The sequence below is a fragment of the Thunnus albacares genome, chromosome 17 (genome assembly GCF_914725855.1).
Source record: "Thunnus albacares chromosome 17, fThuAlb1.1, whole genome shotgun sequence".
Lineage (NCBI taxonomy): Eukaryota > Metazoa > Chordata > Actinopteri > Scombriformes > Scombridae > Thunnus > Thunnus albacares.
The window spans coordinates 6790009-6843794 of record NC_058122.1 but is presented as its reverse complement, the minus strand read 5'-3'; the positions used below and the strand labels follow the sequence as shown (position 1 = coordinate 6843794).

Genomic DNA, 53786 nt, shown 5'->3' with positions numbered 1-53786 from the left:
ACTTTCTGTTGTTTGCTGTACTTGTTTTTCCCTTCCCCAACCTTTCTGTGTTCCTCCTTCTTTCACTCTTCTCTATCCCCTTAACTACCCTTCTTTACAACATGCACCTGTGCTTCAACACTCTCAAAATAAAAAACCTAGACCAGTATCTGGTCCGCCCCCCGGATAACACAAACCACCTTGCCAATAGCCTTGATCAGAGGCACCATGTGCTTGCAACCACATTTGCTCACAGCAGGGGCAGCGCTTCAGACTGATGCATGCGTGAGTGCAGCCACTTAAACGGGGCCATTCAAAGCCATGTGGACCCAGCAGGTGCCTCCTCTACCCTCTTCTCTGCATATACAAAACCCCTCCTTTTGCTCCACTTCTTCATCTTCTTCCCTCTCCCCTTGCTAGCTAGCCTTCGCCATCCACCCACATCTGTGTATCAATTAAGAAGGATCAGAGAGGAGAACAATATCCCGAGGCAAATCATCTGCAGCATCAAACCTAGTCACATTGGTACTGTGTCTTTCATGCAGGTTGGTACACTCGCTCAGCTGGCTGAGTGCCTCATGTGGTAATGAATGGATGTTATCTAACGCCTATCAGACACTTTTCAACTCCCAGCTTGCACATGGCAGTGAGAAGGAAGTTGTATTGAATCTAAACTCTATGAGTATTGATTGCAATATATGCATCATATTTTCATTCAGCTCAGCTCACTGTGACACAGTCCCCATCGTGTCCTAGCTAACCTCAGTGTCCTTCCTCACAGACTTCCTGTGCTGTAGTAGGGTTTTCACACAGGATGTTGAGGGGGCTGAGAGGATGTTCGAATTCTGATCACATCCTGTGGTCGTGTATTTGTGTGTGTTTGCGTCTGTATCTGTTATTTAATTCACTGGAAGATGCAAATGATAAATGACAGACAAATTATTAATGTGCAAACTGATGGTGCCTGTGATAAGCTTCCAGCATTCACTACTGCCATCAAAGGATACACAGCTGTACAGATTATTAACGTCTCATTTTCCACAGGTCAGTCTTTCCAACTCCAACCAGTTTATGACAGCTGAGGTGTCATTTTTTGTGGGTGTATGTTATATTTGATATATTTCTAATGAAATCATTTTGATGTCTTACCAAATGTTGCTATCGAGATGAAATGAAAACTGTTTCATCACATCTACATCCCATGTAGATCACATCCCTGGCCATAGTTTGCACCTATTTAACAATATATGCCCCAAAAATTGCAAAAAATCCATCTCTTTGTATTCTTATATCAATATCATCATCCGTAGGCTTGAACCAACCAATTTCAACCAATAATGTCGTGACATCCATCCATCAATTAATCTTCAACTTTTAGCGGCACAGAGCTAAGGTTCATTATGACATGTCCACTTTTCAATGTTCAAATCAAATTCCCCCAATGTTATGTCCCGCCTGTCTATCCTGTTTCACTCAGAAATACGTCATGATCTCCAGAAATAAGCGGAATAGCTTCAGGGTTTATCTGAGTTTGTCAGTTGCAGCCTTCGGTGGTGTGCACAGATTTCAGTAGTTGTAGGGGTTAAAACAAAGTGAGTTACGTTTAGGATTAGGTTTCATTCAGCAGCACTTGATCTCAACACAGGGGGCACTCCAAGGGTGCAGTGGGGTTGAACTGGTACCTGAGCAGTGGTGAAAATTACATTAATTTAAGTACAGTTTTGAGGTACTTTGTACTTTACTTGAGTATTTTCAGAGGGAAATACTTTTTAATCCACTACATTTATCTCACTGTTACTTTGCAGATTAAGATTTTACTGTACATACAAAACATATGATGAATTTACAAAAAAAATATGCATTGTCATCAGGTCAAACAACCCAACACTACATAAAGTGTTTAAAATTAGTTTGCCTTCAACCAACTACCGTATCAAAACACTGCTTACATGTCAATGCAGTCATGGATGTATTATATATATATATATATATATATATATATATATATATATATATATATATATATTCTGTACTTACCTACTGTTTTGCCTGAGAGGCGCTGGTAGGTGGATTTTGTTACCTTTGAATACAGCCAGGTTTGTTGTTTCCAGTCATTATGCAAACCTAAGCAAACCGGCTGCTGATGGTAGCTTCAAATTCACCTTACAGACACAAGAGTGGTTTCAAACTTTACATCTAACACTCAGCAAGAAAGAGAAGACACATATTTCTCAAACTGTTTTTTAAAGCAAGAGTCTGAATACTTCTTCCAGCACTGCGCCTGAGTGGCCCAAGTCCCACTGTGGTGTGACATTAGCCCAAAAAATGTAATGGTCTCATTAGGGCTGATAAATGACCCTCACCATTTTTATTTCTTTAATTGTATGATGAAATACTCTCAATACGAAATTATTTACCCAAAATTAGATCAATCTGCATTACGATGTAATTTCAGCAAATCAATGTCAATATACTTAAAAATGTCATATCTTTGTCAAAAGTCACGTCTAGAAAAAGACAGATACTCAGAATAAGACCACAGCTTCCATATACCTTGTCATTCTTCCTGTTGTAAAGAGAATGGTGTTAAACACATGTCCAACCCTTACAAAACTGCTCCACATCTAGCGAAAGTTTGAAGTATAACAGGAAAGTAAAGAGCAGATAAGCAGAGTTAAAAAGAGTTAGTCATATAATACATTTAAACAGTTACACTTAGAAATCACACTAACTTTTTCTTAAGTCAAATTTAGAATTAAATTAAAAGGAACATTGTGACTGTTTCAGAGAAGTAACATGTTGAATGCAGTATCTACAAGGAGTATGCAGTTCAATAAATTCTTTCTTTTTTAACTTAAGTTTTATTGTTTTTCATTTAGTTATAACAGAACAAGCAAAGGTTGTGCCAGCGGGGTGCACAACATACTAATACAACTTAAAATATCTCAGTCTTCGTGCAAAGGTTTGGGTAGTGTCTTTGTGATGGGTTTTATAAGCAGTCCATTTGTCCCATTTCTCAGTAAACTCTGAACATGTGTGAGTCTTTCCACATCAAATATCTCCTCAACAGTGTCCAACCAGTATCTCAGAGTAGGGGGTCCTCTTTGCGCCATTTCCTGGTGACTGCCTTCTTGGTCACCGCCAATAGAAATTTCAGTTTAGTAAATCAAAGAAACGTTTGTCTGAATCATAGTGAATTTATTTTTTTCCTGTAAAGAACATCTCATTTACCGATCATATCTTTGAGCTTTCTCATGCCAGCCTAAAAAAGTGCTATCATGGTTTTAAAAAAGAATCTGAAGTCACATTTAATCCTATTCACAAACACCGTATGAGCCCACAGCTGTGTAACCATTTTAGACAAGCTAAAGTAGGTAGAGAGACAACACCATAACCATTAACAGAGAACAGGAAGAAACAAACACAAAGACAGACAGACAGGCAGAGATGGAGACAGACAGGCAGGCGGGAAAGGTAAGCGGCAGGTAGGCAGAGATCCAGTGAGAAATGGCCAACAGGAAGGATACAGACCTACAATGGCTTGTCTGCCAGAGTATCAGAATAACAGAGAAATAGGAAGAAGACCATGAAAAGAAAGGAAGAACAGGAGCCACGGGGTCAGACAAACCACAGACTGGAATACTTTACACTTTTTCCATTTGAGTAGCCCTGATTTTTCCACCAGTGCCATTGTTACTGAATGAGGCCAGAAACACCAGGTCTGAAACTCCACAGACAGCCTCAGTTAAAACAGGAGAAAGGTCACGGTATTTTTTGACAAAGCGCCATTGAGTCAGAGGTGATTGTGTTGTGCTGCCTGCCGATAATACCAGAGGGTTTTACAGGAATGTCTGTATTAGTATATTGCTGTTTGTTTGTGCATTTCTGTGTGTGTGTGTGTGTGTGTGTGTTCATGTTGCTTGCGTGGATCATGGGGGAAAACGTGTGTGGGTGTACTCTAAGCCCTAGGAATAGCATTTGCGTCGTAAATGCTCTGTTTAAAACAATCAATATCCACTCTGGTTTATACACGGTAAAAGAGCATGAAGTGTGTTCTGAGTGTGTGTGGTGAATGTGTGTGTGTGCACTTACATGATGGGAGCCCTGATGCGGCGGGGTGAGTATGCGTGAGCGTGTGTGTGGGCTGCGGGGCCACCCTCTGATCGTCTCCTTGGCAGCCGCTGTGCTGAAGTGCTCTCTGGATGCTGGAGAGGCCTCCCAGAACGAAAAGAAACACACACACACACTCCAAACTCTTTATCAGAGCTGACAGCCTCTTTTTCTTCTCTACACTTGGGTTGGAGCGGCATAGCCTAGATGCATCTCTGCAACTTTGTGCAATGTTATGATGCACACACACACACACACATATATCCATGTACACACATTTGTGCATGAACCCAACTCAGCTCCTTTCCCTCCCCCCCCCCACCTCCCCCATTCGCCTCCCCCTGTGTTTGATGTGGTCTTTGGAGAACCATGTTTAAAGAAATTCTTCTCCAGCTTTGAAGTCGCTCTGTGTTTCCCACTCTTTTTCTGCGATGTTTCCTCTTTTATCTTCTGACAGTTTGCAAGATGGGAGGGAAACAGGCTGGTATGGAACAAGATACTTGCCCCACATACACTATTTACCATGTTTTGTACCTGTGAACTTGAGAAGTTTCTTGCATAGAAGCTATTGTTTCCTGTAAGATATGGGTATACCCACTACCCCTTGCCAAAATGACGAAGGGCTCTTCTTTAAACAAATGCCTCAGGAGCAAAGTTTTGATGTCATTCCAGGCATTTATCAAACAGCATTTTGTGAGGCAAGCGGCACAGGTATGCTTAGACAAATATGCCGGGTATCATTATGGCTTCTTGCTCTACAAAGACACAATTACTTCAAAGCATTTATCAGTAGGTAAAGACTCTGCGGTTGACTTGACAGCTCCTCTCACTAACGCATATAAAAATCATTCACAAGTAGGGATGACAACATGAAAATTCTCTCAAACGTGTGAGAACAAATGATCCATTAATGCTGACATGCCCTAAGAAGAAAATTACAACACATGTTTCGCTTGGTATAGATTAATAGGAAATTAAAGTCACCATGTGCAGATGTTGCAACAACTTCCACTGAATTTGGTTGTTTTGCAAAATCCCAGCTGTATGAGGAAAACACAGCTGCTGTCACTGAGTTCAACTCTCATGACTACCTCACGTCAAGAGTTTATTCTCTCACAACAGCGCGTAAAATTAAAGTAAAAGCAAATTGTCATGGAGATTCAAACCATGATTGACAACTAATGTGCGGTGTTCATACATTATGCTTCATTATGAAAGTCTGTATCATTTCATGCTCTGGTCTGGTTTAAAACACAGTCGACCAGTAATTACAGAGGGGAACTGTGCTTCTACAGGACTCCGGGGTCTAATTTGTTCCGGCTGACTTGCACTGACCTCCTTCACCGCGATGAGCTACTTCATCTCACAGGTCGGCCGTGCCCACATCAGTGTTTACAGAGCGCCGTGCACCAAATTATTAATTATGCTGGTGATCTGTGTGGGCTGCATGAAACACAGCACTAAACACATTACTAGTGAAATATTATTTACAACACATGTGACATGCTGGGAAACAGGTTGGTTTATCAAAACAGCACAGCAGAGTTTCTGGCTATGTTAATGACAGGATGAAGCTCAAACCATCTTCCTGACATTAGTCAATTATTGGTATTAGTCAATTACAGGACTGAGACTTTTCAACCATGGTCAGGTTGGCTCATGATTTCTAATCTGGTGCATTTTTATTTAAACCAAAAACATTAAAAGGGACAAAAATAGCATCCCAGACTCTTGTAAACAGAATAGGAAAGTATGTAATACTCATTTGACAATATGCAAACCCTGAGAGCAAACAGTAATTGTCTAATCATAGCTTAGTAATCATAACGAGGCACAGCAGGTCTGTCTCGCTTTGGATTTCTCCACATACTGAAGCGGTGTGCATGAGACTGTAGTAACTACTCAGTATCAAAAGAGTTTGGAGGTAAAGGAAAGGGGCATCATAGCTAACTGTATTATTATGTGGGGTTAGAGGTTTCAAAAAATACCTATTCAGGACTGGAACATCCACTGTGTCAGGAGCTATGGTGCTTCAGAGTACTTCATCAGAGTTTGAAGTGTTTCTTTATTTTGCTTGGGGAAGTTTACATTCCAGAAACTTCAGCCAAACTCATTGGTTATTCCTCATCTTCAAAAGCTTTTTCTCTTGTAAAAGTGTTTGAAAATACAAACATTAAAGCATGAATTTAACCATTGTGTTGCTTGTTCAATCATTAGAATGAATAACATTTTACCTTTTAATTTAAAATGACTGTACTGTAATACTAAGTTTAGCTCTACTCTGATATACTTAAACAGTGCTGTTCCTTCATTCTTCTAAATGGATCATCAGCTGGCGAGGGCGCTGACATTTTTGCCAGACATTTTCGTTCTTTCAGGATTATATCAAGTACTTTATGTACAGTATGTAGCCATCATGTGCACATTGAAGACCATTTTACAGTCTTCTCATTTTACAGTGTGTCAGCTGGAAACATTAAAAAGTCTGAAGTTAAAAAGCTGGAGACTTTTGAGTTTTCAACCAACCAACAGAGTTTTAGCATTAGTATTAGCCTATGCTAGCTAGCTAGCTAGCTACAGCCGACATTTTAACAATAATTCGTGAGAAAGGCTAGAGGCTAGAAACAAGAAGCCTGTTTTTTCTTACTTCTGTATGAAATCTAAAACCATTGTTTCAACAATTACCAAGAATTTCGAGTGGTACTGGTATTATTGTGAACTGCGTATGTGCTGTGCGAGAAGCTTGACCGGCGTGGCCACAGTAACGAAGGGGTCCGGATAATTTTGATGTTGAGATTTCAGATTTGAAAATGGTATCAGGGGCCAAGAAAGGCTGAGAAACCCTGATGTAAAGCAGGAGTAGCTGTTGTCTAGTACAGGGTGGGTGTTACCTTGAAGAACATAAAGAATTGAATGGTAGGATGTCACCGCCCCCTCCTGAATGTATTAATTACTCCTCAGAATGAATGATAATAATATTTACAGAGACCAGTCTTGCAAATGGCCACTATTCTGAGAAATGTTTACCAACTGTGATATCATGGAGGTCTGACAAGTGAGCCTGATGTCCACTTCAGGGCCACTTTATTGTCATTAGCAAGTCGCCGCCGCCGCCACCGCCATCACCCCTACCCTTCCTCCATGGCAACACAGACAGACAAACAGGAAGCAGCTGTTGCCAGGGAAACAGCCAGAATGTCTGCAGTGCTACAGTGTGGCAGAGAGTGTGAGTGAGGTAAGAAAAGAGAGAAAATGTGGAGGGAAAAGGATTGCTGTGGTGGTGGAATCTAATTAGACTGTGACAGAGGATAAAAAGGGATATTTCCAGCTTCCAACGTGCATTAATGAAGTGAGAAAATGTGTGTTTTGTGCATGTGTGTGTGTATATATATATACTCTCATATGCGCAACTACTGTACCTGCAACAGAGCCTGGGAATAGGCTGATTGACGCACAGAATGACAGACAAGCTTTGGAGTCCTGGCAACCCGACTATTTCTCTCTCCCATTGCCCTCCTCTCCCTCTCCTCATCTTCCTCCTCCTCCTCGAACACCCCCACACCTCCCTCTCATCTCTCATCCCTCTGTCTCCTCTCTGCCATCTCTCCTCCACGTCTGTCTTCTCCCTTGGCATAAAGTGATTGCATATGGATCGTCACATAATCCGATTCTGTCACTGAGAATAGCTGTGCCTCCGTGGGCCTCTCATTTCCTCCAGAATGTGAATGTGGATCACTTATCCATATAAATTAACAGGATGAACCCAGAATCATCACATTAGTATTCACCGCGCTACTGCAAAGGCTCACTATGGGAATTAGTTTCACGGAGGCTGACACGGCTCTCACCTGTGAAATGGTTTTACGAAGTGGATAGTCTGGTTTTTGGATCAACATTAAAGAACTCACTCACTCCTCCGGGTCTTTACTCAGCAGTGACATACAATGCAAACCCCTTCAAGCTTATTTTAAGGCCACCTGACTTTGATCTTGTGCCGAGAAAACAAACAGGAATCTATCAAGAGCTACCCACTTTAAAGCTTTTCATGGTTGAGTACACACAAACACACACACACGCTCAAGGAGAACAAAGAATAGATGTGTGGAATCAGATAGCACTGAATGGAATGTCATACACAATACATCATTTATCATCTGATCTTCATATCACCATATCATATATCACATTCAGTTATTTAAGTGTATAAAATTCATTGTTTCACAAAAGACTAGCAGTTATACTTCAGTAAAGTGCATTTGATTTCTCGCCCCTCAGGAGCTGAACACAATGCAGTGTTTTCAATGAAACGGGTACACAGCTCTTGGATTTTTCCCTTGTATTGGCAAATATTTTCCTGTCTTTGTACTTTTCCATATTTCCCCCAAACGGCAGCCGACCGTACGCTCATTTTCGCTTTCCTTGTCCTGGTCAGAGCCCAAAGCTTTCACAATGGATTTACGAGAAAGGCCCTGAGAGCAGCGGCTCCTGTGGCAAGATGCCGAGTCCAATACACTCCCACTGTGCTTTGAGCACAGGCCATTGCAGTGCACTCTAAGGCACAAGCAGTTGTGTGTGAATAGATTTAAATAGCATACAGGGCTTGGACAAAATAAATGAAACACCTGACAATATAATGCAACCAGCCAGTACAAACTATGGCTTTAACAAAAGTCTGCTAAAGATAAAAGGTCTGTGAGGCTGTACTTGGGCACAGCAGTGTTTTGTGCTCACAATGACGAAGGTATAATGTTTAGCATGGTCCCCATCTTAGTTTAGCAGGTCAGCATGCTAACATTTTCTAATTAGCTCAATATACAAAGTACAGATGAGGCTGATGGAATATCATTAGTATTGGTAGGTATAAGTTTTGACCGGAGGATGACACTAGATGGAAGTGGCGGCTGACTGAGTGACTAACATTACTGTCCATTGAGCTATGTACCAACGCCTCATTGACACATCTCAACAAAAAGCAAATAACCTTAACAAAGGCAGTAGTTACTGCAGAGCATTACAACATGAGACAGTTTATGTTATTTTGTTAAACCTCTATAGGCTACATTTAGTTTGCTGTGATACAACATAGCCAACAGCAGTGTTGTGATTATCTGGAATGATTTTCCTTTCCAAGACACTGCTGGACTTGACACATACACCGGGAGTTTTCAGAAGTCGAGTCATCAAGTTTAAGTCGTACGTCAATGAACGATGTTGCTCAATAATCTCACAAACCACAAACCAAGGAAGCTGTGACCTCACCAGCATTCAGGTTTGTGCAAATTGGCAAGAGAAGAGAGCTAAGAGACACGGTGCAAAGTTTAGAAGACGATGACATTTTCCATGAAGAAATAAGAGCAGGGAAGAAATAAGATAAAAGAAGATCCTCCTGGTGTTAGTCATGAGGCTGCTACTAGTGTTCTTTTCCATTAGAAGAAGTTGGCATTGAACATGTAGTCATAAAGTTTACAGTTAGGTTTTACTTTTTTGTCCCTTTTCTTGAGACTTTCAAAACATATATTGATTCACCTAAAAACCTATACATGCAGCTTATTGTGAATTTATTCATTCAATGTATTTCATAAATAAATTATATATAAATGTTTCAAATAGTTGACACAGTAAGTGGAGGTGTGAGTGTATACATAATCCTCTGTTATATATGTAATTCCTTTTGACCACAATCCAAAAACAATTAAAAAAAACCCATTAATAATATGAAAGTATGACAAGCTTCTCTATCATCTTAACACGCCACCACACACTGCATCTCACACTTCTACACGCGAAGGTCATGGGTGGATCTGACCATAACAAACTTATTTTTAGCTAAATCCCATGACTGAATCTGCTAAAAATGAAGCCAAAAGGAAGTGATATCTTTCTATTTTGAGCCCCAACGTCAGTATCAAGAGAAGTTCACTCATGACATGAGATGGATGTCATGTATTGCTCTTCACCATAGTATCACCTAGGTCTGCTTGCTTTGCCTGACCACACATTCATACTCTCAATCCACTTTAACCAAAATGTGCTTGATTGAGTTGAGTTCTTTTTGTCTTTTACTGCCGTTTTCTGCAATATCCACTATTCCTTTTTTCTGCGAAACTGGAATTCCCAAATCCCCATGCAGTCTTTGTCTCTGCTAACTCTACTGTTCAGACAGACCTGTGCTGCCTCTGTGATTAGCTTAGTATATTCATGAAACTGATATCCAGTAAATGAGAGGGCGCTGCTAAAAAGAAATACATTCTTGTGCTATGCTGTCAGAAATATCTGTTTTTCTGGGATCAAGTGTTGCTGTTCAGAAGCTAACTCTAAAATCAGAGGTCAGAGTTTCACACAAGCACCTCGGTCAGTCCTTCCTGATTCTACTCATTACTGCAAAATTAATTATCTCAAGCTAATTTCAAATATCTGTAATTTGATTTTCACACCGTACACCTGACATGAACTGAAAACATTTGCTTAAATGGCCTTAATATTTATGGTAACTTGTGGTAGGCTTTGTCAGCACAAGTTTTTTTTTTTTTTTATCTTGCTACAGCTTGTTACACCACTACCACTATGGCTCTATAAATTATCTTTGTTTTCAATCTGTGAGGAGCCTTCCAAGCAGGGCTATTCTTGCCAGCCTAGTCATACCAGGTGAAAACCCCTCTCTCTTTCTCTTTCTCTTTCTGTGTGTGTGTGTGTTCTCTGACCCAGTCTATGTCTGTGTTCCCCTTGTTGACCTGGGGGACCACACGGGTGTCAGACCACCGGAGTGACAATGTAAGACCACCAGAGATGTCAGAGGGGGAAAGAAAGACATGAAAAACATGTGAAAAGAGGTGAGCAGGGAGAGGCATTTGGTGCAATCGATGAGTGTAACTGACATAATCAGCCGTGCAGAGAGTGGTTCAGTAATTTCAGAGTGAGCATGTGAAATCTAGATACAGGCACAGGGACAGACCCAACTTTTCATATTGTACATCACTGAACAATGCTGCTCCCTAGCCTCCTAAACCACAAGACAGAGAACATTGTTTCAGGTTCTTTGTCTCCCCCCCCACCCAGACAGCAGAGTTAGACATAGTGTTAAATATTCATATTCACTACATAAAAAGGGCTGATGGTTCACCATAAAATTAACCAAGCTGACCACTTGGTTAACCAAGCGGTTAATCAAGCTGACATAAGACAGGATCTTGAGTCAAGATAGTGATAAAGATAGTATTCTCAAATTAAGTTTCTGTGTCTGTGTTGTTGTGGATATATATAAAGGCAGGCCTGTGACAGACGGAGAAATCCCCCATAGAGTCGGACACCCAGAGGACAAGCGCCAGGGGAAGAATGTTTTCTGCTTCACATGGTTGTCAATCACTGAACGTCAATACCAAATGCTGCCATCACTCAAAACAAAACTATTAATACGTATATCCATATTTTGTTTGTACATGTGAATCACTGTTTACGTATCTGTAAATAACATGCATCAGTACGTTGCACACATTATTGGTATATGTGAGAATGTGTCTGAGTCTTTGAGTGAGTCGCATGATCTCCATCCTTGTGATTCACACGGATGAGTCACAGGTGAAAACCCAGAGTACCACTGTGTCCCCTTCTCTGTTGAGGGGCCTCTCCATGGACTTTCTGAACAGGATATGGGAGAGTTGGAATCGCTCGTGTGGAATCTGTCTGCTTTCTGTTTATGGTCAATTTGTCTCACTTCCTCTGCTCGGCATTCACCTGAAACTTGAAGATAGAGTTGCTACTTTACCTATAGACTAATTTCTGTGTCGAATATAGGTGATTATAAGCATAGGATATGCCAATTGACAGTTTTCTAAATCAACTTTTCAATCGTAACTAGGCACAACAGGCCTGTCAAGTTTTGGATTTCTGTCAAAACTATGTGCATGGAGCTTTCATAAGGACGATACTTGGTATCTCAAGAGAGTGGTGTCTTTCTTGTTAGCCTCTCTGAAACCAAAAACACGAGCAATTTTTTTATGGAAAATGTTAAACTATCTACAGTAGTAACCTAGTGTTACTTCTATAGACATTGGACATGTTATTAACTACATTATTTTGAAGGGTTACAAGTTAAAGCTATATTAGAAAAATACCTGTTCAGGACTGACACATCTACTGTGAGCCAAAGTGCTGCTATGTCAGAGTTTAGAGTAACAATATCAGTTATGTCTTGTTCTTTAGTTTGAGGAAGTTTAAAACTCCAGAAACGTCAGCCAAAATTGTGTTATATTTGACAAACTCACCGGTTACTCCTTATCCTTAAATCCTTTTCTCTTATAAAAGTAAAGCATACTGTTTCAAAATCTGAAAACTAAAGTAGTAGAACTAAAGTTCTGTGGTAAGAATCCAATATTAGAACATATAACACTTTAATTAAATTTGTATTTTTTAATTTATAATGAAGTACTATAATACTGAAATACATGAACAATGCTGTTTATTTACGTCCATGTCTTCTACATAGATACAACCTTTAAAAGTCAGTTTTAAGCCAACTCATGGGAGTTTTAGCGTTAGTGTTAGCTTATCCTAGCTAGCTACAGCTGATAAATTACGTTTGTGTGAAATCTCAGACCCATTGTTTCAAAATTTACTTAAAATTTGATTGGTAGCCTATATGTACCAACGTTGTCACCGTCCGTTATCAGGGAGACAGGTGTAGCAACTGTAACTAAGGGGGGTGGGGCTTAGTGAACAATCCTACCTGTATTTGGACTTTCTTGAATGCTTCTCTCTTTAGGATTATTCTATATGTAGATTCAGGGAACGGAGGTGGGTGGTTGACAGACAGGGTGTGTGTGTGTGTGTGTGTGTCTGTGTGTGTGTGTGTGTGTGTGTGTGTGTGTGTGTGTGTGTGTGTGTGTGTGTGTGTGTGTGTGTGTGTGTGTTGTAACAGCACACTTACCAAGAGAGGAAGGAAGCATGAAAGAGACAGATAACAGATTGAAAGGGTGGATATATAGTCAGATAAGACTTTATTACTCTGTAGAGGAAATGTAGGCCGAGCAGCAGTAGTTTTAAAGAAGAAGGACTTCTTTTGGAAACCACTTTTTACATTCTTCATCTTCCCTGCTGCTAAATCACAAGGCTCTGCATTAATGACCTACACACACACAGATATTAAATTCATTATGGCAATCATGTGCCATACCCTCCCTCTCTCTTTCCTCCCCTTTCTCCTTCTCTGAATCAGCCACTCCAGGCTGCAGCTGCCAGCCTCTAATGGCTTCCAGATCTCCATCTCTTGCTCCCTCCATTCCCCTTCTCCGTCTCTCTCTGTTTTTCCGCAGCATTTCAGATGAACGGGCCAAAGTGGAAGTGGAAATCCGCTGTACTTCAGCCAGTGAGTCAGCTAGCTAGGCACCCGTTTGAAGGAAAACCACAACCAGGGGTTTGGAGAAGTAATGGATCTTGTTTTTCATAAATCACGGTCGAGGGTGTTGGGGTTTTTTATGTTTTAAACGGAAGGTCTTTGATGAGTGTATTAGTTAAATATGTGTGTTTGTGTGTTTTGCACAAGGGAACACATTCAGAGAAATGCTGTTGAGATTATTTACCTTTACTGGAAATTGAAAGAAGCTAATTACTGTGGAACAGGATCCATGCTTTTACCATAATACAGGCTTATTAATGTGTGCATATGAGTGTGTGTGTGTGTGTGTGTGTGTGTGTGTTTGTGTATTTGCCTGTGGACTAGCTGTGTGTGTGGGAGAGAAAAAAAAAGATATTTTAAGCATTTTCCACTGAAATAAATTTCACTTTTCACTTTCAGTGATGAGAAAAGTGGTGTGTTTTAGATTAGATTTGTGTGTAATGGGGATTTTTATGTTGGTTTTTTTGTGACAGAAGTGAAGTGCATACACTGGAAGCAGAGGTAGAGCAATGGGTACCATGTAAGCAGTTGTTATGAATACAATGCTTGTTTTTGACTGATGATGGACAAACGCCTCACGACAACAACTGGCACGTCTACAAATGGAGCTTGACAGGCGACACAGAGCCTATACGGTAGTCGTAGACAAAAAGTGGCCCGTGGGCCAAATCCAGCCCTGCAGCAAAAACATTTGGCCCCCTGATGAAAGTTTTGACTTAAATAGTTTACATCATTTTTCACAAATCTGCTATAGATAACAAAATAAACACAAGGCTTGTGTAAGTCCCAATTATTGTAATATGACCTTGTTACATCTAATACTGCCCCCACATAAGGAGAAGCATTAAAACTAGCTTGTGTGACCATAACAGATTTGTTCTTCACAAACACAAATGGTTGGCAGTCGAGCAGAAATGATGTCATTTTTCCCCCTCAGATACAGTCCTGTTACATATAAATCTATTTTACTCTTAAATGAAATAAAAGAAATAAACAAAAGTGCCTTTCCACTGCACTGGTTAACCGCCCTGCCATGAAAACTGGCCGATGGTTGAATCTAACTGCCTACCCCTGCTATATGTCACATCCAGACTAGCTTACATGGAACACACACACATATTTCAAGCCACATATTTTGACTGTGTGCTTTCACTGCTTTTAACTAAGTGTGCACTGACAGACAAACACAGACTGACCATCTACCACAGCTGAAGAGGGCGATAGATGATTTTTCTGCAGCGTATCCACAAAGAGCAAACACTGCCTTATATCAACTGCTTGATGACATTTTAATGGTAACGACCATCTTTGTGAAACAGGCCAGATTCTACAACTGTTTTGATTACTCACTCTTAGTCATCAGTAGCAGCAGCAGCAGCAGCGGCAGCATCGAGGCCTCATGTGTTACATACCACGGTGGCCGCACTGGCACAAAGAGCCCAGTAAGACTGAGGCCTTTCAATCAAGTGAGGTCACTGTGGTCGAACTGAGAGGAGAGTGGGACGGTCACTCTTTTGTTGTACGTTGTTGTGTTGAGGCTGGTGACATCATCCTTTGTGGAGTCTGTCATTAAAGGGTGATAAATATCCTGTGTGTGTGCATGTGTAGCATCGAACAGTGGAGAGAGAAGCTCTGCCCCTGGAGCTAAATGGCCCCTAATAGAAGGTTTGAGGGTGTTATTGTGCGGTGTGCAGGGGCCCGCTGGGGAGAGTCCCTGACCACAAAATGATGTCGATGATCAGTTAGTGGAACAAAGTGCTTTAAGAACGAATGAGTGGTCACACAAAAGAGCTGACATAAAAATAGGAGAAGAACGTGGAGCAATAAAATCTGTGGTTTTCTCTATAAGAATTAAAGCACTTTCCATTATGGGGTGCTCTAAAACTGCTGTAAAAGCTGCTATATTTGAGCACTGTCATCATTTTACAAGCATTTGTCAGCATGTTATTGTCACACCAGATGAAGTTAGTGAGCAATAAATTCTCAGCATGCTAGCAAATACCCCCTGACTCTTCTCACCCACTGTATTTGACCTGATCGTTTAAAACTGTTAACACACTCACACATTTGCTCACTCAGAAGAAAAAACCTGAGTGACAAACTGAGAGTTTGAGCCAGCAGCAGTTCAAGTCATTGCATGCTTTTTTTTTTTTTTTTTAAATGCTGTAAGTCTTAACTTGCTATCTCCTCGGGTTTCAAAGCAAAGCATCCGTCTGCGCCAACAAAGAGAGCGTATGATAGTGACAGCCGCGCAGACAGCTGTGACTCTGACACTGCAGTTCAGTAATGTTCAATGTGAAACACTTGTCAAGATTCAAGAGGGCCCATTGAAAGCATGACGGGGCAATCTGCCGTGGAGGTATTCAAGCTCTGCCGTGCGATGCCAAAGGGGGAAGCGCCGGTAGAAAAGAAAAAGTGATGACTCACCAAACTTCCCAAAATCCCCCTCCCTCCCCCATCCTGGTTTACGGGAAATGGAATGCTTTTTTTTTCTCTCTCTCCCTCTCAGACGTTCATCTTCTTGACAAGCTGCAGGGTCAGAGCCTGGGTTAATGTTTGTCTGTGGGATTGTTTCATACTTCTCTGTGGGGGCCAATCCGGCAAACGGGTCTAATTATGTGAGGCGGACGTTTGAAAGTTTATTAGCAGTGCGGGGGAGGGTATGAATAGATGGAGTACTGGCTTGTGAAACAGATAAGCCTTTGTTCTGCATCATAACCAGGCATTTTATATCAGTGATTTATACTGATGAGGCTGGGATTTCTGCCAAATTAATTCACTGTTAATCTAAAAGAGATTAGGGGATCAAATGAATTGAGCTGTTTTCCTAAAGAGATTTTAACAGACCGCAATGTTTTAAGCCACTTGAAGGATTTCATAAGCTGTTTTGCTTGGCCTGTTCACTATTCGAACCGACATTACAGGAAGCCTGAGGGCACAGGCAAACCATTTACAGAGTAGCCGAATGGTGATGTGGTGATATTTAACCTACACTGAACCAGTGTGTATGTTGTGTGCAAGGGGGGGGAGGGTCACAATAAAAGAAACACCTCAGCAATGTATTCTAAATATAATAGCAATATTAGCACATTTCATGTGTCATGTTGTAATCTAAATGTGGAGCATCAGTCATGTGATAACAAGAGATCACTGAGCATGGACTCAGTGATGACCTTTGACCTCTCCCCAGTCATTGCTGCAACCAGTTTTGGTTTGGTGCTCACAGCCGATGTGGCCTGTTTCATTCACTTTCCCAGTGTTACCCACAGCTGTGGCATGTGATGTCATAATGATGTCATACATCACTCCAATCTTCCTCTCAGCAGGGGTGCTGCCTTCAGGGTGTACCAGCAGAGCTCTTAAATTGTGGAAAGATTTGTGGTAAGAGCTGACTTGTAATGTTTAATTATTTAGATTTTATCTGTTAGCCACTGAACAGCTCCATTGGACCGAGCATTGTTCACTTTCAGTTCACTACTGCAAACCCAATGAGGACAGCCTCAACAGAAAACAGCATTAGTTTTAGAAATGTAATACTTTTTGCAGGACAATGCAAGGGAGTGTCATAGTTTACAGGTGTTTATGTTACTATGTCTATACCCTGTATGTCTTGAAACTTTTGTTTTTGACAGTGCAGAGCATTAGTGATACTAATCAGCTAATCAATCAATTTTCTTTTGAAGGTCACAGGTATTGGCACTTTTTTTTAAATTATTGAGCTCCAAAATGTAAAAATGTAAAATGAATAAATAAGTAATTAGGTTACAAAGAAAATTGCACAAATAAATTGGAAAAAATGATGATTTGTGAAGTAAGAACTAAAGCATAAATCTGTGTTGCTTGTCCAAGTATGTTTTCTGTAGTTGCATCTAATGTTAGAACATATAACACTTTAATTATTTTTTTATTTATAATAAAACACTATTATACTAAGACTTATACAATAAATGAATAAATTGTGAAAAATGTGTCAATGAAACAATCATTTGTAAAATAATTTTAAAAATTCAGCTCATTATTACAAATGTCATTTAATCATTCTTAATAACCATTCTTTCATTCTTTCATAATAACCATTCATTTTATAAATTTAAATTCCAATATGCCCCACTAAAAAAAAAATAATAATAATTTTATATCACTTCTTATTCCATGTCACTTTTGTCACTTCTTCTCCACCTTTCAGCCAATCACATGACCCCTGAATCTCTTAAGGTACAAAGCTCAACAGCTGCTATTAAATTTAGTTAACTAGCTCTTGTTTGCTAGAGAATCAACAATGTCAGAGTGATTCTGGATCAACTGGCTGATAATACAAATCACCACAGTACACAGACTCAAAACATCTGCTTTTATTTTGCTTAACAGGGTTGCACATGCTGCCCATACCTAGTCAGCTAGGCGGGGTTGCAAGCCTGGATTATTACTCAACAAGGAAGTGAAGCAGACTCTTTAATAGCAGCATTTTGAAATTAAAACATTAGATGAACATTATAAAATAAAATATGTTAAAAGGGCATTTTGAAATAAAATTATATTTAAAAAAAACTGTTTAAACAGTGATTATTATGAAAATCTGAGGGATGAAACAACATTTTATAAAAGTATGTTTTATTATTTTCTTAAATTATTTTACAATTTGTTGGTTTATTTATATATTTTACACAATTTATTCATATGATCATTTATTTCATAATGTTTTTTTTAAATAATATTTAATATATAAAAAAGTCCTCGGGACTCCATATGATGCCACATTTAAAACCAGAAACTAACTATTTATATGAATAATTTATATCCATTATTTGTATAAGAATATTATGGCTTTCTTTACATTACAAACTGAAATATTTATTTTTTCAATCATTTATTAAATAGTAGATGTCAGTTGTTCCTTGGCCAATCAGTGAGTTTTTTTATTACTTAAATATTGCACTCTTGAACTTCACCTTATTTCTCATAGTTGTAGCACCTTAAAATTTCATCAGTGCGGACAATAAAATCCAAGATTACAGGCCAGTCATCCCACAGATAACAGTAAGTGCCGTGAGGTGGGAGTGGGTGTGAGATCATTCAGCTGTCTGTGGTTAGGGAGAGCTTTGCTGCAGGCACTGCAGCACTGGGAGGAATCCAGGCTGACCCTACAACAAGAGTTGAAAGGTCATGGGAGTTATTGTTTCAATAAGGCTCTAATCCTACATGACAGCTCCTTTTTCAAACAACCTTTATTCACTCTCCTGTAATTATCTCTCAAACCACAGGTGCTATCGCTTCATCTCTTTGTAGCAGTGTGTGACAACTTTCTACCTTTTACTGTGTGTTTACCTTACAGCTCTTGTGAACGCCATCGCCACTTCAAAGAGCTTTGAGTTTTTGTTCGGCGTCCGACTCAGCTTCTCAGTCACCAGCTGGGTTTGCCTAAATGGAGATCAAGAGAAATGACAAGCTCAACACAAGTTTACACTGGCTGATGGAGCCTCAAGAAGTGCGACAACATGTGGGGTCAGCAGCTTTCACTCTTTCAGGTCACCAGCCTGCTGTATCTCATAGCACATCAGTCAGTGGAGCGGCCTACATTCATCACGTGTGTGAGCTGAGGGGACAGTTAGTGTCCAGATCAGTCACTATAGATGGCTGTCTGAATGGATCAGTCTCAGTTGGACAGTCCACACTACTTTGTGCTGACAGTGCTAAAGACAGATGGGTGAGCAACAAGTGAACAACCAGCTCAGTGCGTGCATGCAGACATAGATAAACATTTAGATAGTACAGGAACAAATCAGCAAGACAGCAGTCATAGTAGAGATGTGAAATGGTCAGTTTTTATAAATAAAAAAAAGATAACAGATAGATAATACATCTATGCATGTTTATTTCATTTTTATCTTTGCCCCAAATAATGTGAAAAAACAGTGCAAATGTGAGTTATTTTAATTTTAACTGTGGCTGTGATTAAATATGGCCTTTTAATTTATTAATCAATTAATTCATTTAATAATAAACATATTATGTGCACTGTAAGGAATTAAACTGCAATTAAATTGAACATTTTGAGCAGTCTATGCAGATGCGTGTACTGTGTGTTTGTGTGAAGAAGTGTTTGCACTGTATGTGTGAGCCTAATTTGTTGCCCAGCATGCCCAACTGGATGCACTCTGATGTGGATGAAGAAGGACAAAGACGGAGCCTCCCCTCCCCCCTTTTCCCCTCTCTCAGCAGTGATGAGGTTAACATCGCAGTGCCTCAGTGGAATTACAGTCACGCCAGATGCAGGCGTGTTGATTGCGGTGGACAGGTCCAGTAAACAGTAGCTGCGTGCTGCTGAGTCAGGTGGAGTGTCACTCTGGGTGAAGGGCCGCGGCTTCGCTCACGCCACACTTGTTGACAACCTGCTCTCTGCCCTCAAAGCCTGGCTGTATAATTTAAGCTGTTAGGGAAGGGCATCAATTAAGCTGGGCTGGCTACATAACACTGAACGAGGGACTGAAGGCTGAGGATCGTTTGGGTGTGTTTGCTGAGAGTGTGCAGACCAAAAGAATAGGGAAGTTGTGCAAGGCTGAAGGTGCGGCTGACTTTTTTCTGGCATGTGTTGACAACTTATTAAAATCTGGTCTCACACCCAGCAAACGGTCAAGAATGGTGGCTCTTGAGATCACTGTTATTTGTGGCTATTAATACTGACTGTCCTTCCGCAGACCGACACGCACGTTACAAGACACACATGCAGGCAAAGACACTTACCACTATCACTACATTCTCTGCACCATTGACAATGATGGAACAGACTGTCTCATTTACTGGTATAAAAGGCCTTCTAGCAGGCCCGGTCTTGTAAACCGCACACCCAGCTGGTGTCATTCCAGTCTGCCACCACCAGCACGACCAGGTGATCAGGACCTGTTATACTTGTAACACCCCTGTAGGACACAATATTCTGGTAAAGGGTGTGTGGAGTGTATCTGAAAAGGCAAATAGGGTGGAGGAACAATACACCTGGCTTGTGTTGATCAGGTGGAGTATGCTGCATGCTCCACTATTGTTACAGTTGATCGTGGGTGTATGAGGTGTGTTTGCTGGTTTGTGAACATGTGCTGGGAGGAACAGGCTTAAGTACTGTGCCACTAACCTGTCATTACTCCTGCACGGTAATTATTGCATTCACAACCACTAAATAACACCATATTCACTCCTTATAGCCGCACTTCAAGAGGTGATATTTGCAGATATTATATAGAATCTGCAGCTGCTGACAGCGATACGATCTATTCTCAATATGCCAGTAAAATAAACTGTGCATGTATAAACAACTGGTGTACTTTCTATAATGACATAGTGACATAGTAAATAGCATTTATTTTTTATAAAATATTCAAAACCACAGTCAGTATACTGTGATTAGAAATAATCTGTGTAGAAATCCACATTGACCCTTTCATAGTTTTGAAAAAGTAGCCACAGTATTCAAATCATTATTTATTTCTCAATAGCCAGTCTAGCTCATCATACTGTAATCATATTGTATGTAGCAGACACTATGTTTGTTGCTTCCAGGCAGGTCAATCCTCTCTGCATACTGTGAGCCCATGTCAGCTGGAGAGCAAAGTCCACAGTTGCATCCTCCTGAGTCCCAGTGTCTCATAGAATACACTTCAATAATGCTATTTTTAGATGCACACAACACACAACTACCCCACCAGCACTGTCTTTTGTCTTTCATAAAGTTCAAGTTGCTGAAAGCTTTTAATATGTGAAGGAGTTTGTATCATCTTTCAAGACTGTTTGGCTTCTGCTGCTTTTTATTGTGAGCTTGAAAACAATGGAGCCAAGTCTCACGTTGCCCACAGGAGCACTGCACCTGATACGCTCAAGGGGATTGGCCCTATAATCACAAGGACACACGGAGGGACTCTCCCTGAGAGGAGGCACTTGTTACCAGACCACTGTGACTCACTTGTGCTGCCCATGTGCTGCCTGTTTGTGTGTGTGTGTGTGTGTGTGCGCGCGTGTGAGACAAGAGAGGGAGAGGCATCGAAACAGAAAGTGAGACAGAGAGAGAGAGACAGAGACAGAGAGAGAGAAAGAAAAGGGGGGAGTGCACAGAGAGGGACTTATCAAAAACACAAACAAGAGGTAAATCAAAACTGAGCCAGGCAGTGAGAGTATGAAGCGAGCAGAGCACACTCAGATGACAATGATCAGTTGTCAACCTCCTCCTCCTCCGCCTGCTGTGGCACGACCTCTGGTTTGATGTTACAGAGAGGCGAGCCTTAAAAGAACAGAGCGGGGTTTGACTGCTGCTGCTACTGCTGCTGCTGCTACCATGAGTCATGTTACTGTAAGATTTAGATCAATAAGTATGAGGGTCGTTTAATGCCCATTATATAACATGAGTAAAACTTTGCTGTTTTTAAGTGGTACAGACAGTCACTGAGTCACCAGAGAAGAACTGAACTAACAGGCTGTATATTCTCCTGTGTTGGAGAAATGTATTCAGAACGTGCGACAATTTAACTGAGATTCAAAACTGGTTTTTCTGTGGGTCAATAACCAGTTTCTATTCATGCGCATGAACGCTCCCTGCCAGGTTCCAGAGGTTAGGTTATTTCTGACTACCTGCCCTCACACCAAAGACAAAAATCTGTTGTTGGAGAGCAAGGGAGGAGACAGCTGATAAATCTCTTTTTTCACCTCCTCTGTTTTACATGTCTTGACAGTAAGCACCCATGAGTGACCTCATGTCTAGAAAGGGGGTTTCTGATCAGACTCTTGGTTGTTGTTTTTTTTCGCTCGCAGTCCCACGCCCTCTCTTTTATTCGTGGCCTGTCCATCTCTGTTCCGTGGTTTAGTTATTTTCCTTTCCCTGTAACACCTGGGAAAGCTGCAGGGGAAATAAACCACTGCCAGCATTCCAACACATTCCAGCTCCAAATGCCTGGGCACAGCCGCACATCGCTGGCATTCTTTTATTTAAAGGTGCAGCGTTGCTTTGTCCCTCCGAACCACAGCGTTCATTCAAACGCTGGCATGCAGGGGGCTTTTTTTAGGCATTAGGTTCTCAAGGTTTGTTGGTCATTCTCATGGCTGAACTGTAACCTGAAAATGAGGACATGAGGGACAAAAGTAATTTTCCTGTGCAAATACTTAACCTTACTGTCATGCTCAAAAACTGCTCATAAATCATACATAACGTTGTTTTATGAGCTTGATACTGTCTTGAACTGATGACGTGTTTCAGAAGTCCTCCATAAAATTTGACACATGACTTCTGTTTGTGGTCCCCAGCTATAATACATGGTTCAATAGATTTTCATATGCTCTATATCTGTGATTGTTGTTGATAAAACGTTTTACAGAGAACAGCCCTTCCCAAATTCCAGATAAGTCTGTTTGGATTTCTTTTATTGGACTTTTATCACAGCTTGTTCATATGAGGTCTGATATCTAATTGAAACGTCACTATGTCATAGTGAGACGTCATTTCTTTCTCTGTGAATTACTTTTTGGCAAACAACTTTTAAAAATGTAAATATTTCCTGATTTGGTCTAATAGCAATCTCATTTTAATATCTTGTCACCTTCATGAAATGTTTAAGTCCAGTTTGTGTCAAAGAGAATGTCACCACTTCAGTACTTTTCTCCATATTGGGTTTTAACAATGTCAGAAGAAAAGAAAAAAATATATTTCAGGATTTGGTTGATTTTGCAAAAATTGATTACTATTTCCACACATACAGTACTGGGGTCTGTGGGACTACGAACACAGAAGTAAAATCCATCCAAAGTGTTAATAAAAGCAAAACCGTGAAACATTCGGAGTTTTTCTCTACAAAACAGAAGAATTTCACAAAGCTATGTGACCTTGTAGTGTGTAGAGTGCAGTAGATGGTTTGCTCTTTGCACTTAGAGAATAAAAAACGGGAACTATCCCCACTTTTTTTTCCAAACAAGAAAACCACAAGCTTTAAAAAAAGGAATAATTACTCAATCTTAGCTGCTGGCCCTCCCACCTCCACCCTTCCAGTTCCCCCCAGAGGGATGCAAGTGCGTCAGTGTGGGGTTGGAAAAGAGGAGAAGTAAAGCCTTTAGACTTTCAGGAAGGAAACACATCTGGGGAATAAGGAAAGAGAGAACGGGTGAAAAGAGGAATTAGCGTGGAGGAAGAGGAGCTGGCCAAAAATAGTCAGCCTCCGCTCGAGCTTTGCCTTGCCAGAGCCTCTACCACACCTCCTGCCACTCAAGCATTAGTCAGCCCAGACCTATCCCTCAGCGGGTGACTAACTTCTCTGTTGAACCCCCCCAAGTCATGAACCTCGCTTCCTCCCAGGTGTCTTAATCCAGCCCAGGGTTACTCAACCTGAGACCCCCAGTTCTGTAACATACAGGCCTACACAACTTACCCTTATAGGACTCCACTGGAGGGTGTGTGGGACTGAAGATACAGATTTTAACTCAATAAAAAGTGTTTTCACTGCTACTAAGAAGAAGTGAAACATATCACTTTGTGGCTAAAAGAAATCATATCCATGTTAAACCAGACAAATTTAAAAGATATGACCAACTGTGTCAACTGTAACCAACAGAAGTCAGTGTGACTGAGGTACGATAAAAACCAGTGGAGAGTAAACATGTGCATTCCTCTGGCTAGAAAACCATCTAGAAAAACAGGAACTCCGGTCAGACAAATATGGTAAAGCCAGATGTAAGGCAGTGTTGTGAGCAGGCGGGTTTGGATGACAAGGACCGGAAGTATTTATTTCATTTCATGCAGGTGTTTAACAAACACAGTGGACTTGGGTACAGTCACTGGTGGGGTTTGTCAGAGCAAACAGGAAATAGTGGGCAGTGTTCAACTGTGATTGGTCTCTGCAGTTTGATTTGTGACTGCGACAAAGAACACAGGAAGGAGGCGTGTGGATAGGGAGATATGCAGATTTCCATGGAAAGATTTAAGCCTACGTGTGTGATAGCATGTTAATAATATGTGAGAAGAAGTAGATTCAGATAGAAACCTGTTGAAGTTGTTTTTTTCCAGCTGTATATCACAAGTGTGATCTGGTCAGTACATTCCCTGTCCGAAAGCCTTGATATGTCTAAAAAAAAAGATTTAACTGTGGAATGTAGGCTATTAATAAATTCACAGAGGGTGTCATATATTAAAGGTGAAGGCCCATGGAAATTCCTACTGTAAAATAAAGGATTGATTTATATTCATGGTATGTTGAAACTCACATTTTGGCTGCTTGGAGAACATGTCTTATGTGAAACATTTTAAAAAACACCTGTCACAGGCTCTGTAAGCTTTTGGGCAGCCAGTTGTGTATCAAGCTGTTTTATATGGCTATCTGTCAACTAGAGCCATCCAGTGGTGCTTTAAGGAACTTTGAATGCAGCAAAAAGAAAAACAGTGGGGCCTCCAAAAGAGATACTGGCCACAGTTTATTGCTGGGATTTTCTTTCTTAGATTAAAAAGAAAAAAACAGAATAACAGAACTGCCCTTTCAAAAAAAAAGAGGAGCTCTGCTATTGTTTATAAGATATTCCAGCCATAGATATTGGATTTATGATTTTTTTGTATACTTAGGTTACAATAGCTGGCAGGTTTTTAGTAGGATATAATGAGAAAACAAAACACATTGTTCCCTCTAAAGTTGAGGATTTCCAAGTGTTTCCCACTAGTATTGACATAGTTCCACAAAGTAGAAACTGAATGATCTCTCTTGTGGCTACTGATGTTTTGGGGAAATTTTCATGTGAGTCTCGTTAAGTTATTGTTTTGTTTTCCTAATTTAGGATTTTTTCAATAGCTGATAAGAAGAAGAAGAAGAAGAAGAAGAAGAAGAAGAAGAAGAAGAAGAAGAAGAAGAAGAAGAAGAAGAAGAAGAAGAAGAAGAGTAATTATAATTTAATGAGATTAAATGCATAAAACCATTCTTATGTCTAGACCCAGGCTAGACCTGGCCCGTGTCAAGACAAGACAGCAGGTTATTGTTATTATTATAATTATCAACATTATTTGTTACTTTCACCATGACCAGACAACATAATCCGTTTCCATGGGAACGCTCTAAATACGGAAGCTCGCTTGGATAACAGGAGAGCTGAAACGCGAAGGGGGAGGTTAGGAGCAGCAGGAGGCCATGGCTGAGCTGTAAATGACGTGGAAAGTGTCAGGAGATAGTAGCAAACTTCAAGTCTTGAAAGCAAAATCCTTCGCTTTTCTGTCAGCCGCCGGGACCACAGAATGAGTCTGGATAAAGCAGAGCTGTGTGATTCTCTGTTAACCTGGGTGAGTTTGATATTAGCCACGTTTCCTAGCGAGGGCTAGCCGCTAACAGGTGACAGCTCGTATTGGCAAAGTATTAAAGAAATAACATTACTTTGGGACATTATAGCCTCACATAATCGATGAGTAGCAACATTATTGACAAAGTAAGTGAACGTATTAGCCACTGGGAGATGTAAAAGTTGTGTGTTTGTGAGCTAACACCGTTAGCCAGCCAAGCTAACTAGCTAGGTAAACACATTGGAAGTTTGTTTTACTTTGTTATCAAACTGTCTGCAGTGTCAGCAAACTAGCCTGCCAGAGGAGAAAAAACCCCAAATAGCTTAGTGTAAGCTGAGAGACTTATGCAGTCATGTTAGGCTGTCCAACATTGAAACTTGTCAAGCTCAGGGGAAATCCACCTGTTTGGCAAGTGTAGGACTAAACCAAGACACCAGCTATTATTAATAGCTTGCTAAGCAGGGTTATAATCCCCTATCACTGCTTAGTATCTGTGTTTAGAGACTCAGTGGGTTTAGATAAAAATCCTTGTTATTTACCTGCATTATTTAACAGTAGTTTTGTAATGTTCAGGCCTCTGTAATCTTGTTTTATGACAAGGACTAAATCACTTTTAGTAACATTCAAGCTTTTCTAAAGTGTGTGCACATATTAACAGTGGTGATGAATGGACATTTCAGTCATTGTATGGATTGATGTGCATATGTGTACTCTTTCTATGAGCTGGCAGTTTTAGATTTTTTACTTTGTTGTGTAAAATACTATGGTTAGGAGTATATTTGTGTGGAGGGCTTTTACACACATCAGCAGATAGACAGTCATATGCTACACAGTAATCATTGTTTATCTGTTTGGTTCAGTTTTGAGTTCAGCCAAATACTGTGCATCAAATGTGTAACCTTTGTCAAAGGTTACCTCTTTAATGACTCATTCTTAATGTTTTCAACTTTAGTTACAGACATTTCAGGTGCCATCATGCAACAGCAAGCACGACCTAACAAGCGGAGTGGCCATCGCACATGTGCTGCACAGAATGTAAGGGCACACTCATGTACAAGTAATTCAAGTATTTTATAGTTATTGTGGTTGTTTTGATGATCTAAGCTCACAACATGAGCTCAGAGGAAACGACTAGGAGAAATTCATTCAGAACCTGCTCACAGAGATTTGCTTATCTGTGTGATTTGCACTAAATGGCCTTTTGAAGTGCACATTCCCATTATCTATGCAAAATTTAAATCCTTTAAAGAGTAGAGCCTGGATTTGTGAGGTCAGCTTTATTTTCCTCTGAATGAATGTTCCCAGCTGTGGCCTTGAATGCCGCAAGCATAAGTGTGATTTTTAATTAAACCAGTCCATCCAGACCTGATGACCTTTGTAACTTGAGGTGGAGTATTTGTACCCATACTCCCACAGACAAAAAACAACACTACTATGTTTGAATCAAACAAAATGTACTTTTATTTCAAGGGCGCAACAAGAGCATTATTCCCATGTGTGACTTTAATGAACTGCTCAACTCAAAATGTCATTGTGCTAAGCAGAACAGAAGCACGGGGCCTCGTTGCCCTGTGGCCTCTTGTGAATCTTGATGTCCAGTGATGTGTCGTCACGAATGTTCTCTTGTGTTCTCATTAACAGAGACCCCTCTTGGTTTAATGAGACATGGCTTGGCAGGATCAAGGAGGAGAGCGGGGCCAACTGGCGCCTCAAGGTAATTTGTGAAGCAGCAGGATATGACAGAATACCCTACGGCAACCTAGAATGATCAACATGTCTCGTACCTGTTTTTTGTACTTCCTTTTCCGGATAATAATGAGCATCAAGATTGTCACTCGGATTTATCTTTTCAGGTCAGCAACTTGAAAAAGATTCTTAAGAGCATGCTGGAGTATTACCACGATGTAAGACGTTTTTTTTCTTACTTTGCCATTTCTAGTAAACATTTCATTTATTATATGAATCCTTCAATCCTAACGTCTCACCTTACTCCCCATGAACAGGTGCTGGGTCACCAGGTATCAGATGATCATTTGCCAGACGTGAACCTTATAGGAGAGATGGGAGACGTCACTGAACTGGGCAAGCTGGTGCAGCTCGTATTGGGCTGTGCTGTCAGCTGTGAGAAGAAACAAGGTAAGCTGTCTGCTGTAAGGATAAAAAAAAAAAAAAAACTCATTAGTGAGTCTTTAAACAAAGCAGAGGCAGCCATCTGTGAAAATAACACACAGGATTAACTCAAAGTCAAATCACATGATTCTTGTTTTATATGAGTCTTGTTCATCACACCTCCATAAAACTGACTACATGCTTTCTTCCCCTCACTCTAAAGACCATTTTATGATCAGGTCCTTGTTTTTTAAACATTAGCTTGATGAGCACTGGCTCAAATAGATGCAGTGCCAGGTTGGTTTTAAGGAGAGTATTTGTGTTAATCTGTATTTGGCAACACCTTCACTGGTCTCTGTTGTCCTCGCCTCCTAAACACAGAGCAAATCCAGCAGATAATGACACTTGAGGAATCTGTCCAGCATGTTGTCATGACAGCCATTCAGGAGGTGAGTGAGCCTCTTGTTTATCCTCTTGGTTCCCTCTACTTCACATTAATCCCGCTCTTAGTCATGGTTAATTCACAATCAAAGAAATCCGGATAAGCATAAGACTGAACACAGTCCCAGAAACCTTACAGTGATATTTCAAGAATATGGTTAGTCATGAATAGGCCTGTAAAAACATGGAACATGGTTTAAAAAAAAAAAAAAAAAAAGCAACACCACTTAGACATAGTCATCCAGAAAACACAATAAAGTTGCTTTTGGGAACAGGCTGCTGTATTTTTCCTGTAATTTCCTGTAAAAACTTTCTCATGGCTGTTTTGTTTTAGCTCTTATCAAAAGAGCCGTCATCTGAACCAGGAAGCCCAGAGACCTACGGGGATTTTGACTACCAGGTAAAACCTGGCACACTTTTCAATCCCACCCTGTAGACTTGTTGTTCACACAGCAGATCTGTTACATTCTTCTTTTGTGCACTTGCTCATCCTTTCACCAAAATTTCCTCCCTCCTCCTGTGACTAGTATGACATCTCCTCTGTCTCCATGTTCTACCGGTTTTGTGTTTTACAGTCCAGGAAGTATTATTTTCTAAGCGAGGAGGCAGACGAGAAGGAGGACCTGAGCCAGCGCTGTCGAGACCTGGAACATCAGGTTGGTTCTACCAAATGGGGTTCATGTTTTGTTTGGCAAGCATTTCCTGAGACCTTAAGAGGGCACACTGGGGCTTGGGTTTTGTTTATCTTCCATTTTTCTAACAGAGCATTGGGCATTATCACAAACTATTCTGTGGTTTTAGAGTCATATTAAACCATTTCATTTCTACTCTCAGATACTTTGAGGCCTAGTTTTGCTGTACTGTGGTTGCAGCATGTTGTGGAATGTGTGTGCCTGCAGCTTCTGTGCTCTGGCCCTTATTGATTAGCCCGCCTGAGGCTTGTTTGTTTTCCTATGATTGTGTGTTGTGTACCCATGGCTTGTTTTTGCACCACTGACTGAGAAAGGACTAATTTAGTTTTTTTAAAGATACATTCTAGTCAATAGTTGCATAACATCAAGATAAAACTGACACATTGCCTTGGGATGGAGCAGTAGCCAACAATAATTTGCGCTGCTCTCAACCCACCTGTTTGTTTACTTACGTAGCCCACGCGTTAGGGATTAGTCATTTGTGTTGTTTTGAAAGCTATTTGCTGTTACTGGACCTGTGCTAAAGCATGCAATCTGTCCTTAAAGTTCAGTGTAGGGTTTTGCTGTATTCAAACTGGAAAGATGTCCAACAGGTAAGTACACACTCCCCTTTTTTAAACATTGGAATGCCAGCTTGTCTAACTGTAACCTCACATGTAGCTCCAGTGTGTTCAGCCTGACTCAAAACAAACATTGTGTACGTATATTGTCACAACTCTAAACTTTCTCCCTTTCGCAATCCAACCAACTTTTATCAGCCTGACTTTAGAACATTTCTGCCCTCCCCAACTATGACAGTCTAACCAATATCATTAATGGCTGTCAGTGACGAGCAATGCATATTCATCTATTTATATCATGAAGATGTGGTTGGGACCCTAAGGCTAATGCTAACAACATCACTATTGTAAAAGTTCCATCCGCCTGAGACTGTTGCACACCAGCTGACTAACTAGCTTTTGACGACTGAGCATGTGAAATGAGAAAAAAAGCATGTGTTCAAGGTCCCATATGCACTAAAGGTGGTGAGTTTTACGCTGTGTATCTGTGTTTTTCCTCTGTGAATCTGTCGTGTGCTAGCACTGTGGCTGTGTGTTTTCAGAGAGATGCCAATTTCTTGTGTCTGCATTCTTGATAATGTGTCTTTTAATAAGTGTTGAGAGCGTTTCCTTTTTGTCCTTCTTTCGTACAGTTGTAAATTTGTCTTCATCACTTCTCTCTCAGCAGTCTATTACTGAATCTCCTAGTCTTTACTCCTCTTTTTGCAATGTATGTCTTCAGTTTCTCCCTCTTCTTCCACAGTTGTCATTGGCTCTGGAGGAAAAGTCGTCCCTACAGACGGAGACACGCTCCCTGAAGGAGAAGCTGAGCCGCTGCGACTCTCTGGACACCTCCACCACTGCCATCACTGGCAAGAAGCTGCTGCTGCTGCAGAGTCAGATGGAGCAGCTTCAGGAGGAGAACTACAGGTACAAGCACTACACACACACACAGTTAGATTTCCTCACACTCATCAGGCCTGCACATAATAGACATGTTGATATTTACATAATTTTCTCAACAATAAACAATTTCTAGGTTTTCTATAAATGTACATTATAAGTCATATATGAGTTAACATCATGTAGACATGCAAATCAGATGCTATTGTTGAGTCATCTTGTGTGAGCGTCTCACAGTCTATACAGTTTATTCAATTTATACAAACCACTGCTCCTGTATGATGTATATCTTTAGACTGGAGAACAGCAGAGATGACATGCGCGTGCGAGGAGAGATACTGGAGCGTGAGGTGACCGACCTGCAGCTACGTAACGAGGAGCTGACCAGTCTGGCGCAGGAGGCCCAGGCCCTCAAAGATGAGATGGACATTCTCAGGTGAGACCGGCACATTCTGTGTATTCTCACAAAACACACCCGACAAAGTTGAATTAACTGCGGAAGCCAAAACAGTGATCAAGATTATTATGCAATGTGCAGACTGTCTTACAAGCTAACCGAAGATTGTATTCAGTGAAACTGCAGAAAGTCACATGTTTGAGTCACATGGATGCTGAGGGGTTTGTGTTCTCTGCGTTGTAGCTTTCTATATTAATTGAATAATAATTGATTAGTGCCTTACATGCAAAGATTTTCCTTCATGTGAAAATGTGAAATATAGTAAATATTGGCTGATAATTCTTGTTGAGCTAATAGTTGGTGAACTTCTGATTTTATTGAGGATAAGCTTAATAACTAAATGTCTAAAATATGATTTAAACAACCAGTCCTTCATTGTGGCAGCACATTGAAGACCATTTTTGACTGAAAATATCTCTTTAAGCAGTAGTTCGTCTATTATCATTGTACACTCACAGAAACAACTCCCACACTGCCCACACACAGACGTCCATTCAGCTCCTCTCTCTGACATCTGTGTTGATAATATGAATTTCATGCATTGACACTGGCTTGCGTCAGAGTTTTTGGCTTTTAGTAGTTAAGTATATATCCACCTAGATACACCGTTTATCTAAAAGTCATATTCTTGTGCCGGTACTCCACACCTCCCACACCCTCCTGCCCTCTCCTTCAGGCATTCATCTGACCGGGTGAACCAGCTTGAAGCACTGGTGGAGACGTACAAGAGGAAGCTGGAAGATCTGGGAGACCTGCGCAGACAAGTGCGCCTCCTTGAGGAACGCAACACCGTGTACATGCAGCGCACCTGCGAGCTGGAGGAGGAGCTCCGCAGGGCCAACGCTGTCCGCAATCAGCTGGACACCTACAAGAGACAGGCAAGCTGTGGGCTGACAGGAGGAGGAGGAGGAGGGAGAGTGATATTTGTTCCTGTGTTGACATCCAAGTGATGTTAAACACAGTCTGGCCTGCGCACGTGTTTGGAAAACCTTGCAGTTTTTATTGAGCGCTCTTGCCAATGTAGACTGTTGCTATGCTCTCTGACTCGCAGGCTCATGAGCTTCACACCAAGCACTCTGCAGAGGCCATGAAAGCTGAGAAGTGGCAGTTTGAGTACAAGAACCTTCATGACAAGTATGACGCCCTGCTGAAGGAGAAAGAAGTGAGTTGGTGAACACTGTCAGAAAATAAAAGTTAAATAGTGATGGGAAAAGAGAAGCTACACGCCACTTACAAAGTGCTTTTTTTATCAGTTTGAAGCAACTGTAGTGACTGTCTGACGTCTTGGTCACATGCTAAATCATATTACTACATAAGATGTAATAATGTAATTTTTCATACCAGTATTCAGTGATGGCAGTCCTGTGTGGATCAACATTTGTTATGATTATAGAGCCCCTTTCACACATGCAGTCTATCCCTGAAATGTGCAGGAACATTTGTGTTGTGAATGAAAGCAGTAACATTGCAGGGACAAGCACGTAAAGGGTTACATTCGTCTGATGAAGGACGCTTTCAGGTGGAGGGAGCGAACCAATCACAAAGCTCCACTGAATAGAGGAGACATTGCTATGTTTGGAATGTAAAATATTTCAAATAAAATGTTCACACTTTTTTCTTAACTAACTATGTTGCTTTCATGAAGCCATATCGATTATTCAAAGTCATTTTTATTTAAAATATTTAAAGGCAACACAAAAATAGCAACGTCTCCTCTACTCAAGCAACAGCTCCCTTTTTAAAAGTCTGTATGTCTGTGCGACAATATCGCAGCATCATGTTCCGTTTCATTTTATTATCTTTGATATCACAATCCAAATCATTTCCATAACGTTAACTACCCTCATGCAGCGCAGAGTAAAGTTTTGGTGAGCAGGCATATGGAGAACGGAAAAGAGACGGCAAACTGGTTTGTAATTAAGGATTTAAAATTCACTCGTAACTCCTGCTGATTAACGAGGCTCAGCAGGCGGACATGTCGCTCCACCAGAAACATCTGTAAATGTTGCTACAGTAGGAGCATTTATTCACTGACAAATAGCTGTAGACACACTGCACTGACGTTCACAGCTAACATTATACTGCTAACTTCATACTCCCTGCTCCGGTCTGGCAGCCACCGTCACACCCCCCCCTCTCTCTCTCTCCGTCGACCACACGCACACAACCTAACCTAACTCCCTACCCCCCACCCCATCCTAGTAATTTAACAGGAACTATGTGTGAAAGAGGCTTTGGAGGACACGCATATCTGCAGGGTGAATTGTTGCTAGGCAAATATTGTATTATTCTTCAGTGGACTCCCACGTCCTGTGTCATTTCTAGCACCTTCTGCAATCTGACAGGAGTGATTAATGTCCCCGGTTACTTGTAAGAGTAAAAAAATAATACATGCTGTCCTGACATGAAGTGTACATTTTAAATATCAGATGAGCTCTCTCTTTTTTTTATTTTATATTTTCCCATTCCAGACTCTGCAAGTTCATATTGGATTGAATCTCTAGATGTTTTTGTAGAGTAATAATTCCTTTAACAAACAAAAACAAAAGCAGGCTGAACTGTGGTTGAAGTGTTGTGTTGTGCTTTTGGTTTTCAGCGTCTGATCTCAGAGAGAGACACACTGCGGGAGACAAATGATGAACTCAGGTGTGCACAAGTCCAGCAGAGGTGTCTCAGCGGAGCAGGTGAGTCGTACTTCTGGAAACAAACGAGTAAATTGCAAAATGGTAAAATAATCATAAGCAATATTCCACTTCTGGAATAACTTTTCTTTTTAAGATGCCGTTTCGCAGCAGTAAACCTTCCACCACTCACAATTTTTGAGTGGTATTTGTTATTGATGACTATTAACCAACCTCCAAGAGATGTATGTGTGTAAAAATGTTCTGCAAATGTGAAATATATCTTTCTCAGATTAAAACAACAATAAACAAATGAGGCTTTTTTTTAATAAAATCTGTTTCCATGTGACACAAAATCTCTCTCTGCAGGAGGCTTGTGTGACAGTGATGCCACAGTGGGGAACCTCGCTGCCGAGATCATGCCTACTGAGCTCAAGTATGTATTAGCGTGTGTATGTGTGTGTGTGTATAAGCTGTAGTGTGGGGGTTAATGTTACAATCAAATTTAGGCGTAACAGATGAGATTTTCCTTTTTAAACGTGAAACAAACACGCATTGGTGTCACTATGTGTAGCCCACCCGTGCCCTACATTCATCTATAGTCGGAGATAAACTACACACACTCGTCCACAAAAGTTTATTTTTAGAACTTGAATGCGCAATTGGCCCCTGAAATAGCGACACATGGCAGCACTGCACATTTGGCCTGGGCGTTGTCGCATAGAAGGCTCGGTCAACTCAACAGACCTCTTCGCTCTGACCCATTTCATCTGTCCTCCACTTTGTTTTTCATCGCTGTCTTCCCCCCCCCTTCCCTTCACCTCCTGTTGCCGCTCTCCTCTTATCGTTGTGTTCCTGCCACAGGGAGACGGTGGTGCGTCTACAGAGCGAGAACAAGATGTTGTGTGTCCAGGAGGAGACCTACAGGCAGAAACTAGTGGAGGTGCAGGCTGAGCTGGAAGAGGCTCAGCGCAGCAAGAACGCCCTGGAAACCCAGAACAGGTAGCTGTGTGTGTGTGTGTGTGTGTGTGTGTGTGTGTGTGTGTGTGTGTGTGTGTGTGTGTGTGTGTGTGTGTGTGTGTGTGTGTACTCGATGTGCTCCTGCAACATGTTGGTTTTAGGAGCTGTGTCCAACAGTCCCAACTTCTTGTGCAGCAATGTTGAATAATCAAACCCCTTCCAGGCAACCATATTGTGTGTTCCTGGACATTAAGATGGTTGTTTGGCGGATGGTAGGAGTGATATCTGCCTAAATGTCAACTCACCCTCTGGACTGTGTGCTCAACTGAGCTGTGTGGGCTGGACTGGAGGACAGACAGCAGAAAGCCAGATTGTCCCGTGTGTGTGTGTGTGTGTGTGTGTGTGTGTGTGTGTGTTTACATGCCTGTGGGCATGTGGACATGTGGGTGGACTGTGTGTGCGTGTTTGTGTGTGTGTGTCCATACAACACCAGGCTCAGGGTGTGGGAAGCATCCTTAGTAACAGGAGGAGAGGAGTGGAGTGAGCATGCTCAGTAGAGCTCAGCTGTGAATGGCCAGGCAGCACACAGGAATGGATGAACAGCGCCTGCAGCAGATGTACAAGGATCAACATGATACTTTTCTAACATCCTCCACCCACAGTCTCAACTTAATAACCTTGTGTTTCATCTTCCCTTCTCATACCAGCCGCCTCTCGTTTGTTTGTGATTCTCTCCGCAATGCTCCTTTTTTGATTCTGTATCCGCTTTCTCTCCTTTTTATTTTTGCTCTTTCTATTCTTAACCTTTTCTTTTTGTCCCCTCTTTGTCTTTCTCTGTCTCCAAGGTTGAACCAGCAGCAGATCTCAGAGCTGCGCTCTCAGGTGGAGGAGCTCCAGAGAGCGCTCCAGGAGCAGGACAGCAAGACGGAAGATGTGAGTGGAGAGACCAGCTTCCTTCTCCTCTGGTCACTTTTGTCACTTCAGTAATAACTCCCCAACTCTCATCACCAACTATAGATTTCTACAATCAAACTGACAGAATATTAAGACTTTATTTACAGTGTGCAAGTAGAAGTTTTTATCTTATGAAACTGATCAACATAGTGAAATCAAGAGATTAGGTCTTATTTTCTTAATTCTTCATCAGTTAATATAAAGATTTGTTTATAAGACTTAAGATAATTATTATAAGAGTAATAGTAGTTAGTGTTAAATTCATTGTTTTGTGACATATGAAAACATAGAACTGTTTCATATCATTCCCTAAAGTGAAGTCATTTTTTTTTTGTAATTGAAGCAGTAAATGTTTCAGCTAGCGCTCCTTACGAGCAAAAACGTGTAAAAGCAAAACGTTTGCAAAGCACACTTAGCTGTTGAGGACTGCAGTGTTTGTTCTCCTGCTTTGATACATGTTGTGTGGGAATTTAACCCATGTTTGCTGTGGTGATTCACTGTTAACGCCTGCCCCTCTCTGTCTGTCTGTCTCTCTCTGCCTGCCCCCATCGATCAACTCTGCCAAAATCAGGCCATCGTAAGTACGGCCCACCCTCTGTCCAACTGGCCCATGATTAAACTCTTTGACAGCTTGACTTTCTCAGCTTATACTGTGTGTGGTGTGGTGTGTGTGTGCGCGTGTGTGTGTGTCATTTAGAACACAATGTTTGTGCCAGTTTTAATGTATTTTTCTTTTTTTTTCTACTTTGAAGTCCTCCTTATTGAAGAAAAAGCTTGAGGAACATTTGTAAGTACACTACTGCTGCTTACATATTATTTTTCCATGTACGTTCCAAACAAAAGCAAATTCTCACACACTCTTGATGATATGTGATTATTCCAGGGAGAAGCTCCATGAAGCCCATTCAGATCTCCAAAAGAAAAGAGAGGTTATTGATGACCTTGAGCCCAAAGTGGACAGCAACAGTAAGTAATTTCATACTCTCTAATTCCCCCGCTCTTTAAGTTGAGTCGACTCTTTGGTCTCTGAGTGCCTTTAAAAAAAAAAAAAAAAAAAAACTCCCTCCTGCCCCTCTCAGTGGCAAAGAAGATAGATGAACTCCAGGAGATCCTGCGGAAGAAGGATGAGGACATGAAACAGATGGAAGAGCGATACAAGCGCTATGTGGAGAAAGCGAGAACGGTCAGTCCATCTAAACGGATCACGTTCTCGACATCACGTGGCTCTGAAATAAAAACGTGGTGCTTAATTTGTCACTGGCGCAGCTTGAGTAAGAAAATGTGTGTTTGCGCGCAGGTGATCAAAACCCTGGATCCTAAGCAGCAGCCGGTGACTGTGACTCCTGACGTTCAGGCACTGAGGAACCAGCTGACGGAGAAAGAGAGAAAAATCCAGCACCTGGAGGTATGAGTCTTTTGGCTTAATGAGACAAATTTGATGACTCTAGCTCTTTAATTCCCACTAATGTGTGATGATGTGCTCCTGTGCGCAGCATGACTATGAGAAGAGCAGGGCCAGACATGACCAGGAGGAGAAACTCATCATCACTGCATGGTACAATATGGTGAGTATACACATTAACACACAAAAACAAGCATTTATCTGCGGAAAAACTGACTGTTTTTATGTTAAGAATCTCACTTAAGTGATTCACACGATGCTCTGTGGTTCAAGACAGTTTTGTTACAATCCACACCTGCTTCTTCACTCTTTCATGTTCCTCTCAGGGGATGGCGTTGCATCAGAAAGTGTCCGGCGAGCGGCTCGGCCACTCCAACCAGGCCATGTCCTTCCTCGCCCAGCAGAGGCAGTCAACCAATGCCAGGAGAGGCCTGATACGACACCACCCGAGATAAAACCCCGCACCCCTCCCCGACACCGAGGAGATGGTTGAGGCAGGGGAACATGCTGAAAGAGACGATGAGGTGATCTACAGTAGACTTGTATCACCGCCTTTATGCCTTCACTACTGGAATGCTGTACCTCAAAGAATATGTTTCATGCTGCTGATGCCCCCTGGTGGCTTTTAATGGTATGAGACTTATTATTTTATCTCTGGAGCCCCAGAGGAAAGACACACTACTGTGTTTAGCTCTACTCGGAGTCTTATAGAAGGAGAAATGACTGGAGTAGTAGGAGTTGTAGGGCCTGAGAAGAGGCTGTCTCACCTTTTAAGGTGACTTTTATTTCATCTTTGGTTTTTTTTGGCCTCATTTCTGTTTAAGGTTTCTTTAAGTCTTTTTTTTTTTTTACTTTAAACTTTTATGTTATACAATAGGACATAATGTGAACTAGTTTTGTCAAGGTTACACTTCAAATATGTGAGACAAGGGAGGAGTAAGTAAGAGGACCAGGACCCTCCCCTCCTCCTGGTCCATTACTGCCTGTCAGAAATGAAATCATGTTGGTGATGAGGAGAGATGTGGCCTAGATGATTACAAATGTAAGCTCTAAGGAAGACATAAAGCTACACAGGTTGTCCTAATTCCTCCATATATAAACTGTCGACTGATCAAAGATTATCACACTCATTTGTTGATGCATCGCAACGTTTTTGTCAATTTGTTTAGAATTGTCTTGTAGCTATTATTTTTGTCTTCTTGATCATGTGATTTGAGGTGACTTTTGCTTGTTTGTTTGATTTGAAGGACCTTGAAAAGATGTAAAAACCATGAGGGTGTGTTCTGGCTTTAGTCTCGTTTTCCTTTGTATTCACTTGAATATTAATATTCATATAAGAATTTGTTCAAATTTTCACAAGATATACCAAAGCACTTTCCTCTAACGGTGAGTTTGTTTGTTCAGTGCCTCGCAAAAGACACTAAATACTCCCTCTATGGTGACGTTTGGGATATTTGCAGTGTGTGCTTTAGAACTGATTTTAGTGTCAGCTCTCACGCCCTCTCACATAGATTCTACTTAAAGAACATGTCACATTGCAGGTTTGTTTTCTGCATATGATTTTTCTCCACAATGTTCTTTTATGGGTTGCCTATTAATTTGTTTCTTCATTTTTATTTTTTATTGTTTTTTCAATTCCTTTCCTCATCTTCAAAAGATTGAAACAGGGTGTTGGTTTTCGTTAGGACCTAAATGCACTCACCACTTTAGACTCTAAACTGATGTGAATGTAGGCAACTAAATTAACTGAAAGCCTCCTAATTTGTCACAAATACATAATGTGATTAAGTCCCCAATGATAACACTAAAAATAATGACTCAGCTAATGGCTGTTTACTGCTGCTAGACCTCATTTAATGTTTAACTGAACTGGAAGGTAATGTGTTGATTAATACGCTGGAATTCAGTGTTGGATATAGTGTTACCTGGAATAGATAGCATTTATCAACACTATATCTGCCTTTATTCACTACTGGTTAATTTTCAACAGATGTAGTAACTTTTAGTCTTGTCATCTGTCCCATATCAGAGCTGCTGTTTTCTGACTTGTCCTTCATCCCTGTGAATGTTTGTGCTATAGTCTGTGCAGACCAAAATACTGTTGTCGTGTGTGCACATTTTTATACCTCTGGTTCATTATTTGGTTTGATATTTATGGTGTTATCTTTGCAGCACATTAGCATGGCTTGAAGGGGTTAACTTTTAGGGTTGTCAATATAGTCTGTGTATCATATTATGGTCCAGTAGATTATAGCATACTGTACGTCACACAGGGATCTGAGGCAAGTTAAAGATTTGTAGTCCTGTCTGTTGAACTTTTGCACTACAAATAAATGGGATCTTAGATAAGAGACTGTGACTGGTGTTATCTTTTCCTGCATTGACTGTACAATTTATAAATACTTCTTCAAAAGGAAGGAAAAGAAGAAGGAAAGAAGGCTGACCCTGTTTTTTATCACTTGGTCCATCTTGTGTGTACAATTTAATTCTGTCATGATCTAGAGGCCAAATGGATTAGTCAGACTTCTCACATCCTTTGAGCAAATTCCTGAACATTTGAATGAAATGGTGAAAGCATTATTTATCTAACACACTGTTTTCCACAAGCTTTGTCTCAAGACTTTATAGAGAACAGGCATACCCACATGTTCTTAGCCAACAATAAATCACCTAACAAGTCACAAAGTAATGTAGCATGCAACAAAATAAAGCACCAGGAAACAAAGAAAAACCATGACAGACACATTGGCGTGTTGGAGACAAACACTGGTATGTAATGGATTTCCTGTTTGTTTAATTTTAAAAGTTGTGGTACAGTTACCAATTACTTATGCAGATGTATCCTGGAGTTAGATGAGACTAAAGAATGAAGCTGAAAACAATTCAGCTTGACTTTGTTACCTGAAATCCACTGTGACGAATATTACACACCCCTAACAACAAGCCTTGATTGATAATAATGACAGAACAACAGGATAAAATAATGTAAGATTCCATTAATCCCCAAGGGGACCGTTCAAAAGGGTAGAGAACAGCTATAAATGGACACTGACACAGGAACCTACTTATCAAATCATAGTAAAGTACAAATGATAAGTATATGTGCACCTATACACGTGGTATACAAGAGGTAGCGCATGTATAATATAATTTGTACCGCACTTTTCATTCATAGTGAAACTGCTACAGTACATAGAACAACATAGAACACACATTACAACACAACATTATAATGATAATAATAATGATAATAATCATAATGATAATATATAATGCAAGTTCAACATATCTGAATGTTTCAACCTACGCAAAGCAAGTGCAGCAAGTTTTCAGTTAAAAATTGCTAAGGCGAAAATCTATAATTTTTCAAATGTCAGCTTCACTTCCGACACAGCAGGGGGCGCCACACCCGCCGGCGTTATTTTTTCCACCCGCATTCTGCGAAGACCCGCCCAGCTCCGCCTCTGATTGGCTCTAATCTTGATATTCTTACGCTAACCCAACCGTCTCACTCTTCGTATCTAAACCTAACCAATCTAAACAATGAAGGTAAGGAGTACTAGCCAATCAGAGGCAGAGAAGGGCGGGACTTCGCGGAATGCGGATGGGGAAAAAAACCCACCCGCCACGTGACGTCATTGGTGGAAATGAAACATGGCCGAAAGCAAGTGAGGGATGGCGAAAGTAAGCGAAAAGCATCAATAAAATCTAGAAACATAGTAGTTTTTGGATGAAGGTATTTGAACGTTGTAGTGTGCTTTAACTGCATTTTTATATATCTATACAACCTACGCACGAATTGGCGGTTTGGGTTGAGTTCGCCCGTAAAGGCCTTTAACCAGGCGTTAGCCACGTTAGCAACTGGCGCTTTTGTTTTTGTTCGGAAATTTACGTCATTTTGAAGCCTGTTTTTCGCCTTATTTTTCGAGGATATATAATATCTTCTGGACTGAACGGTGAAGCTGCCTGTACAGATAAACCCCGGTGCTTTTTATATTGTAGCTCGGGGGTGCAGCCGGCCTCTCAGCTGATTTGTCAGTGTTGTTTAACTTCACAACAAAGCCTTAAAGCGGACACGACCATAGTCGTTTGGGAGCTGCTGGACTGTGTCTGTTTATGAACATTACGCCCATGAAACATGGATCCAAAACGCGCACACAGCAAACCTCAAACAAGCAGCAGCAGCAGCGACTCCAGTGGCGACGGCAGCCCCGGGTCCCCCTCCAGCAGCCCCGCACCGGCAGCGAGCAAAGCACCGGTGTCCGCGGGTAACGTGTTCGCCAACGACGGCAGCTTCATGGAGATGTTCAAGAAGAAGATGATGGAGGAGGAGGAGAGGAGGAAAAAGGAGTCGCAGCGAACAAGTGGAGATGCGAGACCCACAGAGCAAGGACAGACCCCAGTGGAAAAGAAGCCCCCTCCCGTGACGAGCTTTGTAAGGGGTTTGGCAGTTGTAAGATGAGATAGCAATAGTTCTCCACACATCCAAATTGAAGCACCATGCACTGATTTGACAGTCTTACTTGATTGGCCCTTGAGTTAGTACATCCTGAAACAATGTCCAACATTTCAGTGTTAATTGCCAGTAGCATCTCAGACTCATGCAGTGCTTGTACTATACATTTTTATAAACACACTGTGGCAATATGTAACAAATTGTAGATGAGTCAAGACTAGGGATGCTCCTCACTGATGATGGTTTCGCTGGTGGTGCGGCAGGAGACTAAATATAGACCTGCTCTGGTGTAGTCTCCTTCATTGGCAGTCCCATCTGCAAGGGCTCCTGTAACGGTTTCAGTCTTCTATCCCCTAACCCAGGTGGGGAAGCGCAGAGGCGGTGTGTTCCTAAAGACCGGCATGGTTGCGAAGAAGCAGAAACAGGACACAGAAGTAAGCGGGGATGTTGATGATGATGATGATTGTGTTGTCGATTTGAATTGTGTACTTTTGACTGCACCACTAATCACCTGTGCTTCCTCTCCTGCAGGCTGAGCCAGGCAAGAGCGATGCTTGGTCAAAGTACATGGCTGAGGTGAAAAAGTACAAAGCCCACCAGTGTGGCGACGACGATAAAACCAGGCCTCTGGTCAAGTAGGCTCCCAAAAGGCGAACATGGCGCGACAATGTTTTGAAGGGGAAGACACCTGGGAGAAGCTCTGGGAGGGCCGGCCAATCCTGACCTTCTCATACTGCCAGTTCAAGTTACCCTTCACATTAAAGGTGCAGTGTGTAGGATTTAGTGGCATCTAGCGGTGAGGCTGCAGATCACAACCAACTGAATATCCCTCCCCCTCCCCTTCCAAGCATATAGGAGAACCTACAGTGGGCGCTAAACTTGCAAAGAACACAAAAGGCCCTCTCTAGAGCCAGTGTTTGGTTTATCTGTTCTGGCTAGCTCAATGGAAGAGGACCTGCTCCCTGTGTAGATATAAAGGGCTCATTCTAAAGTACTGAAAACACAATTCTTATTTTCAGGTGGTTATATACTAATGAAAATGTACTTATGAATATTATATTCCTATATTTCTGCCAAGTCCGTCCCGCTAGATGCCACTAAATTCTACACACTGCACCTTTAAGTCTTTCATAAACTGCTTTGATTGACAACCCATTTTTTCTGTTTTTGTATTGTTTTTGTCTTGCTTGTTATTTGATGGACTCTGGTAACTTGGTCTGGTGTCAAATGGTGTTTCTGAAATTTTGCATACATTATTGATCATTATTGTTAAATACTTTCAAAATTGTCTGGTTTAAGTTAGGGTTCAATGATAATTGGAATTGATTTGTTAATAGCCAAATCAAAGTTTCAATTAAATCTACACTGCCCGTTGATGTGTGGTGATGTCATGTGCATCAGTTGTGTTAAGTTTTTATCTGTTAAAGACGCTGCCTCAAGATTTCTGTGTCGTATGGAGTCCAGAGGAAACAATGGTTTTTAATGTTGGAGTCATCAAACTCAGTTGACAACAAAACTCACTTCAGCCTTAAATATGAAACTTAAATTATCACTACCTTGTGAAGGGAAAAATTTAATTAAAAGTATTGAGTTCTATACAGAAAAGAATTCATTCAAGAATTCAAGTACAATGAAAAAGTGTACAGCTCCCATTGAAAAAAAAAAGCTCAAATCAACTATTTGCAGTTTACATTTCTTACAGGTATCAGTGATAATTACATTATGATAAAAACAGCACCAAATAGACACACTGACCATGCATCAGAGAGGGAGACATACAAAGGCACACTTTCAGTCCCACCAAACAATACATCCAGTCAAACACATTCAGACCCTCACACACACACACATATATGCCCTCACTCACCTAAAAATATCTCACTCATTCCTTCCCCCTGCCCACAGTGATATAGGTCTATCTTGTAAACATTGACAAGCTGTTTGTCATTTCATTTAACAATTCTATGAATAGTATTTAAAAGTTATCAAATTGTTTTTTAAAAAGTTATATTGAACTGGTATTCATGAAAAGTTGATTTGATCTTCTCAGACCAAACATCTGAAGTACGATCCAGTCCTTATTTCAGGCCCCGATTATGAGTGGTCTGTCCATCTGTCACTCAAAGCCATGCTCCGTCCTGATTTGTCCCAACATCTCGTCATTTCATTAGACGGCATCCGCTGGGTGTTGAAATCCAGCTGCATCATAGAGTCTTCCTCTTAGCATCTCCTCCCTGGCTTTGACTGACATCTGAACAGGAATAGTAGAGTTCTTGAAATGTCAGTGAAAAAGCATTGACAGACAAACACAAGGCCACAGCTATTACAGAGATCGGATGACAGCTAAAAATGACTACATAAAAAAAAGGCATGCAGCCACCAACGGACCAGCAGAGAACAGAACAGGACCGGACGGAAAAAGGACAACCCGAGACAGAAAACACCAGACATTTGAAAAGAGAGAAAAAGGCAGGGGAGGAAGTAAATGGAGCAGGCTTTGTGGGGGAGGGAGGGTCAGATTTTACCTGAGAAAGCGAGCTGCAAGTGAGGAGGCACAGCAACCTGAGACCCTGACTGGAGACTCTTATACAGATCTGAGGAGACAGGACAGGGGAACAAGAAACGAGGGAAAGGGAGAAGAGGGCGAAACAGATACCAACAAAATGAGAAGGGGGGGGGGGGGGGCAATGAGAGTTGAGGAGAAGGAAGAAAAGATGGCAGTGAGGGCAGAAGGGAAAAGGAACAAGATAGCAGAGAGGGAAATGAGGGTAATGACAGCCAAACGGAGGGGGGTAACAAAGATAGAGGGCCAAATGAGTGACCAATGCAGGATTGGCATAATTTTGGCAGGAGAGCCGGGGGGGAAAAAAAAGGGAGAACAGAAGAAATTTTGGGAAATGAAGCAAACAAAATGGAATAATGTCAAACAGGAGAAAGGTCACAAGCTTACATCCAGACTCACAAAATGGTAAAAACAAATGATGCTATAACATAAAACACACAACAAGGCCTACACAGGAACACCCAAACAGACAACAGCAGGGCAACACACAGAGCGCCTGTCTAATGTGTTGAGATTGTCTTTTTCACATTTAATTCACTCATCTTTTTACACATTATACTATTCATTTTATTTCATACCTGCCACCAATGTTAAATATGTGTGTGTGGTGCATCATTTAAGTTTTATTGCTGTAGTGTCCATGTTTGTGCCCTGCGTGCGTCACTCACTCTGTGTCAGGGTAGAAAACGATGCATTGCTACTGGCCGCGGAGCCGCTGGCTGCCGTACTGGAGCCTGCTGTACCCAGTGGAGGCAGGTTTAGCAGCGGGGGGAACTGGAAGGGCAGTGATACGGGCACCAGGCCCCCCAGCATCCCGAACCCCAGGGGAAGAGACGGAGCTGAGCCGAGCAGACTGCTGCTACCTGCCGTGGAAACCTGAGCAAAAACGGGTTGAAGATTTGAAGACAGGCAAGTGGGCAAAACCCTGAAAATACATAAGTCTGATAACTCAAATCCCACCTTGGAGACAGTTTGGTCAGAAATCAGATTGTGGGCAATGATCAAATTACTAAAGTGCATGTAAATGTACTGAATAATGATTCATTTGGACAACAGGAACCATATATGTTAATTTGGCGGTTATCTGACATTCTCATAGTACAAACCTGTGGCAACTGAGAAGAGACGGATGGCGACGGGACAGATGCGATGGGCTTGGCCCCCTGAGGTGTCCCACCCCCCAGCCTCTGACGCTGGCCTGGGTTGGCAGAGGCCGTTGTGGGGGAGGCACTGGATCCTGAATGCTTGCTTATGGATGAGGTGTTAATAAGGCTGGTGTTGGTGGTGCTATTGTTGTTTGGGGTCTTCTGGCTTCCTGGAGGAGTGTAGCTGCCTTGCCCCGGCTTGGTTGCTCCTCCTTGGGCACCTGAGAACGGCGGGCGGAACCCTGCTGGGCTTTTGGGGGTGTACTGGTGTATGGTGGGGGTTGCCTGAGACCTGGGGCTTTGTGAGATGGAGGGTGAGGGTGAGGTGGTGACAGTGACGACAGGATTGGGGGTACGGGGAGTGAGTTTGACGATGGGCGGGATGCTGCTGTGGGTGGACTTGGTGAGAGTGGCGTGCATAGGGGTGATGAAGTTGGACTGCTGCTGGGGCTGAACTACAGTGAGCGACTGAGAGAGGGAGGGGGAGGATTTGCTCTGTGGGGTCTGGGGCAGGCGAGTCGCCTGGAAGGTTTTTGGGGTCATGTGCACGGTTGATGAGAGCGTGTGTGGCCGAGACTGAGGCGATGTAATGATGAGAGTGTCACCACTGTTGGCTTTACTATTATTGCTGCTGGCTTTGAGGAGGCCAGAGGGGGTAGTGGAGACCCCCATCTTTGATCCTGGGGGCACAAGCGGAGACGCAGTAGGTGGTGGGCGTGGTTTAGATGGCATGGCTGAGGCAGGCATGTTGACTTTAGCCACACCCACCGGTCTGTGAGTGTTCAACACTGAGTGTCTGTGCACCTGCGCCGTGCCTTTAACGACCCCCATCCCATCCACCCTCACTGAGGACAGAGGAGAGGACGTGATGGAGGGAGGCCGAGACATAGAGGTGGAGGAAGACGAAGAGGTAGAGATGTAGTGAGGTGTGTTGGAGCTGGGCGTGCTGACAGAGTTCTTTTTCTGCTGCTGGATGAGAGGCGAGGCATGAAGGGAGGAGGGGTTGTTGGCCGTGTCGGGTCCTTCTGGGGATGGGGGGCTGTCCCCTTGGGCCAGGCCCTTGGCTGCGTTGCCAAGGATGGCCAGGGCCTGGGAGATGGAGTCCAAGGAGGGAGCCGTCAGATCCTCGTCGAGGGAATCGAGACATATGGGCTCAGACGGTAACTGAGGTGGTCGCTTGGCAACCTGGGCAGCAGGGGACGGAGTGGCACCTACTGAAGGAGTGGGCCGCTGAGCCCACACAGCCTCCTGGAAGATCCCAAAAAAATACCAATTACAGAAACTATTTGATAACATTAATTTATGATAATGATGATCAACGAGCAACATCTTATGCCAAAAATAAACTCCACTCCTTGATCACTGCTGACCAAAAACTTATGGACTGGTTTTTGATGATAACTTTTAAAGGGTAATCCTGGTAGAGCAAGAACACTTCAGCCAGCAGCCGCAAAACAGGCTGCAATGTAATCCTTAGGGGCAATTGCGCCCATCAAAGTACGGAAATGACTCACGATCGTTCTCATAATAATCCACGAGTTTATCCATCATTGCACTTTTTTTTAGTTTCCTTACTGTCTAACTGCACTGAAAGTCAGCCTCATACATGTAAACAAACTGGTGTGTGTGGACGAGTATGTGGGGTGGTTTGGCTAGCCGGCAAACTGCCCCGGATGTAGTTCCCAATGCAGTTAATCATAATGCTGCTACAGGCGGCTAATTCTTGTGTTTACTTTCATTGTCAGACACATAATAACAATCTGAGCCTGTCAGTGGCAAAAACAAATGCTTTTAGTGGAAATACTCTGACAAGCCCCAAGGATTACATTGCAGCCAGCAGTCAATACTGGACCAATTCCAAAAATTTCTGTCCCCATTAGTCACTTATATCCCAGATGAAAGGAAAATACCAGAATTACCCTCTAATTAAACCCTTCAAGGGCAATCAACTTAAAAGCTAGCACTTTCAACACAACGTCATATTAAATATATTGCATTGAAAGTAAAACTTAATGGCACAGAAAAGTCTAACCTTTGGCTTGGCCTTGGGAGTAGGGACCATCTTTTTCTTCGCTCTGGAGTGAAAAGACGATATAAGTGAGTGAGAACAAGCTAGATGACCAGTCAATTATGAAGAAACTTATTTATAATAAGTAGCATGACTCACGTGTAGCCTGTAAGGTGACCATGAGCCAAGATGCTCTCTTTGAACAACATCCTGTAACAAAAACATGTCAGAAATATTAATAAAAGATGAACGGTATGAGAGAATTTACTACTCAGATAGAAAGTAAAAATGAAGTGTGATTATCACAAGTTTGCTGACACATCATCTTAGCAGAACAGGCACCCACCTGGCCTGCATCCAGCCCTTAGGCCAGAGAGGTTTAACTTCAGTCTCCATAAAGGCTTTGAGGTAGTCTTCTAGAGACAGCGTGTTCTTGCCCTCCAGCTCGTAGCAGCTCAGCTTCACCCGCACCAAGTTACACAGCAGTGACCTGCAACACACACACACACACACAGTCCAGGTACTCCATCATGGGACACAGTGCACAGTAAACTCGGCAGTCACACATTTCTCTGTTCTCTATTTCTCTGTTTTGTGTATCAGGTTATGCTAACCCTTTGTTGCTAACTTTGGAGCTAACCCCCTTCACTTTTCCAGCATTTGGGGAAACAACAGACGTGACTTTTTAGCATTTATTGACTGACACACTGTAGTCTGTACTGTACATTTACTACCAGACTGACAACTTACCGCTAACCCTTTCCTCTGCCCCGCTCGCATCCACCGTCACTTCTCTGCCCCTCGCTCTTTCCCACTCACTACGCAAACATACTCCTTAACAGAGCCAAGCTACCAACAGTTTCCCAGGCAACGACAGAGGTTGACTCACATACCGGAACAGCGCTGCACAGAGACTCCCAAACGCTATTGATTTAATTAAAAAATATATTTTTTGGCCTGGCGGGGGTTCTCGTTGTGTCATTATGGAGAAACACAGATTCAGTAAACGTTCAGTACGTTCAGTAAACGTTGAGTACAGTTAGACCCAGCAGTCTCCATTAGGTTGGGCAAGTTTGAAGTTGTGAAAACAACGGGGGTGTTTTGAATACACCCCCATTTTCACAGGTAATTTATTAGTCTGTCCCTCCTGCCGCAGGAAACAATGGATTACTCCTGGAAAGCTATTGATGTAGCACTTTTCTCCTTAGGAAAATAACACAGAGATTATTCGACCAATGAGAATTTAGTCAGACAAGAGCATATCGACCAACTACTTGACCAGTCGACCGGCGGACCACAGCCCTAACACATACAGCTACTTGCAAATGAGAAATGAACCTCACTTCCTCGGTGAAACTGACCTGAGTTTGTCATCCCAGACAAACTTCTTTCGAGGTCCCATCACCCTCTTCCCTGGTTTCTCCTCATCGTCATCCTCTGAACCGTTCTTCTCTCCCTCCTCAGACTGCTGCCTGTGAACAGAGAAATAAACATCATGTATCAAACATTTATAAATGATGCGGATGGAAATGTGTTGAGAAGCAAAAAGAAATAATGCTGCACTTAAAATAAGAGTCGCAGCCGACATGAGAACTGTCCTTACTTTGCCACCTTAGCGATACAGTCCATGTTGTATCGAGCGATCTGCTCTGGCATCACGCTGCACACAGCCAGCTTCAGCTTTAGCAGGGGTGTTCGAAGACGGTCATCCTGGACGACAGTGAAAAGCACAGTCAGAAATGTGACACAGAGACAGGAGGCACACTCACGTCTAAATATAGACCGTGATAACAGGCTGACACAGTTGTAACAAAAACAATGACTTGGCTTTCACTGTTACACTCTAACTGCTGCTTATATCTTGTGAAATAATGGACAACATACGCTTCTAGGCATTGTTTGCTAATCAATCAAATGAAACTAACTGAAAGGGTGATATTCTTTGGTTTAACAGTTCACTTTACAAATGCTTTGTTTCAACGGCTCAGAAACTACATAATTTCTAGACATTCAATTCTGCAGAGGACTATTTTTAAAGCACATCACATATCCTTCGAAAACTGTGGTGAGCAGTCCTCGTTTGGTACGGTTGGAGCAGCAACATTTTCAATCAATCACTCCCACACACCTGTATGTTGAGGCTGAGCTTCTTAAGGCGTTTGAGCAGAGCTTCTTTATTGCAGGGTACGAAGGCCTCCAGATGACAGTAGACGGCTGAACGCACCTCTGTCGGCTGCTCCTGAACCTGCAACTCAATACTGCCGCGCACACACGCAGGCAGAGAGAGACAGATGAAGGTTTACGTTTGTCGATTTTATAACAGCCTGCAAAAATGAAAAATGTGGATGTTACTCACTCCAGTAGGATGTTGTTCATGTCTAATGTGAAGAATTTCTTCCTGCCCTCTTCATCAAACAGACGGGAGGCCTGTGAAAAGGAACAAACAATGAGCGTGACGTCAGCGATGAGTCACATTCTTGACAAACACGGCTATGAAAAAGAGGTGAGATGACATGTTTAACAAAGAAGTAGAAGCAGCTCCTATGTGCCAAATATTGTCTGTAATAGAGCAATCAAACAAGAGCCTGACGTGTATCCTGAACACACCAAATAAGATTTAACGGATATTTTAAAACATGTGATCCGGTGAGATATTGAAGCTCGTACCGCTCTCAGGTCTTCAATGCGTTTTGTGAGCGGGCCTGGGAGTCCGCTGGGCAGGGGAGGAGGGGGCATCACATTACCCTGCGACACGCGACCTCCACCCTGTTTGTGTCCCATTCCAAAGGAGCCGTTCTCTCCCGGTGCTGGACTGGAGGGCTGAGGAGAGTCCAGCATCCCGAAGTCCAGGTCCCCCATCATGTCCTGAAGCATGTCGTTATTGGCTGACCCCAGCAGTGACATCACGGCCGGGTCGGAGGTCAGGTCAGCCATGCTGCAGTCGTTGCCGCTGGTAGCCTTGTTGTGGGTGTTGATGAGTGCGCTGTTGGCACTGGGCACTTTGGCGTTGGGTCGTTGCAGACCGGCGGCTGCGGCTATGTTTCTCTTCCGCATCTCCTCCTTCTCCCGGGTGAAGCGGCGCAGCATGTTGGCCAGGTGCAGAGAATCCTTCATTAGCTTCTTCCTCTTTTTCTTTTCTGGTCGATGAACATTCAGGGCTGACACCCTGCCAGTGCAGAAGAGACAAAAAAAGAGGAAAGACAGTTAACTGACTGCATAGTGAGCATGTATTAATCTCTAGTGGTGTAACTCCTGCGGGGGGGGGGGGAGGGCGCTGATGGGAAACCATGACGCATCTTGCCCTTAGGTGTCAGATTTGCTCTTGTGAACTTCCCATTAGAGAAGCCATTTTTCTAACCTATATTTGAATTTTAACATTGGAAATCAATCTCAACATTTAACTGCATTACCACACAGACATCTGAAAAGAGGAAATAACACACAAAAATATTCTCTTAGTAGAAAATACCACAAGCCTGAGATGAAACACTGAAGAAAAATGAAAAGCTCACCCGGGCTTTGGTACTTTATTCTTCCTGGGTTTTTTGTCTTCCAGAATTCCACCGTCTTGCTTTTTCCGACGTTTTTTAATCACCCGCTCTTCACCATCTTTCATCATCTTCTACAAACAAATACAAAAAGTTCGGTTTAGTGTTACGGTACGACAGCCGTAGTTTTCATTACAGTAGAATTGTTTTCCTCGACTAATGTGTATAATCTGCCTGCATATACAGCTGCTCTCCTTTACTATGTGTTCATACAAGTGCAGAGATGAAAGAACCTACCTTGAAGTGATTATTCTCCGCGCTGGCACCTTCGCCCTCTGAGTCAGATGCTGGTCTGAACTGCAGAGTGCCAGTGTTGATGTAGAAGCCTCCATGTTTTGTGGTAAGAGAGGCCGGTACCAGCTCGTCATACTGTGGTCAGGAGAGATTGACAGTTACTCTTCATTTAGTTCTACTACTGTGTGCTGCAACAACATTTTGCCTCTGCTTAGATAAACAAATTATTTCACATAACAACATTACACTTTACATATCATAGTTTTAATCTTCATAGTATACAGTCTTTGTATATGAACAAATATTTTCCTAAAAAACTTGATTTTTCATAATCTAAGATCTTTCGAAAGTAGTTTCACCATTGACTACAGTTAATTGTTTGTTTTTTTTTACCAGCTGTATCTCATTTTATTGCACATTGCATTGTGAAACATCAGTGTCCATCAACACTACACTCAAAAAAAAGAAATTAATTGTTAAATCAAGCAAATTTTAGGCCTATATCCTTAAGTAATACTTGATTTTAATCACTTTTCCAGCATAATCACACTATATTCTCAAAATTCACTCAGAATTAGTACACAGTTTGGAACTGGGACACAGCATGTGACTTTGTGTTCAAGTGAAATTTAGATCAGTGGTGATAAGAAGAACTGCATTGTGGATAGACAGGATACAAGTCAAAGTGGTTCCCGGTCGACAAGTTTCGGTCCAAAACACACTTGAAAACATCTGAGATGAACCAACACTGCTCACAAGTTAATTACATATACAGATACAATGACTACAAACACAGCCTGGGTTGACTGAGAGGTATTAAGAAATTTGTGCGAAATGGAACTCACGGCTTCTGAATTGTCAATGAAGGGGTCAGTCTCGTCATAACCATAACCAATGTCAATCAGATCCTGCATCCTGTCCTTTTTCTTCTTCTTTGAGCTACCACCCTGCAAACAGGAAAACACAACGACCATTAACTTTTAAAAATAAATCACACATCCTTCTGCACATACAGCTGCAACAATATACATATATAGACACATCTTGAGAATAATAACACTTACATATTTGCTCTCAAACTTCTTAGCCATCTCTTCTACCTCCCGTCTCTCCCTCTCATCATCAGCAAAGGGGTCGTTGGGGTCCAGGGGAGGCGCGAGTCCTTTAGGGACTGTTGAACCTGCATGCTTTACCTGAGGACAACAGAGAAGAGGAATGACATGAAGCAAACACAAACAACCATCAACCTCATCAGTCAGGTTTGCATCAATATACAACTTTTCAATTCATCATTCAAAATCATGTACCTGTCCAGACTTTAGGGGAGGGTTATCATAAACTACTGAGCATAAAAATAATCATAATACATTTAATTTGTACTGTGCTTTTCATTCACAGTGAATCTCAAAGTGCTACAGCGTTAAAAACCTACAACACACAACATAAAGAAAGAGTTAAGATGATAAAGCCTTCCTGAATAGAAAGATTTTAAAGCCTGTTTTAAAAAGAGTCTAGGGTCTGTGCTGCCTTCAGCGCATGTTAGGAAGACTGGTTCACTGTTAAGGGCCTCATTTACAATACATGAGCATAATTGACACTCTTGAGGAAGTAACAAGTGTGTCATCTCAGCCGGACAAGCTGACCAGCACGTCTCTCCCTTAGGGGGGGATGCCAGGTTAGGCCCCTGCCGGCTGTCTCCGGTCAACAGTAACTCCTCACCTGAGAAAGAGTTGAGTTGACCAGCTCGCTGTAGCTGAACTCAGCGGAGCCACGCTCGCTGGGCTCGCTAAGAGGGAGGTTGAGGCGGACCGTAGGCTTCGTCTCCCCGGTCTCGGCGTCGCCTCCTTTCGTGTTACCGAGCAGACCTCCGCAGCCTCCTCCTGACCCGGTCGCCGCGGCACTTCCACCACCTCCATCTTTCCCAAAAGTGATGTCGACGGCCTCATCTTCGCGGCGGCGTTTCTTGCTGGACTCCGGGGTCGGCGGCGAGGTGTTGAAGGATGAGATGGTGACGAACGGCACTTTCCTCGGCTCTGCCATTTCACGCTCTCCGTTTACCGGCCGGGCACGCGGGGAGCGCGTCACTCCTCTGCGGCTGGAGAGCTAAACCTGGAGACGGTCGACAGCTACAGCTAGCTAGTTAGCTTCCTCAGAATGAGTGCTGCCGGCAACACAGTTACTTTTATCTCCTCTCAGCCCGTATTAATCCATATAGTAGTGCCCCTGGCGCAGCCCCCGTCACCTACGAGGGACTTGAACTGTGGGAAATCGCAGTTTTGAGTGCTTCCATGAAATTGGTTGTTAGCTACCGCAAGGAGGACTCTGTAGTAGCCATCTTGATCATTATTATCATTATTCCGTGGTTGGGCGTGCGTATGAAAGAAAGCGGAAGCCGGGGAGGAAAGGGAGCAGTGTTTGTCCAATGGCACAGCTGAAACAGCTCCGGGAGACGCCCACCGGACAGACTAGCGCGAACGTAGAGGAGGTGATTGTTCTTCACGGGCGGGATGTTTGGACTCTACTGTGTGTTTACTACAGCGACAACACAAAGGCAACTGCACCCCTGCCGCACCTGCAGTGTCCACAGTACTGCCCCCCAGATTATGTAGACCAGTGGTTCTCAAACTTTTTCACGTCTAGGACCCCTAAACTGACACAAAATAGACCACGGACCCCTATTTGTTACGATTTTGTCCCAGGATCACCCATCTGATAATGAAACCCATGACCAAAATAATCTTACATTCTGTCAATGTGTTACTTATGGATGTAATGAAAGTGAAAATAAATTAATCCCTATGATTAGATCTCAAAATGAGCAACAGCAAAACGTTGCAGTCACAAAATGTATCCTGAACCAAAATAAGGCAACCCTCATGAAGGGTTTATGAAATGTCCCACATGGCTTTATCAAAAAATGATTTACAAATGCATTATAGATAAGTAATAAGCCTTTAAAATAACAACTTTTGGCTTGCCAAATTGTGAAAA

General features: G+C 42.1%; 3 protein-coding genes across 5 annotated transcripts; 2 read left to right on the top strand and 1 right to left on the bottom strand.

Moving 5' to 3' along the window:
* Positions 1–25452: 25452 nt before the first annotated feature.
* hook2 (hook microtubule-tethering protein 2) lies at positions 25453–39192 on the top strand. 2 transcript variants are annotated; one of them, XM_044331607.1, is made up of 23 exons: positions 25454–25766; positions 26716–26798; positions 27405–27477; positions 27617–27667; positions 27767–27899; positions 28254–28321; positions 28648–28713; positions 28889–28969; positions 30308–30474; positions 30743–30883; positions 31581–31782; positions 31956–32066; positions 33501–33588; positions 33895–33961; positions 34390–34527; positions 35331–35418; positions 36011–36016; positions 36192–36226; positions 36323–36405; positions 36519–36622; positions 36737–36844; positions 36933–37004; positions 37168–39192. In XM_044331607.1, exons 1-23 carry the CDS (start codon positions 25722–25724, stop codon positions 37294–37296), a joined length of 2139 nt encoding a protein of 712 aa, XP_044187542.1. In that variant the 5' UTR covers positions 25454–25721; the 3' UTR covers positions 37297–39192. The 2 variants fall into 2 exon arrangements, with proteins under 2 accessions (XP_044187543.1, XP_044187542.1); XM_044331608.1 differs by lacking the exon at positions 36011–36016 and having other exon boundaries at positions 25453–25766.
* A 1276-nt stretch (positions 39193–40468) lies between these two features.
* trir (telomerase RNA component interacting RNase) lies at positions 40469–42673 on the top strand. Its single transcript, XM_044331648.1, has 3 exons — positions 40469–41276; positions 41660–41731; positions 41829–42673. The coding sequence occupies exons 1-3, from the start codon at positions 40980–40982 to the stop codon at positions 41934–41936; spliced, it is 477 nt and encodes a 158-aa protein (XP_044187583.1). The 5' UTR covers positions 40469–40979; the 3' UTR covers positions 41937–42673.
* Positions 42674–42843: 170 nt separating this feature from the next.
* On the bottom strand, positions 42844–53542 carry ubn2b (ubinuclein 2b). Of its 2 annotated transcripts, XM_044331597.1 has the most exons (17): positions 52515–53542; positions 51860–51988; positions 51641–51742; positions 50799–50930; positions 50526–50635; positions 49681–50179; positions 49370–49440; positions 49142–49271; positions 48617–48723; positions 48375–48485; positions 47360–47503; positions 47173–47223; positions 47038–47080; positions 44967–46253; positions 44529–44736; positions 43823–43891; positions 42844–43548 (listed from the first exon to the last, which is right to left on the bottom strand). In XM_044331597.1, the coding sequence occupies exons 1-17, from the start codon at positions 52833–52835 to the stop codon at positions 43502–43504; spliced, it is 3561 nt and encodes a 1186-aa protein (XP_044187532.1). In that variant the 5' UTR covers positions 52836–53542; the 3' UTR covers positions 42844–43501. The 2 variants fall into 2 exon arrangements, with proteins under 2 accessions (XP_044187532.1, XP_044187533.1); XM_044331598.1 differs by lacking the exon at positions 43823–43891.
* Between the last annotated feature and the right edge of the window lie 244 nt (positions 53543–53786).

Coding starts and splice junctions, on each gene's coding strand:
- trir (XM_044331648.1), top strand. CDS start 40,980: ATGGATCCAAAACGCGCACACAGCAAACCTCAAACAAGCAGCAGCAGC. Junction 41,277..41,659: donor CCCCTCCCGTGACGAGCTTT/GTAAGGGGTTTG, acceptor CCCCTAACCCAG/GTGGGGAAGCGCAGAGGCGG. Junction 41,732..41,828: donor AGCAGAAACAGGACACAGAA/GTAAGCGGGGAT, acceptor CCTCTCCTGCAG/GCTGAGCCAGGCAAGAGCGA.
- hook2 (XM_044331607.1), top strand. CDS start 25,722: ATGAGTCTGGATAAAGCAGAGCTGTGTGATTCTCTGTTAACCTGG. Junction 28,970..30,307: donor GTCGAGACCTGGAACATCAG/GTTGGTTCTACC, acceptor CTTCTTCCACAG/TTGTCATTGGCTCTGGAGGA. Junction 31,783..31,955: donor TGGACACCTACAAGAGACAG/GCAAGCTGTGGG, acceptor TCTGACTCGCAG/GCTCATGAGCTTCACACCAA.
- ubn2b (XM_044331597.1), bottom strand. CDS start 52,835: ATGGCAGAGCCGAGGAAAGTGCCGTTCGTCACCATCTCATCCTTCAAC. Junction 51,743..51,859: donor AGAAGTTTGAGAGCAAATAT/GTAAGTGTTATT, acceptor TCCTGTTTGCAG/GGTGGTAGCTCAAAGAAGAA. Junction 43,549..43,822: donor CTTGCAGCTCGCTTTCTCAG/GTAAAATCTGAC, acceptor ATTCCTGTTCAG/ATGTCAGTCAAAGCCAGGGA.